Genomic DNA, 72,089 nt, shown 5'->3' on the forward strand with positions numbered 1-72,089 from the left:
AATGCATCTGCACTGAAGAAGAAGGTCATTGGCCGGAAAGCCTTGTCTATATGAAGACCATTGGTGATCTTGCAGCTCTCGAAGAATGAAATTACAATGAAATCCACATCCAATGAAATCCAGCCTTTGGAAGGCTCTACCCATAATGCTTCAAAAGTTCTCAGTTAAATAGAGATGCGACGACTTTGCTGGCGAACGTAGCGCACTAAGACAAGGGCAATAACACGGTACGTAGAATATCTTCGATGTACCGCTTATCTGTAAAGGTGCTGCGGATGATAACTAGAAGGGTTATACTGTGAAAAGAAGTGGAGCCCAAAACCTGCTCCTGCTTGTCTTGTCGTACGGCGAGCGACAGTCACATTGGTATCCCGCAGCTGTCCAGGGCGTCTGCAGAATCATCTTCGCTGGTCACTGGGACTCAATTCTAAGTGAGACTCATTACTGGGTACAATACTACTCTAGTCAATGAGATTCCAGGTCGAGAAAGTATCTGGAAACGCACCGAACAGCGACTGGATACCAAACTGAATGTCACCCGCCATACGGCCCGACAACCAGGACTGATGGTCTGGGGTGCCATTTCATTTCATAGCAGGACCCCTTTGGTTGTCATCAGCGGCACCCTTACATCACAGTGATACGTCGACGATATTCCACACCCTCTCTTTATGGCAAGCCATCCTAGGCTTACATTCCAGTAAGATAATGTTCACCCGCACACGGCGAGACTTCCTGCTGCTTGTCTTTGTTGCTTTCCTAACCCTACCTTGGCCACCAAGGTCGCCGGATCTCTTCCCGAATAGAGAACTTGTCATTATGAGCAGGGCCCTCCGACCATCTCGGGAATTTGTCGATCTAATGCGCCAACTGGACAGAATTTGGAGCAATATCCCTCAGCGGAGATCCAGTAACTCTGTCAATCAATTCCGAGCAGAATAAACGTTTACATAAGGCCCCGAAGGTGTCATTTACGTTATTGACTTGTTCGGTATGTGAAGTTGTCTCTCTTGAATAAATCATCAGGGTTTTCTGAGTTGTAGTAATTTGTTTGTCTGTAGATGTACATCACATCTATTAGTATCCGTCCCATTCGGAAAATTCCTTTGTGGTGCGTCCGTTTTTCTTTTGTCTAGAGTGCATAATGATCTACACATACTCTCAATAATATTACTGCAGTTTCAGAGGAAAAAAACTTTAAATTCATTTACAAAGTATGTTGAATATTTCCAGTAATTTATAGTGAAATTTGTTGCGTGTATTCACAACAGTGTTTGTGTCCACTTCGAATTTGATGTTTTGGGGTAGTAAGAGTCACTCGCACAGGTCATGTCTTCCTTCGTTTCGTGGCCGGCTTTCGTTAGGCAACGTTATTGCAATATTGCAGAGTGAGATGAAGCACAGGCGAACAGGATTAGCCCGCAAAAAATAACGATGGTAGATGTGAAATGGTCTTCGAAATAGTTACTCATTCACTCAGTTTCACACACGTTTTCTAAATTGAAAACGTAGCTCGGAAGGAGGACTCTCTCTCTCTCTCTCTCTCTCTCTCTCTCTCTCTCTCTCTCCAATTTTTTTTTTTTTTTTACGGGATAGAGACGTTATCTGTGCTTTATAAGAGTAAAGGTGAAAACGAATTATTTCTGATGAAATGAAAACATGATTTCTGATGAAATGAAAACATAAAATACGGACGAGTCTATTAATTCAAAGGATATTAAGTTGTGGATAGAAGCTCTGCTTTTCTAGAAAAAAATGTTGTTTACTGTTTGCTTTCCAAACGCATTACACAATAACTGCAGCTGCTGCATATTCTGAACATCTGATGTAACCTCCCTGCTCCACTGGTCATACTGCTCGGCTGTCAATTGTTCACCAGTGAAAAATGAGTGAAAAGCAGATTGAAAAAGCGTTGATATTCGGTACACAGAGAAACAATCGATTACAGAATGAAGTATTTACTTTCCGAATGGTACAGCTGCTCTTGAAGAGAGGCGGGAGAGATACAATACTGCATTATGTCCTATGTGGATCAATTAAGGCGCCGGTGTGAGGGAGAACAGTTCGTGAACGGGCTAGCGCCGGTGTTCTCCCACGCTCCCTACAGGTATCGGCGGGTGTCGCAACCGCGTGTGAACCGCGCCGGGTAGTTGTCTGCGTCACGCGCGCTGCGCATGCGCGAGCCCCTACGCTGTTCATCATTGGTTCGCGCGCCGCAGTCGTGCCCGCACATTACCGAGCCTCTCACGTTCTCTAGCAACAATGGTGCTAATCCGCAGCGCCAAGGATGTCGTTAGCAGGCGCCGATACTCACGCGCTGCCTCCACAGACAAGCTTCGCGCGTTAATCACCCATAAAGTGGGGCAAAGCGCCCGGTGCGAATTCACCAATGAGAGAACGACTTCTCCTTTTCCAACAGCCACAAAGGAAGTCCTGGCCGCAGTTCTTGCGTATCTCCTCCGCGCTAAAAGCTACTAGAATCCGTCCATCTTTTGCAGTTCCAATGAAAATGCTCTTTAAGGCTTGTGTGTCCAATCCCCAGAATAATGGTAGCAACCGTTAAAATGGTAACTCGCTGTATAGAGATAATTATGAAGTTGTAGTTTACTATGACGTTAGACGTTGGACGCGAATTATGATGTCCTCATTGATGAACAAAACTCCAGCAGTTTCTAAGAAACATTTCTTCAAGCATCTTGAGGCAGATTCTGTGTCGTGGTTGATATTTGTGACAGACATCAGTTTGGGAGGAGATGAGAGGGGAAATTCGTATTATTTTCGGGGAAGAGGAAGGCGTGAAGGAAACTAAAACCATTCCTTTAAAAAAACCACAGCTGCTGAAAAACTACGTTTACTAATTACTAGAGCCCAAACTGCCATGCACTATTGAATCTACACTGTTTATGAAACTTCCTCGCAGATTAAAACTGTGTGCCGGACCGAGACTCGAACTCGGCACACAGTTTTAATCTGCCAGGAAGTTTCATATCAGCGCACACTCCGCTGCAGAGTGAAAATCTCATTCTGGATGCACTGCTTATGTTCCACAGGATTTATTTACTGAGTTAATCGATTTCCGGCTTATTTAGCCATCGTCAGACTGTAACTGACTATTGACGCCAAGGCGATACAATATTTCCAAACAACATTGGAAAAGATGTTACACATCTAGATTGAGACACAGACACAAATAAAATGATATTTTCGACAGTGTGGTGGTAAAGCAGTTGAACAGTAAATAAGTACAAATGGCGAAATCGGAGAAAACATTAACACCATATTCGAAAACTGTGCCGTATAACAGTTAACATTATTAAACGAACCAAACTAAATAAAAGCAGTATTTGACGATACTACTTCAAGAGGTATTAAATGTGGAAAGTGATACAGAAACGAACTAATAGAAAGAATTAACAATTGTGATAACGGGATATATGGAGTACATATGCAATCACAATTAAATAAAATAAATCTACAAACACAGGAAAATGAAGGAATATGAAGGAATAGATAGTGTGGAATGTAATGGAAAACAGAGAGCATTACTTGAACTTTAGAAGCTGTGTTTGATCATTTAGGATTAAATGAGGACCGTGAGCTCCTGCAGATTGAGTTTGTGGCCTTTGTTTACTAAGTGAAGGGCGCGGGAGCAGTTCGTTCATGAGGCCACTTGAACAGCAAACGGTTGTGAAAACACACTTGACCTATTAGCAACAAATAATTCTGTGCTAATAACGAGCATCAAAACGGATACAGAGATTAGTGGACACAGGGGTTGTCGTAGCGAGACTGAATACCGTAACTCCCAAATCCTCCAAAAATAAGCAAAAAAAATCTATTCAAAAAAGCAGATAAAAGTTTGCTTGACGCCTACCTGAGAGACCATCTCCACGCCTTCCAATTTAACAAAATAAGTGTGAACCAGATGTAGGTTGAACTCAGAGAAATAATATCGACAGCAATCGAGAGATTTATACCAAATAAATTAACAAACGACGGAGCCAATTCTCCCTGGTGCACAAAACGGGTCAGAAAACTGATGCAGAAACAACGAAAAACGCATACCAAATTTAAAGAAACACAAAATTCTTAAGGTTTCCGATCTTTTGCAGAAGCTCGAAATTTAGCGCGAACTTCAATGCGAGACGCTTATAATAATTTCCACAACAAAACTTTGTCTCAAAACCTGGCAGAAAATCGAAAAGATTATGGTCGTATGTAAAGTATGCTAACGGCAAGACGCAATAATTGCCTCTTCTGCGCAATAGGAGTGGAAATACTATCGAAGAGTGTGCAGCGAAAGCAGAGTTACTGAACACAGCCTTCAGAAATTCATTCATCAGAGAAGAAGTAAATATTCCAGCATTCGAACAGCTACCAAGATGGCTAACTTAGAAGTAGATATCCACTGAGTAATGAAGTAACTCAGCGGTGTGGCCCCGCGGTTAGAGGCGCCAAGTCGCGGATTGCGCGGCTCCTCCCGCCGGAAGTCCGAGTCCTTCCTCGGGCGTGGATGTGTGTGTTGTTCTTAGCATAAGTTAGTTTAAGTAGTGTGTAAGTCTAGGGACCGATGATCTAAGCAGTTTGGTTCCTTAGGAATTCACACACATTCGAACATTTGAACATGAAGCAACTTAAATCACTTATTAAAAGCAAGTCTTCCAGTCCAGATTGTGTATCAATTAGATTCCTTTAAGAATATGCTAATGAACAGCTCCATACTGAACAATCATATGAAATCGCTCGCTCAACGAAAGATCCGTACCCAAGGGCTGGAAAGTTGCACAGATCACACCAGTATTCAAGAAAGGCAATAGGAATAACTACAAACCCTTATCATTAAAGTCGATATGCAGCAGTATTTTGGAACATATATTGCGTTGGAACATTATGAATTACCTCGAAGAGAACGGTCTATTGACACAGAGTCAACATGGATTTAGAAAACATCGTTCTTGCGAAACACAACTAGCTCTTTACTCACACGAAGTGTTGAGTGCTATCGACGAAGGATTTCAAATTGATTCCATATTTCTAGATTTCCAGAAGGCTTTTCACACTGTACCTCACAAGCAGCAAATTGCGCGCTTATGGAATATCGTCCCAGTTATGTGACTGGATTCGTGGGTTCCTGTCAGAGAGGCCACAGTTCTTAGTAATTGACGAAAAGCCATGGAGTCAAACAGAAGTGATTTCTGGAATTCCCCAAGGTAGAGTTATAGGCCTTCGGCTGTTCCTTGTCTACATAAACAACGATTTAGGTGACAATCTGAGCAGCCGCCTTAGGTTGTTTGCAATTAATACTGTCGTTTATTGTCTAGTAATATAATTAGACGTTCAAAATCAATTGAAAATGAATTTAGATAAGATTCTGTATGGTGTGAAGATTGGCAATGAGTCCTAAATAGTGAGATGTGTGAGGTCATCCACAGGAGTGCTAAAAGGAATCCATTAAACTTCGGTTACACGATAAATCAAACAAATCTAAAGGCCGTAAACTCAATTAAATATCTAGGAATTACAATCACGAACAACCTAAATTGGAAAGAACTCAGAAAATCTTGAAAGGAAGGCGAACCAAAGACTGTGTTTTATTAGAGAGACTGCCTACACTACACTTGTCCGTCGTCTTTTAGAGTACTGCTACGCGGTGTGGGATCCTTACCAAATAGGATTAACGGAGTACACCAAGAAAGTTCAAAGAAGAGCAGCACATTTTGTACTATCGAGAAGTAGGGGAGAGGGTGTCGCGGGATGAAACAGGATTTCTGGTGAACATAATTAAAACAGAGGGGTTTCTCGTATGGGAGATTCTCATGAAATTTCAGTCAAAACTTTCTTACCTAAGTGTGATTTGCAGAGTGTCCATGTAGATGTAGATGGGACTCACTCGGTACATGCTCAGAATTCTGCAACGTCCAGCTGCGTTCGTGTTCAACCATCCTGGCTGCTATGTCTCTGCCTGATTGACCAACATAAAACTTATCACAATCAGAACAAGTAATTTTGTACACCCCACTGTTAGCTAGTAATTGGGTCTTTTCTTTGCTATTGAAAGTACACTGAGCTGTGGTGTGCTTCACATAATAGGAAATCCTATAGCTGTAGGATATGAGCGTTTTTGCTCCAGTCTGCAATACCTCTCCTAGATATGGTACTGTACACCACGTCGTGCAGACAGTGGAAGGGGGCGGCAGATGGGGTGTATAGGAGAGGTATAATTTTCAGTTTTTGTTTCCAAGCAAGATGTGGTCAGTCAGGACGGGATAACAGCCATTAGTTGAGGCAATAAATTTATTGTATCTAACTCTGCTCTGAACAATCTTTGGAGAAGGGAACAAGTGTGAGCGGTCTATCATTGAGTGGAAACTGCATTTTTGTGTGTTACTGGGTGTTGTGAGCAGGAAGATATTACTGCATCTGTTTTTTTATATTTTTGTACAAATTTTGAAACAATCTGTCAGTGTACTGATGTCAGTAGTTGGATCAGGGAAGTTTACGGATTTTTCGCCAGTATCAATGTGAACTGATGAATTCAGTATTTTAATGTTGAGCTTTCTTGTAGTGCCAGTCCATGTCCATAGCACATTACTTACATATGTACTGTGTGTTTGCCTCTCAATCTAGATGAGTACCATCTTTTCGAATGTTGTTTACACACATTGTAACTACTTTGGCGACGATAGTCAAAGTTTGATGATGGCTCTGTAAACCGAAAACCGGTTAACTCAATAAATTAAACCTGTAGAACATAAGCAATACAGTATTGTTCATTTATTATACTGTTCTTCTGCGAAAGCCAGACGGAAGAATCGATTAACACCATCGAATTGTAAGTTATGCATGCATTCTTACAGTATAATGTCACTAATCATGCACAATGACGGAGTAAAATAATTAAAAATATGCGGTATCAAAATTCAGTTCTATTTATTTCTGTCTTTTCTAAACAGTACAGACCAACCAGTTTCGCCAAATTTTCTTCACTCATGCTCATTCGTTTATCTGACAGAATATTTGAGTACATGGAGAATGATCTTTCTGCGTCACAGATGCATACTTAAGTGAAGAAATTTCGGATAATGTCGGATCAAGTTGAAAAGTTTTTGCATTTTCGTCACATAATATTTTTTGACAATTGCAGAAACTCAGAATCAGGATTTGATCCAATTACTTCGTTCTTCTTATCTCTTGCTGCAACACCCGCTCCTCCATAGGATGATTGCAAAATTTCCTCTACATCTACAAGAAGACTCCACCAGTGGTAGACATGGAGCTCCAACTTGGTTACTTCCGCGGTCAAATGTTTAAAATCTACAATGTTCTGAACTGAGACTTTTCTGTCTGCCAGGTGGTACATGCGAATATTTCCTGGTTTTCTTACATTGCTTAGTAGCACCAGAAAAATCGTCGTGAATTGAAGGTACAACGCTCCTGAAAGGTTTTAAAACTCAGAGCCATCTGAAATTTTCAGTTGCAAAGAGAAAAGCACCAAACGGCGACTTAGTTTTGAAATTTCTCAGCAAATGGTTCTGGGTTCATTTATTACAATTCAGTACATATTACGTGTGCTGGCTTCCTTCAAAACGGTACTGAAGTAGTACGTCTGTCTGTGTGGCGGGGTAGTACACGTCTTCGGTTTGCAAAGATTGTACTTTTTTTTTCAAAACTAGGAATGGGGATGGGGAGTGGGCAACCTGCCCTTCCCTTTACGCCCGTTGGATTCGCCGTTGCAATCTTCTTACAAACACTTGCATCTGTTTTCAAATCCTATACTACACCGTATTACACCTGTTCCGTGGGTCATCGTTACGTTGTAGTTGTGTATTGCTCTGTCTTGCAAGAACATGTTAAGTCCGATGGCTTCTAGTAGGTTCTGTACCAACAGCTCCACACAGTACTGTCCTATCGTAGAAGTCGTAGAAGTACGAGGCCACTGAGGCAAAAAATGTTTCATTTACTGAAAGCTTCGGCTACAGAGCAAGTAGACCGTCTCCACAGTTACAGAAAGAAAATGGCAGCCACAGATGAACTGAAACGTCCCCTTAGGAAAATTAATCAATTACTGCCCTGATAAACGTCTTACGTTATTTGATTTTCAAACACCTGAGCAGAACTGAATGTAATCAGAGGAGGAGGAGGATATTAGTGTTTAACGTCCCGTCGACAACGAGGTCATTAGAGACGGAGCGCAAGCTCGGGTGAGGGAAGGATGGGGAAGGAAATCGGCCGTGCCCTTTCAAAGGAACCATCCCGGCATTTGCCTGAAGCGATTTAGGGAAATCACGGAAAACCTAAATCAGGATGGCCGGAGACGGGATTGAACCGTCGTCCTCCCGAATGCGAGTCCAGTGTGCTAACCACTGCGCCACCTCGCTCGGTGTAATCAGACATTTCTCTCTTTACTTATTCTGATCATCACTAATCTGACACACAATATTTTTAGCACAACGCAATCTGACTTTCAATAATCCCTACAAAAGAATGGCCCTGACTAACAATAACCTATACCTTTCATGAATCACTTACCTCACAAAAATCTTCGTTACTCGAACTACTGAAATAGAGCGAGCGCCAATACTGCCAGCTGAATAAAAGGCACTAACTACTGATAGGCGTAGTTAGCAAATGAAAGATTTTGGTAGAGAACAAACAATGTATTTAATTTAAATGAGAACATTTTTAGGTTAGGCTTTACCGTGACTGTTACTGACATTAAATGAAACAAGTTTACTGTTACCAGTCACCGTTTTATTTATTTCCACGACGCGTTTAGAAGGTTTAAACCTCCATCATCCGATGATGGAGGTTTAAACCTTCGAAACGCATCATGGAAATAAATAAGACGGTGACTGGTAAAGTAGTGGGACAACCTACGCACCAGGCCACGCTGCATTGTTGCCAAATTTATTCAAGATGGCGGCGATGACGTCATCCAAGATGGTGGCATGCACACTTGGCAACATTGCATGACATCATCCAAAATGACGGCTTTTGGACACGAACATAATATTCACTGCAGAAGAAGAGGCACTACTCTGCAAAGGCTTAAAACACAATGTTCAAGCTCCGCTGCACCAAAAGAAACGAGAAAAGCTTATCACTTGTGTCACACAGATCTCGACCATCGCCTTTAAGAAGCAAACTGACAGAATATCGGTCTGCCACAAAATTAACGAAATCGTTGAAAAGGAAATTGCAAAACCATTCCCAGCATACAAGAAAAGAGAAGAAGCCCTTACACGTACCATTAAGACTAAATTAAACATGAATAATGCAATAACTGTAAAAGCTGACAAGGGGAACACAACTGTTGTAATGGATAGAACAACATACATAGAAAAAACTTTAGACTTCTTCCAAACCATCAACATAACTGAAATACATAAGGATCCACCAGCCAGAATACAAACGGAGATTAAACACATTTCAAACAACATTAACTTTCTACTCACCATCCAAGAAGCAAGAAACATTGTAACAATGACCCCACAAGCACCTTGCCTTAGGTCACAACCTAAGATACACAAAAATGGGACCCCCATCAGGCCCATAGTGAACTGTAGGAAGAGCCCCACATTCGAACTCAGCAAATTGCTCTTCAATATTCTCAGACAAGCATACACATTCAATAATGATAGAACACTTAAAAACACAACAGAATTCACACAATATGTCAAAAAAAAAGAAGTACCTGATGGAGTCACACTTGCCTCATTTGACATACAAAACCTTTATTCCTCTGTGCCAATAGATCCCACATTACAAATAACCAATGCCAACATACATAAACACAAAAACAATCCCTTCAACTCACATTAAAGAACTAATGGACCTGCTTGAATTCACACTTTCACACAACTATTTTAAATTTAACAATAAAATCTACAAACAAACAGATGGTCTGGCCATGGGCTCAAATCTTTCCGGATTGCTAGCAGAAATATTTATAAGTAACCTAAAGACAAAATCCTGAATTCCAATCACCACCTCCTCAAAAATATCATCTACTACTACAGATATGTAGACGATACCATCATTTTAATCAAAGGCACTAAAGATGACATCAGTGAGTTGAATCAGCTTTTCAACAACTCCCATCATAACATAAAATTCACAGTTGAACACCAAAAAGATGACAGTATAAATTTCCTAGACCTTACCATTACTATAAAGAATAACAGACATCAGTTGGAAATTTATCGGAAGCCTACCACAACACATACCATAATCCACAACTCCTCTTGCCACCCCGCAGCACAAAAAATGGCAGCATTCCGGTACATGATTAATAGAGCTATCCAACTACCACTCTCAGAAGATAAATTTCATCAAGAAATTGAAATAATAAAACAAACAGCTATTGAAAATGGTTACAACAGCTCCATAGTAGACACCCTAAAACACTAAATAATGGCGAAGCAATCACAACACAAAAAAGAAAATAACATCTTCCATACAATCAATCCCCTTTCTGGGTAACATTTCATACCAGATTGCCAATATCTTCAAACGGAAAGGTATAAACATCCTTTACAACAGACAACAAGATTGGACAGAAGTTACCCCACAACATCTGCACACGAAACCCACCTCATCACGCTGCTTCTACATAGGGCAGACAGGCAGATCATTTGAGATTAGGTTCAAGGAACACATGGCAGCACTAAAAAACAAAAATACCAAACATCAGCAATAGCTACCCACATGCATGAAACAAAACACCGTATTAACAACACAAGTATTAGCATCCTACACATCCAACCAAAAGGCAGAAAACTAGACATCCTTGAAACACTCCAAATATACAAACACCAAATGAAACAACCAGAATCCATCTTAAATGACAAAAATGACAATATTTACAATAGTATCATCTCTGTTTTCAGCAACTGCCTACACTCTTAAAAACACACACACACACACACACACACACACACACACACACACATCCTAATATTTACCATAAATATTGACAGCCATCAACAGTACAAGAGATTGACCTCATTCACAGATAGTTCATCACACCAACAGCTTGTACCCCTTGTCAGCTTAAAACTGTATGTACATCAACTACTGGCACAAATGTATATCTATCTGCATATTTTATAGCATTAACCAATGTATTACCCCAACCTTTAGGCAGCTATTATATGCAACATGTAATCTTAAGACTCCTTGACATGTAAACTTTTGCTCTCATATAATCACTCTTTCCTCTCTCTCTCTCTCTCTCTCTCTCTCTCTCTTCAAAGAGTGTCATCTATATATGATTTTACTGCTGTAGCCAATATGATCATTGTAATTCAAGTCTGTAACATTTCACCTAATTGTTATTAACAAGTATGAAGTTTAAGCCACTTTAACATTCCACCTGATTTTATAAACGAGAACGAATGTTTAGCTGTTTTAACTTGTCAAAATTGGATTTATAAACCACCTGAAGTACACACACATATATTCGACACCTCAAAACAAACACCTCCAAATGCTTTAAACAATTATTCTGTAATAATGTTGTTACGTTGTATATTCTTTGCACTTTGCGATTGTGTCTTCTCTTCTGCTATACGAACCTTGCACCCAGCTGATTCCAGACGCCATATTTGTTTACAAATGTGGCAGTATACATGTGTTGTGTTACGACAGCAAAAGGAACCTGTGACCACTGGAGGTACTCTAGTTTACTTATTTAAGGTTTACCATAAGATATCAGTTTAATTTTTTGTCAAAAACAATCCTAAACCGTATTCTGAAATAGTGTCTTGATTCTCCACTAGGCAGTGCCACAAGTTCGTCCAAAAATCGTAACACAAAACACACACAAATGCAATACTAACTAATGTAAATCCACCCGATGATGGAGGTTTATACCTTCGAAACGCGTCGTGGAAATAAATAAAACGGTGACTGGTAACAGTAAACTTGTTGTTTCATTTAATGTATTTACCTTAATAATGTTCAAAAGTCATCATATATATATATATATATATATATATATATATATATATATATATGTACTGTAGTGATGGGCAGTTGGATGGGAACAGCGCGTAGCGTTGCGCAGTTTGAGGTGAGCCGCCAGCAGTGGTGGATGTGGGGAGAGAGTTGGCAGAATTTTGAGAGCGGACGATCTGGACGTGTGTCCATCACAAACAATAAATTTGTAATATTGGATATCATAAACAATTTGTAATATTGGATATCATGAAGTGATATATATATATATATATATATATATATATATATATATATATATATATATATTGTTTGTAATGGACACACGTCCAGATCGTCCGCTCTCAAAATTCTGCCAACTCTCTCCCCACATCCACCACTGCTGGCGGCTCACCTCAAACTGCGCAACGCTACGCGCTGTTCCCATCCAACTGCCCAACACTACAATAGCAAATATTCCAACAATGCAATCCAGCCACAGACTTCACACAGCACAGACAGTGATTTTCATATAGAGCGCTACGTGGCGTTACCAACATAAAAACCTAAAGAGTCTACTTACAGAACCTCATTTGTTAGATGTCATTGCCTTTTCCGTTGTCTAACCAATCGACAACCTAGTAAAATACACTCCTTTGGTTTATCTTAAAGTTGCCTACAGAAATTGAGAAACGGTTGAGAAAACGGTAGGACAAGGTGATAAAGAAGGCAGACACTTTCAATAACACTGTGAAGTTCGAACCTTGATATGCAACAGTTTTTAGATTTCTGTGTCATTCATCTCCTGTTTGTCGTCTCCATATATCCGAAAACCCGTTTCACTTATATTTTGTCCAGTTCGCCAGTGCATCAATTTAGAAAAAGTTGGAGGAGGAATTATTATACCCACACCTTTTTCTCGTTTTGTTTTTGAGAAGTACTTTTGTCTGTTAACTTATTTTAGGATCTCCAGATTTCAGTGTGAATTAATCAGCTGTTTTTGGTGACTGTCCTTCCACATATACATATTTTCCTTGCCTCTGACTTTTTCTATCTTTTATCTTTATTATCTGCCTCTGATCTGCATACTGAAGCGCACTACAGAGAACAGATTTAACGAACGCTTGCAGCAGACTTTCATTGACTCGCTCATTGTAAAATGGCTCTGAGCACTATGGGACTCAACTTCTGAGGTCATCAGTCCCTTAGAACTTAGAACTACTTAAACCTAACTAACCTAAGGACATCACACACATCCATGCCCGAGGCAGGATTCGAACGTGCGACCGTAGCGGTCGCGCGGTTCCAGACTGTAGCGCCTAGAACCGCTCGGCCACTCCAGCCGGCGCTCATTGTAAGATTTCCCTTATTCTGGGAGGGAGTTTTGGGAATACTTCCCTGCTTTTAAGCCAAAATGCAATTGTTGTTTTCCGAAATGATGCCTTCTCAGTAGCAAAACGTAGTTGGATGCACGTCTGTACTTCATCATCCTGACTTGGTAGTAGAGGGATGTGTGATTACTCACCCTCACGGTTACTACGGAAACATTTACTGTGTCCATTCTACGTGTTTTCGAAAGTGTAAAACAAGTGCACTGATATCACTCAGATATTTATCTTAATTACTGAAAAGACTGATCATAATTTGTGCTCTGATAGTTGAGTCACTTTATAAATTATAAGTTACTTTTGACCAAAGAGCCATTTAGAGCATATTACTAGGCACTTTATCAGTATGTCGCACGGTGCTGTTTGTTTTATCGACTTAAATATGAGAGCAGTTAAGTGGAAACGCGACCGATGGAAAAAGTAAACAAACAGTTTATTATTTCGAAAGTAATCGTCATTATTGTTAATACATTCATGCCACTGCGAGACACGACGGTAGCGACTGCGGTTGCCTTCTGAATCATGATTATGTCCAGCCGTGCACCTCTTCGTCCGAAGCAAATCGACAGCCACGAAAGTCTTTCTTCAGGGCTCCAAAAACATGGAAATCGTATGGGGAGAGATCAGGACTATATCGAGAATGTGTCAGGTTCAAAAATGGTTCAAATGGCTCTGAGCACTATGGGACTCAACTGCTGTGGTCATAAGTCCCCTAGAACTTAGAACTACTTAAACCTAACTAACCTAAGGACATCACACACATCCATGCTCGAGGCAGGATTCGAACCTGCGACCGTAGCGGTCGTGCGGTTCCAGACTGTAGCGCCTTTAACCGCTCGGCCACTCCGGCCGGCAGAATGTGTCAGGGGTTCCCAGAGAAACTTCTTGCAGCGTAGTCGAAACAACCTTGGCTACATGCGGGCTGGCATAATCCTGTGTGTGAATAGTTCGGTGAATTGAACGACATCTAAATGGTATTAGATGCTTAGAATTTGTGCAGACACATGTGCATGGAAACACGTGTAAAAAAGCTATACCTGATGAATTCTTCTCGGGTTATCAGCCGAGTGGTGGCGTCGTCTTGTCGCAACGTTTCAATGAGTTTCGTACCCATCATCTTCGTACGAAACTCATTGAAACGTTGCGACAAGACGACGCCACCACTCGGCTGATAACCCGAGAAGAATTCATCAGTGGAATACGCCGAGAAAGACTGAAATCGAAAAACTATACCTACCATTGACACTGCTATGTTAAAGCAGATTTACCTGCTGCGGTCAACCGCTGCAATGAGTGCGAAAACTCCTGTTATGTTGTTAATGAGCAAACATCAGGTTTAATTATAAACTATAAAAATGATGACAGAGACGCATGCGTTGTTGATGCAACTATACGGAACAAAAACTGGGAGGAGCCAAAGTGTTTTCTCTTGTTTAGATGTTACTGAGGGAAAGGAACCTGTTGACGATGTGCCACGTGCACACTGGCCTTCAAAAACCACGACAAGAAATGTCGGACAAGTGCGACAGATGATGTCACAGATTCTGAGACAGATATCGGAAGAATTGGAGATTAGGAAAGCCAGTAATAGCGTTATCATTACCTATTATATGTTCCTAATCTGTGCAGCATACATTTACTGACGACCAGAACGCAAAACAATCGGAAACTGTTTTCATTGACACATGCTACCGCCGGCCGGTGTGGCCGACCGGTTCTAGGCGCTACAGTCTGGAACGGCCTCGGGCATCGATGAATGTGATGTCCTTAGGTTAGTTAGGTTTAAGTAGTTCTAATCTCTAGGGGACTGATGACCTCAGAAGTTAAGTCCCATAGTGCTCAGAGCCATTTGAACCATTTGAACATGCTACCGAGCTCTATCTTTTATGTAAACCGTCATTATAGATGGTGAGACTTCATGTTTCTAATTGGATTCAGAATAGGAAAGGCAGTCATCATGGTCACATTACACAGGTATCTGCGTCTGGACATTCGAAGAGGCTGTGGTGTCACAGCCGTATTTAAAGATTTTTCCTTGTTATCCAAATGAATGACAGCGTCAAGAATGCGTAGTAAAAATAATATTTAATTTTCTGAAAATTCGTCGTCCTTGAATGAACCTCTTGTAAAAAGAAAGATGTTAATGGCTATGAAACCATTATAAATATAACATACCAATGCAAAAAAGCTCTACTTCGATTAAGTTGCGTAGATGGTCAGGTCTTGTTGGGAATTACCTGTTTCCTTGATTGTTGTCGCTGAGCCGTATTATTAAATGTGAGTCTGATTTGTGTGTGTACGCTGAATGCCCGTTAAAAGTACAAAAAATATTTTGTTGCATTAAGACCAAGTCATTTGAAGAGCCTCTTTCATTTTAGACAAAAAGGAAAGATAAATTTCGTTAGGTACATGTGAGACAATCAAATATAGAAGCTTCTCATTTCGTTCACTATTGTTTCAAAAGCTCGTTTGCGTGAAGTTACTATTTTCATATTACATTCATTAGAACCTGCAGTAATTTAGTCCGTAGCTCGTGGTCTCGCGGTCGTGTTCTCGCTTCCCGGTCAAGGGGTTCCGGGTTCGATTCCCGGTGGGGTCAGGGAAATTCACCTGCCTCGAGATTACTGGGTGTTCGTGTTGTCCTCGTCATTTCACCTTCATTCATGAAAGTGGCGAGTATGCACTGAGTAAAGGTTGGGGATTTGTACGGGCTATTATAACCGCGCAGTTGAGCGCCCCACAAACCAAACATCATCATCATGATGCAGTCATTTATTTTTATCGAAGTCCGATAACTTTTCCGCGTGCAGTAATTCCGAAAGGAAATTTCATTTCTTTTCAAGCTTAGTAAAATACCAAACGAATTGTTGCCATGCTAACTATTGGCCGTAGCTACTTTGCAGTTTTAAAGAAAATGAAAGTTAACAGTAGCGACTTTTGTGAAATTAAATGAGAGTACACCAAAGACATAATGTGGCCCCAATATTCTTGTTACCACCAAAGACAGAGGTCCAATAAATAATTTTGCTTAACATTTCATGCTCTTGATAACAGATTCAGAATATAAAGTCAATTTTTCGTAATCATAGGCGGTAATGTTATAGGGTTCATTGAACCTTTCCTGTAGCTTTGTAAACATTACTGAAGGCTTCCTGTGGCCAATTACTTCGTAGAAATAAATTTTGTTTATATCTTTGGTTTTCTTATGCTTTGTGATGCCATTCAATGAACTTTCCACGTCAGCTCTATATAATGCTTGCTATTGCCAAATGTCGCAGCTGCATGATGTTTGCAGATTATTTCAAAAATAACTTCTTGAAATTTCATGATAACATTTTCGGGAGATATTCGAGCGTCTTTTGTCGAGTTTTTCTGTTAGTTCACCCAATATCTTTCAAACGTTTTACATGGCTGAACAAACATAACGTATATCCCTCAGCGGCCTTGTCAGTCTAGCCTGACACAGATTTTACACGCAAGCGATCTAGAGTACAAGTGTTTTACAAGCAGCTGGCGCCGCACGAAGAACTGTAGTTTGTATTCGCCGAAGACTAAACCACTTACTCGTAAAATTATGTGATAGCTTCATTAATTGGAGGAGTTTCCTGATGATATTTCTAAGACGTACGCAGTGTACAGAGTAGCCAAGTTAGGTAGCAGGCAACAGAATAGGAGGCGCGTTTCAGGTTAATAACAATGCATATTTGACATACAAGTGGTTTATTGCGAGAGGGATACATAAGGGGTGGCATAGTGAAAGATCTGAGTCTCTTGGAATGATTTAGAATAGGTCTGTTGCGAGCAGAGAGAGCCAGAAGCCTTACAGAGTCGCTACACTTACATCTCTACCGATTCGAATGGAGGAATATGTAAAGGTTTTTTAAATTACCACTACCAGTCACAAACTTTGTCAACTTTGCATTACTTATTTATTTAGCGACATGTTTCGAGGTGTTACCTAATCTTCAGGCTAAATTACATTACAAAAACAAGTTTACAATAAGGCCATTTAGCCTGAAGATGAGGTATTACCTCGAAACATGTCGCTAAATAAACAAGTAATACAATAGTTGACAAAGTTTGTTACTGGTAGCGGTAATTTGAGACAGTCACGGTCGAAAAATAGTCAAAATCTCTTCAAATTCGAATGGAGGAAGCTAATTGGCGGTTTGTTAGCGTCGCATCGTGAGCACTGGCGGAATGACACGTGGTCTCTCTTCCTCTGCCGTGGGCTGGGCGGAAGGATCGGAAAAATAGAAGTGGGACTGTTACAGTTTTGTTATTAATAAAAATATATAATTATAATATATATAATAATATATATAATAATAATATATAAAATAGGAGTGGGACTGTTACAGTTTTGTTATTAATAATAACACAATGTGCACGTGTCGTAATCACGCCCAATGCTTGTGTGAAACCCTTCGATACTGGTGGGTATCGACCACTACACTTTAAAAAAAATTATAACTTGATGTAAATCGACTTAAATGTAAACAATACCTTATATGTAAACAATAACCTTTGTGAACTTTCCCACTCATTCGATGTGACTAGAATAATTTGGAAGTTAAGTAACAAGAAACTTAATTATGTAAATTTTCAAAGTTATTTCCAACAATATTTTAACTAAATTTTGTTATAAATACGCAAAAATACGTGCAAAGTGAAATTTAAATACTGTCGTCGCCGAAAATATAAATGAGGAGACTCTCTGAGTGCAATTGTAATGTCTCTGATCTATCTCGCTTGGCGGGTTCAAATGGTTCAAATGGCTCTGAGCACTATGGGACTCAACATCTTAGGTCATTAGTCCCCTAGAACTTAGAACTACTTAAACCTAACCAACCTAAGGACATCACACACACCCATGCCCGAGGCAGGATTTGAACCTGCGGCCGTAGCAGTCCCGCGGTGCCGGACTGCAGCGCCAGAACCGCTAGACCACCGCGGCCGGCGCTTGGCGGGAAGAGACATGTTTGTGCAAGAGCAGTGATTAGTTGGAATTTTGGTAGCTCATGTGAGCAGATCGAAATTGTATTATTGTGGAAGTTGTATGATTATCATGAAGTTTTTGAGTGTTTAAAAATACGGAAGTTAAATAATGAAATTTTTATTACTGAACAGTTAAAGTCAACTGTAGAACTACTATGATCTTGAAAAGTTCAAGATTTCTTTGTACAGGAGAATCTCGAGACATACCCCCAAGAAGACAACGATGCCAACATACAACCAGCTAAGTACCAGATTTATAATTTATCAATGTGGGCATGATTACTTTCAATTTTAAGCAAAATTTCGTCTTTGGAAATGTTATTATTTATTAAAAGATTGTGTCACAACACTAAGGAGGAGACGTAATGGCCAAAGTCTGGAGATGAATTCGAGAGGACGACGGTTCAAATACCCATACAGTGTTCCATCTTTAGGTTTCCCTTCATTTCTCTGAATGTTTCTCCCTTTACTAAGAAGCGTGACTCAGATGCTAGTCTTTGTATCATTTCCCTCACACCACGCCACAGATGGTTCTATCACGTGGGCAAGGTTGGAGGCCTAAAGTAATAGGATGTAGCTAACAGTTAATATGTATCGTGTAAGGCTCTCCTGGGACACTCTGGTACAGCGAGATGCGGCAGCTGCAGCACCTGCGGCCTAGCCCCGCAGTCGCCGCTGCGCTGTCTTTTGCGGGCTGATTAATTACAGCGAAAGCCAGGGCCCCAGCTGTGACGTCACGACTGTTGGCGCTCCGCCGTGCGCGTCCCGCGTGTAATCACTTTGCCTGCGCTTTCACGAAAAGTGAAAGCACGCCATGGCGGCGTCAGCAAAAGAGATTTTGCGAGTCTAAAGACTGTCGCGGTGCAAATATTACCGACGCTTGTTGTTGCGAAGGAGCGATGTAACAGAAGATGTAGGGTTACTGTTTAAGACGAGGACACCTGACATACGAGGGGTGTTCAATAAGCAATGCAACACAATTTTTTATGACAGCAGGATGCTTTTATTCTGGGTTCCAGTACATCATATTATTCTCCATTTCTTTGACTAAACGCTGTTTTTCAACATAACCTCCTTTCAATGCGACGACCTTACGCCACTTTACTGGGATGGCCTGTATGCCCGCATGCTACCACTCTGCTGGTTGATGTCGGAGGCATCGTCTTGCAGCATCAATAACCTCCCCCATAGCCCATGTACTGTTTCCTGCGGAGTGCATCCTTTATTGGGCCAAACAGAGAGAAGTCGGAAGGTGTTAGATCCGGGCACTAGGTTGGATGAGGAAGAACAGTCCAATGAAGTTCTGCGAGCTCCTCTGGGATGCGCAGACTTGTGTGAGGAGTCACGTTGTCATGGAGAACGAGAAGTTGGTTTGCTCTTTTGTGGCAACGAACACCCTGAAGTCGTTTCTTCAGCTTCCTTAGGGAAGCGCAGTATACTTCAGGATAGATCATGAGAGAACATGAAACAGAATAACCCCTTCACAGTCCTAGAAGATCGTTGCCGTGACTTTATGGACTGAGGATGCAGGTTTTTCTTCGGAGGAGAGGTGGTGTGCCGTCACTCCATGGATTGGCCTTTTGTTTCCGGTTCGAAGTGATGAACATATATTTCATCGCCTGTGACGATGTTCGACAAAAAATTGTCACAATTAGCCTCGTAATGCGTAAGCAATTCCGTACAGATAGTCCTTCATTGCTCAGCGGGCACACAGCTTTCAGTACCCCAACTGGTGGGCGAGTGTGTCATCACTACCAACAGAGATGTGCAGTTGTGGAGCGAGGTATTTGGTTCTGATCCGTCCGTCACCTCGGATGAGAGTGTCCGCACGTTCCACCATTGCACAGCGGTGTGCGGCAGGCCGACACGCGGGAGACAGGACGTGTTTGCGGCGCCCTGTGATGTTGACAGACGTCTCGCACGACGACTCACGGTGTTTTGTTCACTGCCAGGTCTCCGTAGGCATTCTGCAAGCCCTATGAATATGTGCGATGCTGTGGTTTTCCGACAGAAGAAACTGAATGACAGTTCTCTCCTTGGACCGCACCTCCGTTACAGACTGCATTTTGAATGGCACTTATAGCGCCATTACCTATCACGACTTCATGAAACTGTGAGGGCTGAAGCGGGGGTATTTGACGATGGCCCCCAACAAATTCCGCATTTTTCGAACGAAACAGACGGAGAAAAAAATGTGTTGCATTACTTATTGAGAGCCCCTTGTGATTAGTCCTTAATGCTAAATCCGGTTACTGCTAAATTGTACAATTTCAAGTGATCAAATCTACTGTCACCTCAGTCTGTCTAGTAGTAGAGATCTGTAACCTGTCTACATGTACGATGGCCGTATGTGCGGAGGTAGCAGCTTCACATTCTCAAGGCGAATGAAATGATAAAGGGAAGAAGAGACGATAGTATATATATCTTGAACATCAGACCGTACGTCATTCTTCTGAGCAGCTGCTTATTGCCTATTTCAGCGTATCGGCCGGCCGCTGTGGCAGAGCGGTTCTAGGCGCTTCAGTCCGGAACCGCGCTGCTGCTACGGTCGCAGGTTCGAATCCTGCCTGGGGCATGGATGTGTGTGATGTCCTTAGGTTAGTTAGGTTTAAGTAGCTCTAAGTCTAGGGGACTGATGACCTCAGATGTTAAGTCCCATAGTGCTCAGAGCCATTTGAACCATCAACGTATCGGAGCACATCGCTGAACTTAAAACGAGGCATATAACGCGTGGACAGCGGGGTGGGAAAGAACAGTACGCCACACAGGCTGCCTTCACTATGTTCTACAGTGCGGTCTCTCCAGAAGATCGTAGGGTACGGACTGCACATCTGGTAGACAGCTCCTAACGTCGATCATGAGAATGAACTTCCATCAACAGATACTACCTCAGTCTCTTCCACAGGCTAAGTATCACAGACTGACCAACTTGCCCATGAGTCTCTAAATAGATAGGTTATTCAAATCATTTATTATTTTCGTGCGACCGGTATCACGCTTTGCAACAAGTCACTTTGTGCAGAAGACTATGCAAGGTGAAACAAAAGTGTCCCACTGTTATTATCAGTAGCTTGACGTAAAAAATGCAGCAACTTACAAATTGAAGAATGTAACCTGTATGTGCACTGAATGTATATTGGGGGTATATCCGCGAAGAGCTTCTGTACCATCCACAGCCGGTGCTTTGGTTAATACGCTGGTCTGACATTCGGAAAGGTAGCAGTTCAAGTTCCCTTCAGGCCATCCGGGATTGGATTTTCTGATGTTTCTCTAAATACATGAAGGCAAACGCCATGATGAACCCTTTGAAAGAGCATAGCCCAATTCCCTCCTCATCCATCCCCTTGTCAGACCTCGTGTTCCGTCTCTAGTGACCTCGTGATCGGCGCTGCGTTAGACCCTAATCTTCCTTCCTTCCTTTGTGTCATCCCATGGAGTGTCAGGCGGTTGTGCTATATTTACGTATTGCTTAATATTTTTTTACCTGAATATTATGTCAAAGTATAACTTCAGTACAAATTACTGTAATTCTACAATTCTTCACCTTTTATCTCTCAATAATCCGAAAGAATGGCATTTGCTCTGCCAGATGTATTGCTAATCATCAGATTTGCGGCTAACAGGAAAAGGTCCGTAGTAGACCAAAAGCAACTGAGATAAGTAAACAAATCATTCTCAACAGTGAGCAGTAGCTCCATGCTCCTAACGAAGAAGACTGACCTTGATCATTCACTCAAATGAAACTTCTCTTACATCTGAGATTCATACAATGCGTATTACAATTTTCAGTACTCTTCTGAACACGTTGTATATCTGTCATACAAATATTTACCACTTATAATTCCAAGTATGTTGGTTTACATCTTGATGCATTCAATATCTCTTGCATTAGATGGCAAGTTCTATTCTGTACATTGGTACTAAACTACTCAGAAAGTTAATGGCATTTGTGAAATAACTACTGTTTTTTCACAAATGATGTAGAGCTGAAACACGTTGCGTCTATGGACTCTGAATAAAAAATAAAATCTGGCCAAGCAAGGAAGAGTAATCAAGTAATAAAAACAAAACATCAATAAAAAGCAAAAGTGCTGGAAAGCATTTATAACATGCTGCCAATCTCCGTACATATGTTTGTAACGTAAAAGATACGTGGACGAGAGTGAAAGATAATTCATAGTACTTGGCTCGTATACAATATCTACATCTACATCTACATACATACTCCGCAGTCACCATACGGTGCGTGGCGGAGGGTACCTCGTACCACAACTAGCATCTTCTCTCCCTGTTCCACTCCCAAACAGAACGAGGGAAAAATGACTGCCTATATGCCTCTGTAAGAGCCCTAATCTCTCTTATCTTATCTTTGTGGTCTTTCCGCGAAATGTAAGTTGGCGGCAGTAAAACTGTACTGCAGTCAGCCTCAAATGCTGGTTCTCTAAATTTCCTCAGTAGCGATTCACGAAAAGAACGCCTCCTTTCCTCTAGGGACTAGCACCCGAGTTCCTGAAGCATTTCCGTAACACTCGGGTGATGATCAAAACTACCAGTAACAAATCTAGCAGCCCGCCTCTGAATTGCTTCTATGTCCTCCCTCAGTCCGACCTGATAGGGATCCCAAATGCTCGAGCAGTACTCAAGAATAGGTCGCATTAGTGTTTTATAAGCGGTCTCCTTTACAGATGAACCACATCTTCCCAAAATTCTACCAATGAACCGAAGACGACTATCCGCCTTCCCCACAACTGCCATTACATGCTTGTCCCACTTCATATCGCTCTGCAATGTTACACCCAAATATTTAATCGACGTGACTGTGTCAAGCGCTACACTACTAATGGAGCATTCAAACATTACAGGATTCTTTTTCCTATTCATCTGCATTAATTTACATTTATCTATATTTAGAGTTAGCTGCCATTCTTTACACCAATCACAAATCCTGTCCAAGTCATCTTGTATCCTCTTACAGTCACTTAACGACGACACCTTCCCGTACACCACAGCATCATCAGCAAACAGCCGCACATTGCTATCCACCATATCCAAAAGATTATTTATGTAGATAGAAAACAACAGCGGACCTACCACACTTCCCTGGGGCACTCCAGATGATACCCTCACCTCCGATGAACACTCACCATCGAGGACAACGTACTGGGTTCTATTACTTAAGAAGTCTTCGAGCCACTCACATACTTGTGAACCAATCCCATATGCTCGTAGCTTAGTTAGGAGTCTGCAGTGGGGCACCGAGTCAAACGCTTTCCGGAAGTCAAGGAATATGGCATCTGACTGATATCCTTCATCCATGGTTCGCAAGATATCATGTGAAAAAAGGGCGAGTTGCGTTTCGCAGGAGCGATGCTTTCTAAAGCCGTGCTGATGCATGGACAGCAACTTCTCTGTCTCAAGGAAATTCATTATATTCGAACTGAGAATATGTTCGAGAATCCTGCAACAAACCAATGTTAAGGATATTGATCTGTAATTTTGAGGATCCGTCCTTCTACCCTTCTTATATACAGGCGTCACCTGCGCTTTTTTCCAGTCGCTCGGGACTATACGTTGGGCAAGAGATTCGCGATAAATGCAAGCTAAGTAAGGAGCCAATGCAGTAGAGTACTCTCTGTAAAACCGAATTGGAATCCCATCAGGACCTGGAGATTTATTTATTTTAAACCCATTCAGCTGCTTCGCAACCACAGGGATGTCTATCACTATGTCCTCCATACGGGGATCTGTACGAGACTCAAACGGCGGTATGTTTGTACTATCCTCCTGCGTGAAAGATTTCTCAAATGCTAAATTTAAAATTTGAGCTTTCGTTTTGCTGTCTTCTGTTGCAGGCCAGACTGATCAGTGAGTGACTGGATGGAAGCCTTCGACCCGCTTACCGATTTTACGCAAGACCAGAATTTCCTTGGGTTTTCAGCAAGATCTTTTGCTAAGGTATGACGGTTGTAGTGGTTGAATGCTTCGCGCATCGCTCTTTTTACAGCAGCACGAATCTCTACTAACTTTTGCCTGTCCTCATTCTCCAGATCTTTCTTGTACCGCGAGTGCAACTGCCTTTGCTTCCTGAGCATTCTCCGAATTGCGCTGTTAAACCACGGTGGGTCTTTTCCGTCCGTAACCCACTTTTTCGGCACATACTTGTCCAATGCGTGATTTACAATGTGTTTAAAATTTGCCCATAATTCTTCCACGTCCATCGTACCGGAAGTAAATGAAGTCGATTCATTTACTAAGAGGGATGCTAACAACTACTTATCTGCTCTTTCTAGTAAGAATACTCTCCTAGCCTTCTTGACCGACTTTTTAACTTTCGTAACCATAGTCGTAATGACAACATCATGATCACTAATCCCTGTCTCAACAATGACACCGTCGATGAGGTCTGGTCTGTTCGTGGCTACCAGATCTAAAATATTTCCATTACGCGTTGGCTGTCGATTTAGTTGCTCAAGACAGTTTTCGGATAATGTGTTCAAAAGTAATTCACATGACGGCTTGTCTGTACCACCTGTAATGAATCCATAGACATCCCAGTCTATACTAGGTAGGTTGAAGTCGCCTCCGACTAATATAGCATGATCCGGGTACTTCTGCGATACATAATGTAGACTCCCTTTGAATGATTCTAGAACTGCCACGGTGGAACCTGGTGGCCGGTAATAACACCGCTCAATTAACTTTATTTCCCCTAGCCCTGTTAAACGTGTCCAGATAACTTCACAATCACACTCTACTTCGACCTCAGTAGACACAATATTTTTGTCAACTGCAATGAAGACACCACCTCCTACGGTGTCTAATCTGTCTTTCCGATACACGTTCCAACCCTCACTAAATATTTCAGAACTTCCTATCTCAGGGTTGAGCCAGGACTCAGTCCCGAGAATAATTTGCGCGCCACACGCTTTCTGGAAGGCAGTAAATTCAGGAACTTTATTTCGAACACTCTGAAAATTTACTGCTAATATCTTCATAGCTGAAGTATCTTTACACTGAGCGCTTCCTGATTTCCCTGCCTGCACGTCAACTGGTGAGTGTTCATCAGGACACCTCGCACTACTGCCTAGCCTAAAAAACCCCTATGTGCACGCCACAAGTACTCTGCTGCCCGAGTAGGCGCTTCCTTTGTGTAGTGCACCCCTGACCTATCTAGGGGCGTCCTACAATTCCCCACCCAATAGCGCAAGTCTAGATATCTGCAGCCACAATACACTGCAGATAGAAGAAAGAGTGGAGCTCACTGACATTTAAACCCTGTTTTGCAAAGGAACTGTGCACATCAGGTAAAACCAGTATATGAACACTCCTCATTGTAACTCCTATCGTTTACCATAGATATCTTGTGTAACAAAAGAACAGCAGCGATATATAACAAGCTGCAGACACAGACAGGGACGAAAATCAGACCCCCGCCGATATTTTTGTTCGAGGAGTTGGAATACAACTTTTATTGTCGCCTCACTTGGTGCCTCGACTCTCGGGTACTTAAAGGTATGGCACACCTTGGTATTCGATCTACGCACAATAATGTTGCAGAATCTGAAAGGATAAAAATAAAACCGCATTACAAATGGACCAAACTTATGCCCAAGTTCTTGGACATGTACCTAAAAAGCAGCATTTCGTAAGTACAGAAGTCCAAGATCAAGAATTTTTGCATTCGATAAATGGCAATAGCGTTAAATATCTCGAATGCAATAGCTAAACATTATCGAAAACGGAAGAAAAATTTGTGAAATTCTGCAACTCTTAATGTAGCTTTACAGGCGTCTTAAACAACATGTGTAAGAGAGGAAAATATAAGTGACACAACTCGTGGACAACTCACTACAGATTGTTGATGCAAGAAACATTCTAAACAAATATGTAATCTTTACTATGAATTGATACTGTATTAATATAGGTCAGTGACCCTACAGGCCACCCACATGTCATTAAACTATACCAGCTAAATGTGTGCTTAGATCCCAGAAAGATGTTTCCTCTCCTTGTGCTGCAGCTTTCACCACAGTATAACTCGAGATGTTGCAAGCACTGATGGCTGACCCTATGATCTCCAGTAAGGAAGAAACGACTGTGTCCTGGATACCAAAGAGCAACGAGAGATATGTGAATGTATTATCTGTTGCAAGTTGTCTTCAGAAAATGGAATTTACAGTTTGTTGCAGAAGTTTTCCAGGGACGAAATAGGAAACATTTCGAAACGACTAAGAGACACCACCAGTTGTGGCTGTGGTGCCTTGTAAATATCCTATAGTCTAACAACTGAAATGTGGGTACGATTGTGAAGCAACATCTACAAGACATGCATTATACGAGTAACTTTCTCGTAGGGGTGTCAGTCAGGCCTGTACAGACAGCTGTTAGATGCCAACCTTAGCAACAACTGCTCAAAATATGCAGTACAGGAAATAAATGTGAGGAACTTTGGGTTTGAAATTATTGATTTTACAGTAAAGGAAACAGCTTTTCAGTAATTCGAACTCGTTTCAAACTGCCAAAAATAATATTAACCATTCTTTTAGAACTCCTAGCGATTTTTCCAACTGAACTGTCAGGCGTTTGACCAGGCGTCACTGGGAAATTGACGAGCGGAAGGTCGGGATTTGAAAGCTGAATGCTGACATAATTCTTATCAGCTGACGACTGAAAAATTCACGTGAATAAACCCCATAAAAGTAATTACGCCTAAGTCTTTTATGGTTGTAAGGAGGCCACTACAACACTGTTAGAACAAAGATATTTTATAGAAAAGGATACCGGGCGGAACCCGGAGATTTTTATAAAATTCCCATAGTATTTTATCGGTGCAGCTGACAGGCATCTTCAGGTGCAACAAACACACGTCTGAGCTGTGACTAAAGCCACCTGTTTTGCCACTCTACTTGGGGAATGCGCAGTCTTGAAGGCGATAAATTTGGTGGTCAATAGCAATTATTTCCTGGACGGTAAACGGAAGGACTGCTATTCCCTCTATGCCGGCCGCGGTGGTCGTGCGGTTCTAGGCGCTCCAGTCCGGAGCCACGCTGCTGCTACGGTCGCAGGTTCGAATCCTGCCTCGGGCATGGGTGTGTGTGATGTCCTTAGGTTAGTTAGGTTTAAGTAGTTCTAAGTTCTAGGGGACTGATGACCACAGCAGTTGAGTCCCATAGTGCTCAGAGCCATTTTGCGATTCCCTCTATGGAACGATGAACCAAGGACATCAACGAACGCGCAAACGCTGTTGTTCGTATTGTGCTCTATCAGGGCCGCCCCAACACACTCTGGAAGCGGCATGCTGAAAAATGAGCCCGTGCTGCCGTGTGGCCATCCTCACCGTTGTTGTCTGAATATTTAAGTCGCCATCAAAGTGGCACCCGCTGAATGACGATTAATTGTCGTCGCTGTGACTTTAATCCTCTCAGTGCTGAACCCCAAGCAGTTCTAAGATGCAAAACTGTATCTTTGTACACCGCTTCTTGAATTATACTGTTCCCAGTACGAAGACGTCGACGACAGAATTTTGGTATCCGTACTGAGACAATGCTCAACCCTGCAGATTTCTCTGGTTGTTCTAGACGTGCGTGCAGTCGATCATCGACGGATCTGTCTTCCACTGTGCGACAAGTTTGTCCCACGTGTGACTTCCTGCAGCTACAAGGAAAAATACGGCGTCGACTGGTGTGCCGTTTGTCGATCGGTGAGCGCTCCTTATCCTGACACTGCCGCCATGTCTGCATGGCATCTTACTGTCAATGGGGAGCAAGTATGCCGGTCACACCTTCACAGGATTCACCTCGCAGACACCCCGTTGTGTGTCGTCTGTGATGTCATAGCCGGCCGGTGTGGCCGTGCGGCTCTAGGCGCTTCAGTCTGGAACCGCGTGACCGCTACGGTCGCAGGTTCAAATCCTGCCTCGCGCATGGACGTGTGTGTTGTCCTTAGGTTAGTAAAGTTTAAGTAGTTCTAAGTTCTAGGGGACTGATGACCACAGATGTTAAGTCCCGTAGTGCTCAGAGCCATTTGAACCATTTTGATGTCATGGATACAGACGAGCACCGCCTGGTGTGCAAATCGGCGAAAGGTGTCCGGTTCTTGGTGCAACAAATGTTGTCACTATTTACCCATACGACTCCTCATCAGATACCTATTCAACTGCTCATCTTTCCGGATGCGGGATACTTCTCGGAAGCGAAGACCAACTCTGTGAGGAGGATTTGTGGACACGCAGCACACTACAGGGCTATTACAAATGATTGAAGCGATTTCATAAATTCACTGTAGCTCCATTCATTGACATATGGTCACGACACACTACAGATACGTAGAAAAACTCATAAAGTTTTGTTCGGCTGAAGCCGCACTTCAGGTTTCTGCCGCCAGAGCGCTCGAGAGCACAGTGAGACAAAATGGCGACAGGAGCCGAGAAAGCGTATATCGTGCTTGAAATGCACTCACATCAGTCAGTCATAACAGTGCAACGACACTTCAGGACGAAGTTCAACAAAGATCCACCAACTGCTAACTCCATTCGGCGATGGTATGCGCAGTTTAAAGCTTCGGGATGCCTCTGTAAGGGGAAATCAAGCGGGTCGGCCTGCAGTGAGCGAAGAAACGGTTGAACGCGTGCGGGCAAGTTTCACGCATAGCCCGCGGAAGTCGACGAATAAAGCAAGCAGGGAGCTAAACGTACCACAGCCGACGGTTTGGAAAATCTTACGGAAAAGGCTAAAGCAGAAGCCTTACCGTTTACAATTGCTACAAGCCCTGACACCCGATGACAAAGTCAAACGCTTTGAATTTTCGGCGCGGTTGCAACAGCTCATGGAAGAGGATGCGTTCAGTGCGAAACTTGTTTTCAGTGATGAAGCAACATTTTTTCTTAATGGTGAAGTGAACAGACACAATGTGCGAATCTGGGCGGTAGAGAATCCTCACGCATTCGTGCAGCAAATTCGCAATTCACCAAAAGTTAACGTGTTTTGTGCAATCTCACGGTTTAAAGTTTACGGCCCCTTTTTCTTCTGCGAAAAAAACGTTACAGGACACGTGTATCTGGACATGCTGGAAAATTGGCTCATGCCACAACTGGAGACCGACAGTGCCGACTTCATCTTTTAACAGGATGGTGCTCCACCGCACTTCCATCATGATGTTCGGCATTTCTTAAACAGGAGATTGGAAAACCGATGGATCGGTTGTGGTGGAGATCATGATCAGCAATTCATGTCATGGCCTCCACGCTCTCCCGACTTAACCCCATGCGGTTTCTTTCTGTGGGGTAATGTGAAAGATTCAGTGTTTAAACCTCCTCTACCAAGAAACGTGCCAGAACTGCGAGCTCGCATCAACGATGCTTTCGAACTCATTGATGGGGACATGCTGCGCCGAGTGTGGGAGGAACTTGATTATCGGCTTGATGTCTCCCGAATCACTAAAGGGCACATATCGAACATTTGTGAATGCCTAAAAAAACTTTTTGAGTTTTTGTATGTGTGTGCAAAGCATTGTGAAAATATCTCAAATAATAAAGTTATTGTAGAGCTGTGAAATCGCTTCTATCATTTGTAATAACCCTGTACTTGTTTGCTGATGGGGAGAAAAGTATACTTGACTTTTGACAGTTTCTTAATGAACGCCATTGTGCAGTTGTCCGCAATCCAAATTACAGACAATGTTTCTCCTGTTTCCTCTGCAGTTTCTTCTTTAATCCACCCCAGAGCTGGATTGTTCCTGTCATGAAGAGTTGATCCCCGCCTCTTCCACACTTAGAACCGATATATTCACTGTTAATCGGAATGTTCTTTCGAAAAAAAAAATACGTTGTTAGTCTCAATTAGTCTCGCGTCTTGCTGCGCCCTCCTCCTCGCGTGACCTAAGTTTCCTGATGATCTCTGTGGTATTAATGACAAAAATAAAAATAACTAAAAGAAAAATAGTTAAATAAAAGGTGTTCATTGTACCTCTACTCCACGTTCCCTACGCTTTCCTTGGTTCTTGGAGGGTGGGAACGGGACATAAGGGACATGATGGCGAGACATCGGGTTGCGACGCCAGTCAAAATATAAAAAAAAAAGAAAAGAAAAAGTGGTTGCAGTGTTAGACCGCCACGCAGGCTAGCTGTGTTCAAACCTTTCTCATGCCAAATTTTTTTTTTTTTTTTGTTCGCTGTATTCAAATTTGCGTCTGAGTCGTGGAGTAATAGTGAGGTGTAAGGAAGAGATCTACAATGACAGCTGATTCTGCACAACTACTCTATTAGCAGCCGAAAGAAAGTAGCTTTCGAATGGGAACCGCAAACTTTTGATGACAATGCGACAAGTCAGCTGAATCCTCCACCGGAAAACACGTTTGGTGTGTCATACATGGCATTAGCGGTAGTACGTGTGTCATATGATAGGAATATCTTTCCAACGCACTTAATTTGTACCCCTGGTAAGTGAGCGAGATATGAACTTTCCGATTTAGGTGTTCGTATGAATGTGAATGTGGTCACTCCTAAGGAAAATCATGAAAACATAACAGTCACATAAGCTGCAACAAATGGACATAACAGTTTCACAACCACACAGTTTGTGCTTTGTAAAAACATACGTTTTTTACGTTTTAGAAGTTACATTTCGTTTTGGAAGTTTTGACTCTAAAATTCCTTTCTTGCAACATAGTTCACACTCATTTATGTGTTGTTTTCATTTCTGTGAGACGTCTATTTGGTATTTCGCCTGTTGTCACTATTCATCACGTTTACTTGCGACGGTAACGTATGCTGACCGCATGACTCATATTCTGTAACCAATATATGGTATGAAAACTGCCAAGACTACAGAATGAGAACAAACATTTAAGTGACCGAAGGACAGTTCATAATGTTGTGAAAAAAAAGTGGCACTACGGAATTCTGAATACGACTCCTCCACTTCACAGTCCAACAGCGTGGCCATGCAGCCACGACCCCGCGGCTGTAGTAGCCCACAAAATACACCTTCTTCAGCATTAAAGAAGCGTCCGATTCCAACCATCTGCTATGACTCTTGACGACATCAGTACGGCCGAAACGGCTACTTCCAGCGTATACATTATGCCAATGACGTCACTACACACACACACACACACACACACGCGCGCGCGCGCGCGCGCGCGTCAATAAACGCGAACAAAAATAAAAATGGCACAATGACGTCTCACTCCAAAAATAAAATATAATTAACAGGACAACCGCAGAAAACTGGCAGGTCAAGCTAAATATGTAACAAGAAAAAACACCGCACCATCCCAAAATAAATAATACCAAAAAAATTTAAATTATAACATTTCTCTACACCAACAAAACCACAGGAATCGGACATTTCCCTTGACCTATATAGCTCAGCCGCAGCTATCGATACCAAAAAACCAGGGCCTACAACTCCGAAAAGTGGAACCAAAACCCAACAACTCAAAAACTCAAATACCCCATATTCACTACATCAATATATACGCAACCGACCTACCATGTATGTCAGACATCACATCATCATTCATCTCAGAACGTAATGATACATTCGTGAACTTCACTGTCATGTCCATACCTAACAAAAAAGCAATAAAAAATTAAGCTTCTTTCCGCACAACGAACACCAAATTCATCAGAGCTAAAAAACGCCAAACACATAAACAATTAAAAAAGGCCTTAATAACTTATTAAAAACGCTTCCACAACCCACGTTACCGCACCAACTACCTAAACTCAAAACCATGACAACCAAAACTCAGATGAACCCAATATCACACGTTAAACTCAGCACATCTGCATCCACCACCAGTGGGAACGATCAAATACAACAACACTACATCTACAAACACAACCAACTCAAAATTCCACGCCGTAATGACGTCACACACCACAACACCATTACGTCATGCGCCAAAGCAAACGGGTGAAATCGGACGCTTCCTTTGACCCCTTTCTTCCTGTTTCCATGCTTGGCCTGTGTTCAGTTTTTGACTGGCTATCTACTGGGCCACCTTACCACTAAATCTGAGGGGGTTGCGATTAGGAGTTTCCCTTGTAAGCATTCCAATTCATTCCGACGGATGATGTCAGCTGGTGATCGGTAAGTATAAATCCATACGCGGCCGTTTAAGGTACACAGTGGAAATTTCACCGAGAAATTTTTCTACAACTAGTCGGTCTGGAAAACCTCGGGCATGACAGAGACATTTTAGGGGGTTTGGGGGAATGGAATATCGCATAACAAAAGGAGAGTTGGGGTCCTCCACCGACAAATTGGTAATGTTTGGTGTTGCTTAAAGTAGTTTTTGGTAACTGTTTTGGGCAAATAAAATTTATTTTAACATGGCAGATTTTTTTAAATAACATAAACCATAAAAAAGGTCAATTTACAACGAATAAGTTTTCGTTAATTTTCTGAATACATAAAGATCACATAAAAGTAAAAACTTGAACTTGGAGTGAATATGAAAAAAATTCTGTAACAAAATTCATTGGATATTTCCGTCTTCTGCCCAATTTGTCGTGCTCATTCGTCTCAGTTTCTTTTTACTGAATATGTCAATATTTTCAATGTCCATATATCTTTCTTTATGCAAGAGTCAATCCATTTAGTCTCACCTGCCCCATTGTATTACGCAAATAAGTAGAGGAGCTTTGTTCAGGAGTGCTCGTGGTGACAGGATTAGTCCCAAATATTTGAAGTGAAACACATATAATTGGGAGAAACTGCTTGTCACAGTTCTTTAAACCTTGTTTGAAATACATTGCAACCTATTTTGCCATGTAATTATAAAAAGAACGATTGAATCTGTTGAAGCAATATATTCGCTGATTTCTGAAGTCATTTTATCCAGTGTAATATGGTACTCCATTGGGGGGGGGGGGGGGGCGCCCCCACCCCGAGGATGGGGGGGGGGGCCTTGGCCACCGCCTCTAGTCCCCCTTGCCACCGCCCCTGGTAGTCTGTGTGTAAATGCTACCTCAAGTAATGGTATTTAGTTTTGTTTCCAGCGCTGCATTTATGAAGAATGCTGTTTGAAGGTGCAACAGTCCCTGAGTCTAAAGCTGCTCGTCCTCCAAAAACAATTTGTATAGCCCTAGAAACAAGTGACAGCAATTCAGCTGAACCTAACAGACCACCCGTGCGCTGCTGCCATCTGACGACGTTTCTGCGAACCGTCCTGGCTGGAGGGCCTCACCTGCTGTCCGTTACTTTCGCGTAAGCGAGGGGAAGTAATTTGAATTTGATCACACCGACGGCGCTTGCCTCTGATATTAGTAGGTGAATGCCGCAAGGTGTTCGTAATTCTCAGGAAAATTGGTGTAAGCTAAAGGGAAAGACGAGTAATATACAATAAGCACAGTAAGTAACGTATTATTTTTAGTTCAGTAAGTAACGTATTATGTTTAGTTTTCCTTTACAACAGGAGAGCATACCATGTATTTATCATACATTAACGCTGTTTTCGAGTTTTTTGCGACTATAACCTCAAAAATGTTTCAGGAAATTAATAACTGGCAAGGAACCAGCAGTATACTCGTAGTGGCAATTTCACTTTTCATTCAACTTTGTTCTATAGTCACTAAAATAAAACCTCTTAACCACCCACCGCATGAAGTATCGTCCTGTTCGTGTAACTGCTTGACTATTTTAATCACTGGGTTCGTGTATATATGGGGTCTGGCAGCAGCCAAAGCTACAGAACACGTTCCTTACCCAAAGACGAAAAAAAAAGTTATATGGACATTATTCCCATAACGCTTTATGTCAATGCTACGAATTATTTTCTGCAAGTCTTTATAGTACATTGATCATAGGAAACAACCTGTCAGTTCGTTATTCACACTTTCCGTTGATTATTTGTACGACCTTCTTTTTATTGAAATTCTATGGGACAAGTTAGTTTACAGGCTGTGTATATACACTTTGTTACGAGTATGGTTACTTGCTTCTCATTTACAAGTTAGTAAATAGCACACTGGCTTCGTGTTTTATTAAATACACGATGCATCGCGGACCCTGTGGGTCCATCATCAGGTGTGATTTGTGTTAGTACATGTTTTATTTCTTCTCTCGAATGAGGTGAAATGCATATTCCTGTCACGAAAAGGTTTAATGTTAGGTTATGAATTTCGTAAGTCCAACGCGGAAAATATGTGAAAAGTAGTGGTAAGTTTATACTGTTCATCTGTGAATTTAACACACTGTTCATCTTCTGATTCTTCTTTCGTTTCACCCTCCTTGGGGTACGCTGGATCAATCATTTCTTTGTGCGTTGTTCCTTTCTTAGGGCCCAGTATTTCTTCATTCTTTCTGATCTTCTTCTCCTCTCTTCTTCCGAGGTGAAGGATTTGGACTTTTGTGTGGATTTGTCTTGGAACCTTATGTTTTCATCTTTAGTAATTAATTTAGCAGTTCGATCAATAAGTGAAATTTCTGAAATATTTAATTCCACTAGGTCTTTCTCAGTTTCTTTAAACCAGTTGGGCTTCGTTTTTCGGTTACGGAAGAAGTCAAAGATTTGTTTAGTTAATCTGTTGGAATTCATTCCGAGAAGATGACCATAAAAATTTATTCTCCTTTTTAGCATAGAATGTGAAAGTTTTTCAATTTTCTTGTAGAGAGTTTCATTTTTGATGTATATAATCTTATTGTCTTGAAATTTTGGCCCAATGATTTTTCTTAAAATTTTTCTTTCCTTTATCTCAAGTTTCTCCATTTGGCCTTTGAAATTCATGTTAAGTGTTTGTGCTGCATACAGTGCTTCTGGCTTAATCACTGTCTTGTAATGTGTAATTTTGGACCCCCATGAAAGGGATTTTTTGTTGTATGTATTTTTTGTTAGTTGGAAGGCCAATTCAAGTTTATTTTTTCTGGATTCCATTGCTTTGCTTTCCCCAGCATTCCAAGTAATCCATTCTCCGAGATATTTGAATTCTTTTACTATTTCAATCTTCTGTTCTTGAACTTTGAGGTATTTACATGAGTGCTTGATGTTTGTCAATATCTTAGTTTTTTCAGAGGAGATGTGAAGACCAATTTTAGCTGCTTGTTTCTTTAGTTCAAGGATTTGCTCCCGTGCTTCTTCCATTGTTTCAGCAAACAGGGCCATATCATCTGCAAAAGCAATGCAATTTACTTTAAGGTTCTTCTTTTTGCAACCCAGTCTTATACCACTCTTAATATTTGTGTTCCATTCCCTGACTACTTTCTCAAGCGCACAATTGAACAGCAACGGTGAGAGCCCATCGCCCTGTCGCACTCCCGTTTTTATTTCAAAGGGTTCCGATAGTTCGCCCATAAATTTAACTTTCGAAAATGTATTTGTAAAGGTCGCTTTTATTATTATTATTATTATACAAATTTGGCCGTTAAAGACCGTGAAAACAGTTATTTCTTGCGCTTCTGGGAAGTCTTCTTTCTCTCAGTCCACACTTCTTTCATTCTTGCGCTGAAGGCGGCTTTTCTCTCTTCAGACCATTTAGTTCCACAAGTCTTCTTAATTTTCACACCGAAACCCGTGAATGAATTCAGTTTTTTTCTAAAAAGGTTTCTGTTAAATATTGTTTCCTGATCTATGTCCATTTCTTTTAGATCTCTTTCTGTGTTGATAAACCATAAATTTTTATTTTTTAGATTTGCGATGTACGAAAATATTTGTTTTGTAAGCCTATTCGGGTTCATCCTCATGATGTGAGCATAAAAGGAGCATCTTCTTTTTCTAATTTCGTCTGTAATTTTGCTGCACTTCGTATACACTTCTTTGTTGCTTTTTAGTCTGTATACAGGCTTGCCTTGATCATCTGTTATTTTCCTGTGTCCAAGAATTGTCCTCACAATTCTTCTTTCACGATTTTCTATCTGTTCTGCATATGTAAAATTTGCCAGTGTTTCTGATGCATATAGTATCTGCGGTCTAATGACAGTCTGGTAGTGTCTGAGTTTAATGTTTTTGGATATACATTTTTTTGAATACATTTGTCTGCAGTAGTGAGTTGCTGTCTCTAGTTTTTGTATTCTAGCCCTGCAGGCTGGATGACCTTTTGCCACAGGCTGAATTAGTTCACCAAGATATTTAAAATGTTTAGATACCTGTATTTTCCCATATTTCGTAGTTATTTTCTTTGGTGGATTTTTTATATTTGTAATAATTTCTGTCTTTTCAAATGAAATTTGCAAGCCTGCTTTTTCAGCAGTTTCTTTAAGTAATTCTATTTGTTTTATTGTGTCTTTTTGTGTGTAAGCTAAACAGGCGAGATCGTCAGCGAAGGCAAAACAGTTGGTTTCAATGGCTTTGTAGCACTTCCCTCCATTTCGGACTTTCTCAACTCCATGTTTTTGCGTGAGTTTTCTCCATTCTGCTATGACTTTATCAAGAACACAGTTGAAGAGTACCGGGGACAGCGCATCTCCTTGTCTGACGCCGGTTTTGACCTCGAAATGCCGTGAAATTTCTCCTTGGAATTTTACTTTTGATGTTATATTTGTTAATGTTTCTTTGATTATGGTGATTGTTGTTTCATCTATTTCATATTCTCGAAGTGTTTTGATGAGTGTGTCCCTATCGATTGAGTCATAAGCTTTTTTGAAATCAATGAATGTTATGAAATATTTCTTGCTCCTTGTAGATAAATAGTTCATTGTTGTTTTGAGGTTAAAAATTTGTTCGGCACAGGATCTTCCTGGTCTGAAGCCAGCTTGATATTCTCCAAGTTTTTCCTCTATAATTGGTGATACACGATTGAGCAGGGCTTTTGATAGAATTTTGTATGGGACTGGGAGAAGCGATATTCCTCGATAGTTGTTAACATCCCTTTTGTCACCTTTTTTAAACAAAGGGTGAATTAGGGCAGTTTTCCAGTGACTTGGGATTTTCTTGGTTTCCCATACTTGTTCAAGTTCTTTGTGTAGTGCTTCTACTGATGTTTCTCCCCCAAGCTTGAGCATTTCTGCTGTAATTGTGTCTTCTCCACATGCTTTCCTGTTTTTGAGATTTTTGATTATGTTTGTGATTTCCTCTCGTGTCGGAGGTGTTGAATGTGTTGGTTATGTTTCTGGTTGCGTAAAACTGAGAGTCTGGATGGGTGTTTGGCAGTTTAGGAGTGTCTCAAAATATTCAGCCAGGATTTCACAGTTTTCAGTATTGTTGGTGGCGAGAGTCTTATTATTTCTCATAAGGTTTAGGCAAGGGGACTGGTATCCTCGGAGTTTCTGGTTGAATGTTTTGTACCAAGCTGCCGTGTTGCATTTCTTGAAATTCTCTTCGATTGAGTCCAGTTGTTGTTTTTCATATTGTCTCTTGGTGTTGCGAATAGTTTTCGAGGCATTCTTTCTGGCTTGCTTAAATTCATCAAAGTTGTTTTCAGTTTTATGTGAGTTCCACTTTTTCCAGGCTTTAAGTCTTTCATGCAGAACTTCATTACAGTTGCTGTCGCTTTTATAATATTAGTTGTTTTCTTATCCAAACCCATTTCTTCCAGAACTGATAACAGAGATTCTCTATCAATCGAATCATATGCTTTTTTGAAATCAATGAAGGAGATTACGTATGTCTTTACCCTTGATTTTTGGTATGCCATAATGTTTTTGAGGTTTAGTATTTGTTCCGAACATGATCTAGCCTTTCTAAAACCTCCCTGGTATTCCCCGATTTGCGGATCCAATTGCGGCTCTGCCCTGTTCAAAAGGACTTTCGAAAGAATCTTGTACGTTATATCCAGCAGTGATATTCCTCTGTAATTGTTGGGGTCTGTCTTCAAACCTTTCTTGTGAATAGGGTGGATGAGAGCTGTTCTCCATTCTGCGGGGATCTCTTCTTCTTTCCAGATTTGATCGAAAACACACTGTTCATCTATTCCACTATTTTGGACATATTTTCCGCGTTCGACTTACGAAATTCATAACCTAACATTAAATCTTTTCGTGACAGGAATATGCATTTCACCTCATTCGAGAGAAGAAATAAAACATGTACTAACACAAATTACGTCTGATGATGGACCCACAGGGTCCGCGATGCTTCGTGTATTTAATAAAACACGAAAAGTTGTGGTTGAAGGCGTTTTTTAATTCATACGTCCAGTGTACTGAATACAGTCACGTTTGAAGCTGCAAAATATGGATTAAATTAAATAAAATATTATTCTCGCTGTTCCCTTTTGGGACATCAAAAATTCTACGTTATGAATTATCCAGAAAATAGAAAATTATGCCAGGTATAGAAGATATTAGTTTACCACGCAAAACTCTTATCTGTAATATTCAAAGTTTCATCCGTTAGCGCTGATACATGCAGCAATCCACTGTCATATTATACCCTGGATGCTTTGATGTATCCCTGGAGTGATGCGTGTGTCTTCTCAGTCTTCCACAGTATGACCACATTCACTCTATGCATCTAATATCGTGGTTCGAAACACAAGAGCTTTGAAATACTCCCACAAATACAAATCTAACTGGTCTACATCCGAAGAATGTAGATCTCACAGAATATTCGTGCTTGTCTTTAAATCCATCAGTCACCGTATGTTATTTAGAAATCGACGAGCGTCGACGGTAGAGCGAGGAAGAACATTATCATGCACGAACTAGGTGTTTCATGGCACTATAAAGTCACATCTTATAGCACATCAGGCAGAATATTACCTAAAAAACCATTCTAAGTGCAACTGTTGTGGCCGAGCGGTTCTAGGCGCATCAGTCTGGAACCGAGCGACCGCTACGGTCGCAGGTTAGAATCCTGCCTCGGGCATGGATGTGTTTGATGTCCTTAGGTTAGTTTGGTTTAAGTAGTTCTAAGTTCTAGGGGACTGATCACCACAGATGTTAAGTCCCATAGTGCTCAGAGCCATTTGAACCATTTTTTTGTAACTGTTGAACTTGGATGGCACAGTCGCGAACGATGGCGGTTCACCCGTGTTGATTATGAACATTTATAATGTGGTAGCCAAACAGTCATGTATCCAGTTTTACTTATTGGAGCTACAGTACTTGTCCTACGCTGCCATTGCAGTTGTCGTCAACTGCATGGAAAACTGATTCCTCCAGATACGGCGTTCTAGATCTTCCGCAGCCGCAGGTAGCTGATTCAGACGTTTCAGTTTTCATACACGCCGATCAAATGCTTCGTTTTTCTACTGTCGGTGCACGTTCGCTTTAGACATATCTCTCGATACAAACGGCGAGCGGCACGGCCATTGCTACATGCAAATACGTACTTCAAACGAGCAGCCATCTACTCCGAATTTTTCTTCTTCTTCTTTTTTTTTTTAATTTGCGGTAAGATCTTTTGGGACCAAACTTCTGAGGACATCGGTCCCTAAGCTTACACACTACTTAATCTACACTACAGGCCATTAAAATTGCAACACCACGAAGATGTCGTGCTACAGACGCGAAACTTAACCGACAGGAAGAAGATGCTGTGATTGGCAAATGATTAACTTTTCAGAGCATTCACACAAGGTTGGCGCCGGTGGCGACACCTACAATGTGCTGACATGAGGAAAGTTTCCATCCGATTTCTCATATACAAACAGCAGTTGACCGGCGTTGCCTGGTGAAACGTTGTTGTGATGCCTCGTGTAAGAAGAAGAAATGCGTACCATCACGTTTCCGACTTTGATAAAGGTCGGATTGTAACCTATCGCGATTGCGGTTTATCGTATGGCGACACTGCTGCTCGCGTTGGTCGAGATCCAATGACTGTTAGCAGAATATGGAATCGGTGGGTTCAGGAGGGTAATACGGAACGCCGTGCTGGATCCCAACTGCCTCGTATCACTAGCAGTCGAGATGACAGGCACCTTATCCGCATGGCTGTAACGGATCGTGCAGCCACGTCTCTATCCCTGAGTCAACAGATGGGGACGTTTGCAAGACAACAACCATCTGCACGAATAGTTCGACGACGCTTGCAGCAGCATGGACTATCAGCTCGGAGACCATGGCTGCGGTTACCCTTGACGCTGCATCACAGACAGGAGCGCCTGCGATGGTGTACTCAACGACGAACCTGGGTGCACGAATGGCAAAATGTCATTTTTTCGTATGAATCCAGGTTCTGTGTACAGCATCATGATGGTCCCATCCGTGTTTGGCGACATCGCGTTGAACGCCATTGGAAGCGTGTTTTCGTCATCGCCATACTGGCGTATCACCCGGCATGATGGTATGGAGTGCCATTGGTTACACGTCTCGGTCACCTCTTGTTCGCATTGACGGCACTTTGAACAGTGGACGTTACATTTCAGATGTTTTACGACCCGAGGCTCTACCCTTCATTCGATCCCTGCGAAACCCTACATTTCAGCTGGATAATGCACGACCGCATGTTGCAGGTCCTGTACGGGCCTTTCTGGATAAAGAAAATATTCGACTGCTGCTCTGGTCAGCACATTCTCCAGATCTCTTACCAACTGAAAACATCTGGTCAATGATGGACGAGCAACTGGCTCGTCACAATACGCCAGTCACTACTCTTGATGAACTGTGGTATAGTGTTGAAGCTACATGGGCAGCTGTACCTGTACACGCCATCCAAGCTCTGTTTGACTCAATGCCCAGGCGTATCAAGGCCGTTATTATGGCCAGAGGTGGTTGTTCTGGGTACTGATTTCTCAGGATCTAAGCACCCAAACTGCGTGAAAATGTAATCACTTGTCAGTTCTAGTATAAAATACTTGTCCAATGAATTCCAGTTTATCATATGCATTTCTTCTTGGTGTAGCAATTTTAATGGCCAGAAGTGTAACTTAAACTGACTTACGCTAAGGAGGACACAGTCACACATGCCCGAGGGAGGACTCGAACCTCCGACGGGAGGAGCCGCGCAGACCGTGACAAGACGACTTTATACTTTTCTGACAGATACAACTGCTGAACTGCGAAAAAATGTAAGAGAAGTGTTTGGATATCATCCTAACGTACAAATACGTAAATCGCACCTTATACTATTTCCCTTTTGCCAAGGCTCTAGAAGGTTGTACAATACGAGTACGGGTATGATAGACACCGAGTGCCACATAGCGATCACGTGAACAAGCACAGACTCTCTGATTACGATTCTGATGTTGACCAGGTGTCATCAAAGTAGAATGCAACAGAGTATTTGTAATTGTGGTTTCTACCAGCACCTCCGCCACAGCACCTATTAACAGACCATATCTCAAGCTTCCAGTAACGTTGGAAATGTAGATTCCTTACGATCTTCCATACACCAGAGGGCGCCCCCATTGTCTACCTAAGTAGTTCTAAAATTAATGTCAGAAATCGTGTCTGTAGCCACGAAAAGTCCAGCTGATGAAGTTCCCACAAATCAACAGTCTGGAATACCTCCACCTTTTCTGTGTCACTCACAAAATGGAAACCCTACTCGTCACAGTATCTCCCACCCTTGAGAACCGTAGCCAGCTGCCGCACTTCTACCGCCGCATCCCACGTTCCTCATGTCTCCATGTCCCTACCAAAAGTAATTTCCGTTGCCTTCCACTTACATATCCTGAAATCATTCCTAATGTACAATGACGAAAAAAATCGCAACAGCTAAAGATAACTCATGATTAGTAATGAAATTTCGGGAATACAATCGTTTCGGTAACATATTTAAGTGATTAACATTGCAAGATCACCGGTTAATGTAAGCGCGAGATAAGCCATTGCAAATGTGAAATGTTGTGAAATGTCGGTACGTTAGTAACCGATGTAACCGCCAGAATGTTGCATGCAAACATGTAAACAGTGTCGGATGTCAGTTTGTGGGATGGAGTTCCATTTCTGTTGCACTTGGTAGGTAAATAAATGGACCGTTAATGCTGGTTTTGGGTGGCGCTGGAGTTGTCGTCCGATGACGTCCCATACGTGCTCGACTGGAGACTGATCTGGTGATCGAGCACCCCGAAGCGACATGTTGACACTCTATATATCATGTAGAGCTACAACAGCAGTATGTGGGCGAGCGTTATCCGGTGGAATAGCAGCTCAACAGGTCGAATCACGAGACTGATGTACAAATATGTATTCAGGGTTGAAAATGGTTCAAATGGCTCTGAGCACTATAGGACTTAACTTCTGAGGTCATCAGTCCCCTAGACGACGTAACTAACCTAAGGACATCACACACATCCATGCCCGGGGCAGGATCCGAACCTGCGACCGTGGCGGTCGCGCGGTTCCAGACTGTAGCGCCTAGAAACGCTCGGCCACTGCTGCATTCATGGCACATGGGATCATCACGAGAGTGCTCCTGCTGTCATACGAGATCGCACTCCAGAGCATAACTCCAGGAGTAGGTCCATCGTGTCTAGCCCATAGACAGGTTGGTTGCAAGCCCTCAACTGGCCTCCTCCTGACCAACACAGGGCCATCACTGGTACCGACGCAAAACCAGCTTTCATCAGAAAACACACCAGAAGTCTATCCTATCCTCCAGTGAGCTCTTGCTAGACAGCACTGGAGTCGCAAATGACGGTGGTCTGCGGTCAGCGGAATGCACGATACACGGCGTCTGGTTCGGAGCTGTCTTTGAAGTAACCAATTTGTAGCATTCGTTGTGTCAGTCTGATGACAACTGCTGCTCAGATTGCTGCTGCAAATGCAGTACGATGCGCAAGAGCCATACGCCAAACACGAATGAGAAGTTGCAGCATTAGAAAATTGTAGCGAAGTGCAAGAAGATCTGCAGCGGATAGGCACTTGGTGCAGGGAGTGGCAACTGACCCTTAACATAGACAAATGTAATGTATTGCGAATACATAGAATGAAGGATCCTTTATTGTATGATTATATGATAGCGGAACAAACACTGGTAGCAGTTACTTCTGTAAAATATCTGGGAGTATGCGTGCGGAACGATTTGAAGTGGAATGATCATATAAAATTAATTGTTGGTAAGGCGGGTACCAGGTTGAGATTCATTGGGAGAGTCCATAGAAAATGTAGTCCATCAACAAAACACTCGTTCGACCTATACTTGAGTATTGCTCATCAGTGTGTGATCCGTACCAGATCGGGTTGACGGAGGAGATAGAGAAGATCCAAGGAAGAGCGGCGCGTTTCGTCACAGGGTTATTTGGTAACCGTGATAGCGTTACGGAGATGATTAGCAAACTCAAGTGGCAGACTCTGCAAGAGAGGCGCTCTGCATCGCTGTGTACCTTGCTCGCCAGGTTTCGAGAGGGTGCGTTTCTGGATGACGTATCGAATATATTGCTTCCTCCTACTTATACCTCCCGAGGAGATCACGAATGTAAAATTAGAGAGATTCGAGCGCGCACGGAGGCTTTCAGACAGTCGTTCTTCCCGCGAACCATACGCGACTGGAACAGAAAAGGGAGGTAATGACAGTGGCACGTAAAGTGCTCTCCGCCACACACCGTTGGGTGGCTATCGGAGTATAAATGTAGATGGTCTGTCATCTCGGTGGTGCCACGTGGCCGTCCACATCCCGGTCTTCCTGCGACCGTACTTTCTCGTGACCACCGCTGGCAGCAGTCATGTACAGTGGCTACATTCCCGCCAAGTCTTTCTGAACTATCGCAGAAGGAACATCCAGCTTCTCCTATCTCTATTACACGACGTCGTTCGAACTTAGTGGGGTACTGATAATGGCGGTTGTAACCTCCCAACAGATAAATTCCGTAACCTCCAAATAAAAAAGGTGACTAACCTCTCATTAAAAATGTGACTCATATATAACCTATCAAAAGAAATCTCGTAATGTAACTTTTCAATAATAACTAACTGTTAATCTAAACTGGTAAATCTGATGGTCAGCAGTGCTGCGTCATGGCCCTGAAAAATCATTCTGAATAAACTGAAAATTCTTACCTCAATGATCTCGCCAGATAATGCGTATATATCTGCTCCTGTAAGAAATTTTTCTGGTACAGCCCAGTGCAATGCTGGCCACTAGATTCTGTTATGTGCGAAAAACAACTGATTTTCTTTACGATAATCGGCATGACAATAGACAGGTGAAATTAGTAAAAAAAAACTTTAAATTCAGATGAATGACTGTCAAAAGTTATCTTTATAAGAAAGATGAAATATTTTTTTGAAAACATTTACATGGGACTTTGATATAACAATAGCACAAAAATCAGTTGTAGTAATTAACATATGCTCGCGGCAATAAAGAACAATAATATTTTGCTTTTACGTTATAGTACATCGCTCAGACACCGCCATCGTTCTCCACGACCGGCCTTGGAAATTCCATAACTCTACTGCTCTTATCGAGCTACAAAACACCACTACTGGACTCCATTGTCCGAAGTCCAGGACGCAAGTGCTCTCTGTGAGCTATGCAACTACACAGCTGCTCTCTACGAGCGACCTGACCCAACCGCCCGACTGCGAGCTACAACTACTACTGCTGCCGACATTGCTCTGGTCTGCGATTCTATTGTACCTTACATATCGCAGGCAGCGCGTGAGCAATCCATCGAAGTTACATCTACTCCAGTGCGCTAGCAATAAATGCCTTAGTCATGGACCTCTTGTCGTTCGAACTTGTTGGGGTATTGATAATGGCGGTGTTTGTCGTCATACAGGCATTTTTGAGTAACATTAACGTACCACGTCGAATCTGAAAGGGAACTGACGCTCACGACCATTACAGCGTGTATTTAAGGCAAATCTGGCTTACATCTGCATAGCGCCATTTTTATGTGACTGGCACGAAATTTGAGTACACATCATGTTTCAGATGTAGAAACACGCCTAACAACTGTCGTTTATGTTGCACAACTCCTTGGTGTTGTGATTTTTTTTCTACCAGTGTATATCAAAATGCTATAGCCCCCCCCCCCCCCCCCGCACTTAACCCTTTCATGCAAATTAAACGCTAAACCTACAATTACCTTGCACGACTGCAGTCCTACACGTCTCCTACCACGTACATACCGTTTGTTGACCCTGCCCAATATTTATCCCACATACTTTCTTGTATGATTTCCTCTCCAGGTTCATCGCCCTTCCAAAGCCCTTACCTTGGAAATGTTACTGGGAGACCCCTGCATCTTCAAACTTACAGTTTCGACACCACATATCCATCACTATCTAATGAAGCTTATGATAATCGTTTTTGCTCTTGTGAATAGATTCTTAGTTATTTTATACCACCTCTTCCCCTCCCTCTCCTCTTGGGTATAATGTAAACGATAGATAAGTAAAGATAAAAGGATAATATTCCAAGCTACTAGGGACGGTATTGTAAACTTGGCAGGTGACCAGAAACACTGGCTGGTACATCCCAGGGCACCGCTCCTCGTCGTTCCCGTAGCGAGGCCAATTGTGTTGCCGATTACAGATGGTCGCATTACTATTCCCAGGGCGTAGCGCGCATTAGCGGGGGGCCACGTACTTGATAGAGTTAAACGACGGCGCTATTAGCCGTGGCGGGGGCCAGCTCTGTCGCGGTGCGATGCTATGCGCTGCGATGCGATCTGGCGGAGCAGCGGCCGCCGACTCACGCGGCTTGCAGCCGCGGTGGTCCAGCCGGGAGGCACCGCCAAGAGGGGTACCTACCGCTGCACCGACTCTGCCTCCGTCACCGCGCATCCGCGGCAGTTATGGAAACTGTTCATCTTAACATAAGAGAAACGAGGACACGAGTGTAGTGATTGCTTCCTATTGTTCTTTCGCCGCTCCCTTAGCCTTTTCTGTACTCATAACGCCGTCCTTTTCAGCGTAGAAGACGCCTATTAGTGCCGTGTTTTGTGCCGGAAAAGATAATGGATTCGATTACAATGTACTCTCACGTGTATAAAAAGTGCGACACCGAGGTAGATAGAAATGAATAAAATGTACTTTATGAATCATGAGAATTCATTTAGGTTTAAGAATTTCTACACGATTTCTTACTTACAGCAGTTGAAACGTCCCCTTTGAACAATTTTAGAATTACTGTGCCGATAAACCTCTTACATTATTTGCTTTTCAAACAGCTGAGCAAAACTGAACGTACTCAAACATTCACTAAAGTGACACACAATATTTTTAGCGCAACGCAATCTGACTTTCAAAAATCCCTACAAAAGAATGGCCCTGACTAACATTAACCTATACCTTTCACAAATCACTTACCTCACAAAAATCTTCGTTACTCAAGTTACAGCAATACAGCGAGCGCCACTACTGCCAGCTAAATAACAGATTCAAACTACGGAAGGCACTAACTACTAGTAGGCATAGTTAGCAAATGAAAGATTTTAATAGAGAACAAACAATGTATTTACCTTAATAGTCATCAAAAGTCATAATATATACAGCAGTTCATGACATCCATTTTTACAAATTTCAAAACTCCGCCATTTCTCTCCCCACATCCACCACTGCTGGCGGCTCACCTCCAACTGCGCAACGCTACGCGCTGTTCACATCCAGCTGCCCAACACTACAATGGCAGACAACAATGCAAACTAGCCACAGACTGCATACAGCACAGCCAGTGACTTTTCATACAGAGCGCTACGTGGCGTTACCAATAAGAAAACCTAAACAGCCTGCTTACACAGTCAGTGTGCTGTGAAGACCCCATTCTCACAATGTGTATCCTATCTGCTGGCTTTGACAACGGAAAATGTGAGATGATGAGGTGTGGTGGCCCTCAACTACGTACACTCCGACTCAACGTTGCAATATTAAAAGTTTTGGCTGGTTTCGTTGTTTAGGGGCTGGGATACGTAGTTGTCGCATTACACGCCAGATACTGCTGAGTCTGCAGTATCTGATAAGAATACACACATGAATCGAATGGTCGAAGGTTTCTATCACTCAAAAATTGCGAATTATGAATCTAACATATAAATTTATAAATGAAAGATTGCAATTAAATAAAATCTGGAGGTACTATGCTTCAAATGGTTCTGAGCACTATGCGACTTAACTTCTGAGGTCATCAGTCCCCTACAACTTAGAACTAATTAAACCCAACTAACCTAAGGACATCACACACATCCATGCCCGAGGCAGGATTCGTAGCGGTCGCGCGGTTCCAGACTGTAGCGCCTAGAACCGCTCGGCCATCCCGGCCGGCTGGGGGTACTATCTTAACGGCTTTAAATGATGAGTGTGATAGTAGAAGTACTTTTGAGAATGCGGTATATTTCTGCAAAAAAACTTTTTGGTGTCGATGGTCCAGCAATTAAATAAAATATAAGTTGAATAACAGTGAAACAATAGATTCCTACTGCACGTAATTACTTATGAGCAACAATAAAGCTCGCTAGATATTCACTTCTAAACGCATACTACGTCTTCACTGTAGAAACCACGGAAATCTCACAAGTTTACAAGCCGGCACTCCGAAGTATTTCTATCTCTCGCGACCACGCGCAAACCGCTCCTTCTCGCGACCGCGCGTCCCTCGCGCTTTCGCGTTCATCACTTCCCGTGTCCTGTGCGGCCGTCCCTCGCACCGCACCGTCCCGAACTACCTCGTGTCCTCCCCGGAGACGATCGCTGTGATTGACTAGAGCACTCCCGCCCTGTCTTCAAGCCAACGCCCACTCACAAGCATAATGAAACATACGAAATACTGGAGTTACATTTAAATAACTTGAAATTAAATAAATATTCCTACGGCTGCACCATAAACACGCTCTAACATACATTATTAGATACATAAACAAATTAAATAAACATATATCAAAGGAATAGAACAAAAGGTAGGCCAGTAGCCTAATGTCTCTGTGCTTTCTAAAACACAGTAAATATTTAACAAGTTTCTTCATGAATAGTATATAGTGGATATAAACAAAGACATAGATGAATAAATATATTATAAGCATGCAGCTACCATTTTTTTCGTGTAACTGTGGAGTACTTATGGTCTGACGCGATCGATAGTAAAATGGCTCTGAGCACTATGGGACTCAACTGCTGTGGTCATCAGTCCCCTAGAACTTAGAACTACTTAAACCTAACTAACCTAAGGACATCACATACACCCATGCCCGAGGCAGGATTCGAACCTGCGACCGTAGCAACAGCGCGGCTCCGGACTGGAGCGCCTAGAACCGCACGGCCACCGCGGCCGGCGATCGATAGTAATCGGCCACTTTGACCTCCAATAACTGATATACTATTCAAGTTACACGCCTGTAATTTATACCAATTTAAGTTTACACTAATAGCTTTCTAAATACACGTAGATCGACGAAATCGGATGAACCGTTCAGATTTTGGAAATTCGTTGCTGGGTGTTACTTGTATAATTTATTGTCAGACACTAAACTTTAAACCAACAAAGATATTGGAAATCTGATTACACCATCAGAATCGTCGTGCAAATAATGGTAATGTACATGTTTCTTTTTGAGGTATCATGATTCATCTGGCTACTATTAATTTCTGTACGAACTGTGAAATGTCTGCCATTAAGGTTTCGCAAAGTCCGCCATCTTTGGCACTCCCGGCATACACATGTCCTTCATCGACACAAAGCACCGTCCTCGTCACAGCGGAATTCCCAGCCACGCGGCTGGACCATGCGCTGGGGCTACCCCTCTCGTCCGGCTAACGTTCGGCACCACGTGTTTGCTGCCGGGTCCCGGCTGGCCGAGAGGCCCGTGCGGCCACCCCAACTCCGAACATATAATATTTCCAGGGCGCCACAACTCGCCCTTTACCTCACACATGTTGCACAAAACCTTCATACTTTGATATTTCGCTCAAAAATCCAGAGTGCATTCTGAGATTCCTACAGTAAAGTCTAACCCGAACTGTAGTGGTACAGTTATCGAGAATGCGGTAATTATACATATATGAAAAGATATGCTACCCTGAAGAGCTGCATGACACCAGTCTTAGCTGTACGTGCAGCAACTCACTTCCAGAGCTGAAGTGTCGCTGACATTCTAGGAGATTTGAAACGTCCCCTTTGAAAAATTTATACACGACTGTGCTTAAACTGACACACAATATTTTTTAGCGCAACGCAATCTGACTTTCAAAAATCCCTACAAAAGAATGGCCCTGACTAACATTAATCTATACCTTTCGCAAATCACTTACCTCACCAAAAATCTTCGTTACTCGAACTACTGCAATACAGCGAGCGCCACTACTGCCAGCTAAATAAAAGATTCAAACTACGGAAGCCACTAACTACTGATAGGGAAAGTTAGCAAATGAAAGATTTTAATAGAGAACAAACAATGTATTTACCTTAATAGTGTTGAAAAGTCATAATATATACAGCAGTTCAAGACATCCATCTTTACAAATTTCAAAACTCCGCCATTTCTCTCCCCACATCCACCACTGCTGGCGGCTCACCTCCAACTGCACAACGCTACGCGCTGTTCACATCCAGCTGCCGCTGCCCAACACTACAATGGCAGACAACAATGCAAACTAGCCACAGACTGCACACAGCACAACCAGTGATTTTCATATAGAGCGCTACGTAACGTTGCCAATAAGAAAACATAAAACAGCCTACTTACACATTCTCGACGTCAACGTTTACGCGCCACTGTTGTGACTGCCGGGTGTCACTGGCAATGGATTGGTGTTAACATGTTCGGGCCCGGCTGGAGAGCATTGGGAAGTCGTATTGGAGTGTTAAGCTCTTTCTGACGTAAAGCGGTTTACGGCCAAGAACAGGTTTCATTAAATTTGAGAAGAAGTATGCAGATATTTATTGTGGCGGTTTTTCGAGAAAGTAATTTGTTTTATTTAAGCTTTACTAGGATTCAGATTTTCGACTACTGAAATCAAGTTCCACCTGAATGTGGAAGTCAGAAATTAAGAAAATCAGTCTTCAGTTGCAAGGTAAAATTTTATTAGTTTATCTAGGTTTCTATGCCAATATTGGTATCTTCTTCAGAACAAACATTAAATTATTTTGAGGGCCAAACGTTGGCCATATCACAGAACAAAATAATTTAATTTTTGTTGTGAAGAAGATACCATTATTGGCATCGAAACCTAGGTAAACTAATAAAATTTTACCTTGCAACTGAAGGACGATTTTCTTAATTTCTGAACAATTCACAGTTGTGAATGTGGAAGTTATTGTGTTAATGGCAGGAAAATTTTATTTATTTGCCGAACGTTGATTTGGGCAAGAAGAACTTAAATTTTACTGTGTGAACCTGTGATTCATGAAAATCTATGAATGGTGGATTTTAATCAGGCGGATAGATCTGTGTCGCCTATCAGGCATGAGTTGTTGTTATACTTTATGGCCAAATCTTCAGTAAACGTGTAGGTCATTTGTTGTCCTTTCATAAAAATCACATTGATACATGGTGGACAAAATAATACGGACCAAGAAAATATTTAACATACCTTAAAATAGGCAACCCAACGTACGTAATTTGTGCTAGCTGCGGATGATTAAGTTGAGTTGCCGATCGTAAAGTACATGAAACGTATTCCGGACAGATTTTATTTTGCCCAACCTGTATGATATTTTTATCCACCAAACGGATAGCAAGTTGGTAATCGAGCCATGCAATAAGATTTTAATGCCACTTACAAGTCTTACGTTCCATCCTGCTCAGTTAACCCAACGCTACATTCTGTTAGCGGACCTTTCTCTTTACTCCTAATTAACCCTGAAAAAAAAACAACAAGGAAAGGTGTGAAAGAAATATAAATGTGCTAGGAGAATAGCTTCCAATGATAACGTTTGCAAACGACGTGACCATCCGGACGGAAGTAAAAGGCGTGTGGCGGCGCCGTGTTCCAGCCCCCCCCCCCCCCCCCCCCCACACACACACACACATATTTCTCGCCACATTTGTATACGGAACTCTCATTCATTTGAAATCTGATTCAGTTTTATTTACAGAACTTCCATGTGATTTTGCACTAGTTACAAGAGTTGTTAGAGCGTAGCTCACGTTTTCTTGTTATATTTTCTTCTGCTCGCAAATAAATTTACTTCTCGCTCTTAGGAATTTCTTTTCATCGCGTCAGTCTCTGGGACAGCGGTTGTTAGGTTTGTGTGGGGAGAGAGAGCAGGTAATACCGTTCTCCTTTCTGAAACGAAACACTGGTTACTTGAGCATACGGCTGTCCCCTAACATCAGACACTCAGGCAGCTGGCTTGGTTCAAATGGCTCTAAGCACTATGGGATTTAACATATGAGGTCATCAGTCCCCTAGACGTAGAACTACTTAAACCTAACTAACCTAAGGACATCACACACATCCATGCCCGAGGCAGGATTCGAACCTGCGACCGTAGCAGCAGTCCGGTTCCGGACTGAAGCGTCTAGAACCGCTCGACCACACCGGCCGGCTCAGGCAGCTGGATGAGCTTCGCGTTAATCCCTACCGTCCTGCAACGACGGAACTGGATGGCAAACTTTAGAATGTAGCCGGCATGGTGAACAGAGAAAAGGGACACAGATAGTCCAAGCCCTGAGAATCCGCCCATTACGAGCATTTTTTTTCGTGTTTGTCCACAGGGGACATTAGGACATTAGGACGTCTGAAATTTGTCTTTTCTGCAAGCTGTAGAGAGAGTGCCATGTTAGCCTCGTTGAATTCCGAGAGCTTGCCAACAAGTAATCCTTCGAGTGAGGAGATATTTGCCTTGTGTCTGCTCTCTGAATTATTAATTCTTAATTGGCTGCTGGTGGGAGCTGATGATTGTGCTTGTAGGTCCAGGAATGCGCACCTGGGATTTATCACGCCAGATCTTGAAACTTCGACCTGTGTTTCAAATGGTTCAAATGGCTCTGAGCACTATGGGACTTAACATCTATGGTCATCAGTCCTCTAGAACTTAGAACTACTTAAACCTAACTAACCTAAGGATAGCACACAACACCCAGCCATCACGAGGCCGAGAAAATCCCTGACCCCGCCGGGAATCGAACCCGGGAACCCGGGCGTGGGAAGCGAGAACGCTACCGCACGACCACGAGATGCGGGCCCGACCTGTGTTTCATATGCACTTTGCTCCTCAGGCACTCTCCAGTTGACTCACACTGGTTCTTGTTTTGATATCACGCGCGTCTTAGTGGCCATAAATCACTCGTAACTACAAATCGCCGTTTAGATTAAATTACCAGAAATTCAGAGTCCATCACAGTCAGTTCATAAATGCTGTTCGTTTTCTGATAGAGGCTTCATATGTACCCATAACTCTTAAGCAATGGGCTATGTGTGGTTTAGATTGTCACCTGTGTGCTGAGGAACGCTCGCTGGCAATGCCAGCTGGCACACAGCTTTTCCTCATCAAGAGAATACTCTTGGGCTTTATGTAGAGGTTTGCAACAGAAGGCCCTTGGGATACTTAACACAGTACTGCTTCTCCTTTTATTCTTGTTCAGTTCTTCTCCCTTTGCCTCTGTCATGAACTAACTTGACCACAACGAGATTCTTTATGAATCTGAATAAAGCTACGTTCTTAAATTTAAAAGCTTTTCCCCTTTCCCTGTACATCTTGGGGTGCTTCTCACATATCTGAGTAACATTTACATTTCACTGAGCAATTTCTTCAGACATTATTTGTATGGCTATTGCCATCTAGATGAACAAAGGCAATAGAAGGGTCTAATAGGATATAGTTCATATGCACAAAAAACACACTGACGTGACAAAAGTCACGGGATATGTCCTAACATCATGTCGGACCTCATTTTACATGCCTCAGTGCAGCAGCTCCACGTGGTATTGACTCAACAAGTCGTTGGAAGTCCTCTGCAGAAACATTGATGCATGCTGCATTTATAGCCATCCATAAGTGCGAAAATATTGCCGGTGCAGGATTATCGGCACGAGCTGATCTCTCGATTACGTCCCTTAAACGTTCGATGGGATTCGTGTCTGTCAATCTGGGTGGACAAATCATTCGTTCGAACCGTCCAGAACGTTCTTCAAACCAGTTGCGAACAACTGTAGTCCGGTAACATGGCGCATTATCATCCACAAAAATTCCATCGTTGTTTGGGAACGTGAAGTCCATGAATGGATGCAACTTCCAGTCGGTGATCAGCTGAGTTGGTCCAGAGGACCCAGTCTGCTCCATGTAAAAACAACCCACACCATTATAGAGCCACCATCAGCTTGCGAAATGGTTCAGATGGCTCTGAGAACTATGGGACTTAACATCTGAGGTCATCGGTTCCCTAGAACTTAGAACTACTTAAACCTAACTAACCTAAGGACATCACACACATCCATACCCGAGGCAGGATTCGAACCTGCGACCGTAGCAGTCGCGCGGTTCCAGACTGAAGCGTCTAGAACCGCTCGGCCACCACGGCCGGCATCAGCTTGCATAAAGTCTTGTTGACAACTTGGGTACATGGCTTATGGGGTTTGCATCACATCCTACCATCAACACTTACCAACAGAAAACGGGTATCATTTGATCCTGCCACAGTTTTCCAGTCGTGAAGGGTCCAAGTGATGTAGTCACGAGCTCAGGAAAGACGCTGCGGGCGATCGTGCTGTTAGCAAAGGCACTCGCATCGGTAGTCTGCTGCCATAGCCCATTAAAGCCAGATTTCGCCGCACTGTTCTAGCGGATACGTTCGTAGTACGTCCCAATTGATTTCTGCAGTTATTTCATGCAGTGTTGATTGTCTATTAGCAAAGAAAAAAAATCAAATGTGTGTGAAATCTTATGGGACTTAACTGCTAAGGTCATCAGTCCCTAAGCTTACACACTACTTAACCTAAATTATCCTAAGGACAAACACACACACCCATGACCGAGGGAGGACTCGAACCTCCGCCGGGACCAGCCACGCAGTCCATGTCTGTTATCACTGACAACTCTATGCAAACACCGCTGCTCTAGGTCGTTGAATGAAGGCCGTCGGCCACTGTATTTTTCGTAGTGAGAGGTAATGTCTGAAATTTGGTATTCTCGGCACACTCTTAATACTGTGGATCTCGGAATATTGAATTCTCTAACGATTTCCGAAGTGAAATGTCCCATTTGTCTAGCTCCAGCTACCATTCAAAATCTGTTCATTCCCACCGTGCGGTCATAATCACGTCACGAACGTTTGCACATGAATCACTTGAGTACAAACGACAGCTCCACTTTCCTTTATACCCCTGTACGCGATACTACCGTCATCTGTATACTTGCTTATCTCTACCCAATGACTTTTATCACCTCAGTTAATTTTGTCCTGGCTGCGGATGACTAAGTTGGTGCAGGAATATCTTCCGCTCCAGTTCTGTTTTGCCCAACCTGTAGAAAACTTTTATTCAGCAAACGGATAGCTAGTTGGTCAGCAAGGCGCACAATAAGATTTTTATGCCACTTATAAATCTTATATGACAGCCTGCTCAGTTGATCCATCAGCACATTTTGTTGAGTGACCTTTTTTCTTGCTCTTAATTGCTTGAACCTCGAAAAAAACGAGGAAGGGCGTGAAGAAAATTTCGGAAAAGGAATAAATATGCAAGGGGAACAGCTTCCAGTGCTAAGAATTCCAGACGACGTGACCGCCTGGTCAGAAATAAGTAGTACGTAGACGATCTGTTGAACAGAATGAACAGCATACTTCGATCAGATATGGGTTAGGCGTTGTAACCTCCCCACAAAAATTTTGAAAAGACAATAATTAAATGTTAATGGGAATCGTGTTAAACGTAACCTCCCAGCAAATTCTTACAAGACAATACAAATGTTAATGTGAACAGAGCCAAGTGTGATTTCCCAGCAAAAAATAAAAAGAAAAGCCTATGATAATGAAAACGTGCCTAAAGTTATTTCCCCACAAGATTACTGTATAATAATGACCCAAATGTTGTTGAGCTCCCACAAAACATCGTTAAATTGAAATAAAAGCGACTGTACCTTCGCTACAAAAATATTGAAAAATAATGGCCCAATGTAAACTCGACACAAAAATTGAGAAATGAACATTGAATTGTAATGATTTTTTTCTTTTTAATAACGATTGCTTTGAAAACAAAATTATTATTGGGGCAATTCTTCAACAAATTAATGACAATTACAATGCATTATTAGCTGAGCGCAATGCTGCTTCATTACCTTATTTAACAATATACCTCGTCCTGAATCGTGACGAGAGACCCATGTCGACCCCCGCCGACTCCTCACACACTACAGTACTGACTACTACTCTCCAACTGTTAACTCGCAACTGAACTCTCGCGCGGTCAAGCGCAGACTAGCAACGATAAATAACTCTCTGGTCAGAGATTCTCTCATGGCTCGCCATCGCTGGTACTGAATACATACGTGTTTCAGCGTAACTAAAGCGAATACAGAGGTGATGAAGTGTAGTAGAAGGGGGACTGACGAACTGCTTGATGTAAAAATTGTGAACGACATAGTAGTGGAAGGAATGAGAGAACCCCTTACCTAGGAAGGAGGATTACGCAGGACAGTCGGGAAAAAAAATCAGCAGCAGATTGGCGCAGAGAAATAAACCTATTGTCAGTAAAAGAGTTGTACTGATATCAGAAGTTGATATGAACCGAGGAAGAAGATCCTGCACCTCTGGAGCACAGTTTTGTGGAATTGGGACGTGAACATCAGAAATCTGGAAAAGTAACTGAGGCATTTTGAGGCGTCGTGTTATCGAATAAATAAGTACTAAAAAGAATCGGCGAAGGAAGGAATCTGTGGAACATCATTACCAGGGGAAGGAATATACAAACGAATGCGGCTCGGGTATGAAGAGCGTTAGTGCATCTGGTTATATATTCTTAATGCCACATCCATAAATGTTACTTGGGTTGTTCATGACGAATAACATCTGCTGCAGTGGTGTTTTCAAAGCTCCTTTATTTGGCTAAAGACATGTACACTGCCTGTACAAGTCACGTGGAAACATTAATAAATTTATCCGGTAGTATTAGAGAGCCTTTGCGGGTGAGGCATGAAAAATGTGGGGTCAGTCCATATTTTTCATGCCTCGCCCACACAGGTCTCTGTCCTGCTACAGGATAAGTATGTTAATGTTTCCAAGTGACTTGCGCGGTTTTGTTGTATTGGAGCTAACACCTGAGGATGAGATTAGTGTCCTGAAACCCATGTAGTGTAATTGCCTTTATCCAAAAAAGACAAACAATCCTGTTAGAGGAACATCCGCAACTGAGCATTATACCAGAGGTTGAAAATACCGCTACAGATGTAAAGTAGCAATACACATGTGTATTGCTACGTGTAAAAACTATCTCTCGTCTCTTGCTATTGTCGGTACGACACCTGGCGATAGGCGTATAAGTGCCCGAAACCGGTTGTGTGATAATAAAAGAACTTTACAACTGTAGCGGTATTTTCAACCTCTGGTCAAATAAAGGAACTTTGAAAATGCAACTTAAGCGGATTTTATTCACCTCGTTAAGCAACGACTGACATGTAACGAGATAAAGTTGACTGAAAATGTGACAATTACACTGAAAACTCATATTATGGCCACCCCAATAAAATGTGATTACATACATTAAAGTTTATTACATCCTCATTCCTAACGCCGTTAGAAATGCATCAGGAAAGCATTGCAAGTGCCAGCACGTCTAATGCGCTGCTGGTTTTAAGACGTAGTTTATAGCAATTATATCCACAAAATTTCACAATTGTAACAAAAAAAATTCTGTTACGTTTTGCGAATGGAAACATTTCACCATTGCTGCTAACTACCAAGATGGCATACCACTCCGTCTTCTGCAGTTCATCAAGCCTCCGCCAGAAGTGACCGTTACTGTTTCTCCTTGGACGGTGAGTGATAAAACAGGACCGATGGTACCTTCAGCTACGTCAGCATAGCAGCCAATCACAACGTGGGCATCCCACCACTCTGTCTAATTTCGCTATTACCCCTTTACATAATCTTATATTAAAGTTTGGTTTTCTGGTATCGTAAGCTACTATTTCTTTCTTCTAAACGCTACTTTCAGTTACTACAAAACAGTACACTGTTTGAATAAATGAACATCGACACTGAGACGCAAATTCTCTCAAAAAGGAGTTTGTTAAGTTATATCTAGTCCGTAATTTGCTGAGACAGTTCATGCATTCAGCTTTTCCTAGTCACCCATTGGGAGGAGCGCTATGTGTTCTTCCTACTCCGAGAAACCCACCTGTGTCTGTGTTCTCACGTGTCTTTAGTATGCAACTAGCACCGCTAAGCCGTTCACGGCACCCAAGATGATCAGCATAGAAAACCCAACGCACAAAGTCCACTGGTTAGCTTCTTTAATGTATTTTGATAGCTGTATGGGATGATAGTATCATTACAAACAATAGACGCCAAATATAGCAGGACGGCCAAAGACTAGAATATGTAATGCAGGTTATAGAGGACGCTGTGCGTGGTAGCTACGTATGGATCAAACAGTAGCATAGCATAGGAGACGATGGGCAGCAGCCTAAAACCAGTTGAAAGACTGACGATTTAAACATATATATATAAATATATACTCCTGGAAATGGAAAAAAGAACACATTGACACCGGTGTGTCAGACCCACCATACTTGCTCCGGGCACTGCGAGAGGGCTGTACAAGCAATGAACACACGCACGGCACAGCGGACACACCAGGAACCGCGGTGTTGGCCGTCGAATGGCGCTAGCTGCGCAGCATTTGTGCACTGCCGCCGTCAGTGTCAGCCAGTTTGCCGTGGCATACGGAGCTCCATCGCAGTCTTTAACACTGGTAGCATGCCGCGACAGCGTGGACGTGAACCGTATGTGCAGTTGACGGACTTTGAGCGAGGGCGTATAGTGGGCATGCGGGAGGCCGGGTGGACGTACCGCCGAATTGCTCAACACGTGGGGCGTGAGGTCTCCACAGTACATCGATGTTGTCGCCAGTGGTCGGCGGAAGGTGCACGTGCCCGTCGACCTGGGACCGGACCGCAGCGACGCACGGATGCACGCCAAGACCGTAGGATCCTACGCAGTGCCGTAGGGGACCGCACCGCCACTTCCCAGCAAATTAGGGACACTGTTGCTCCTGGGGTATCGGCGAGGACCATTCGCAACTGTCTCCATGAAGCTGGGCTACGGTACCGCACACCGTTAGGCCGTCTTCTGCTCACGCCCCAACATCGTGCAGCCCGCCTCCAGTGGTGTCGCGACAGGCGTGAATGGAGGGACGAATGGAGACGTGTCGTCTTCAGCGATGAGAGTCGCTTCTGCCTTGGTGCCAATGATGGTCGTATTCGTGTTTGGCGCCGTGCAGGTGAGCGCCACAATCAGGACTGCATACGACCGAGGCACACAGGGCCAACACCCGGCATCATGGTGTGGGGAGCGATCTCCTACACTGGCCGTACACCACTGGTGATCGTCGAGGGGACACTGAATAGTGCACGGTACATCCAAACCGTCATCGAACCCATCGTTCTACCATTCCTAGACCGGCAAGGGAACTTGCTGCTCCAACAGGACAATGCACTTCCGCATGTATCCCGTGCCACACAACGTGCTCTAGAAGGTGTAAGTCAACTACCCTGGCCAGCAATATCTCCGGATCTGTCCCCCATTGAGCATGTTTGGGACTGGATGAAGCGTCGTCTCACGCGGTCTGCACGTCCAGCACGAACGCTGGTCCAACTGAGGCGCCAGGTGGAAATGGCATGGCAAGCCGTTCCACAGGACTACATCCAGCATCTCTACGATCGTCTCCATGGGAGAATAGCAGCCTGCATTGCTGCGAAAGGTAGTATACACTGTACTAGTGCCGACATTGTGCATGCTCTGTTGCCTGTGTCTATGTGCCTGTGGTTCTGTCAGTGTGATCATGTGATGTATCTGACCCCAGGAATGTGTCAATAAAGTTTCCCCTTCCTGGGACAATGAATTCACGGTGTTCTTATTTCAATTTCCAGGAATATATATATATATATATATATATATATATATATATATATATATATATATTCTGAAGGCTAATGTCTTCTCGGTGCAGCCACTCTGTTCTGCCACTGGCTGTTCGTTTCAGTTCCAAATACTTTTCCCCAGTCTGTCCTTTTCCTTTCTTTCCCAACGTTTTGTCTTCAAGAATCTTAATGACGAAAGTGTTGTGTCTGATGACATGTCCAATAAATTTTCTTTTTCTTTTTTGCATTTCCTTTACATTTCTCTTCGTTGATTACGCTTAAAGACTTCCAGCTGATTTTTTCTTTCCATCGAGGTCGTTCTTGTTATTTTCCGCCACATCCACGTTCCAGCAGCTTCAACTTGATTCGTTCTAAATTTATCTAGAATCCAACTTTCACTTCCATAGTGCAGTGTACTCCATACAAATGATATTGCAAAGGATTTTCAGACATCTGTATTAACACGTTTACCGGATAATTTTTTGGACATAAAAGCCTGTTTTGCTCAAACGTTCTATTCGCTTCTTAGTAGACCTATGAGCACGGTGACTAACCTGCTCTTGTGTGTGGTAGTGAAAACTGGATCCTAAGAAAAGAAGACGAACTAAGGATTGAAGCAGCTAAGATGAGGTTTCTGGAGATCACTTCTTGGACAGAGTGCCGAGTGAAGATATAAGAGAACAACTAGACTTAGGAAAACCAACGACAGAAGAGATCGGACACTACAAAAAAAGTGCTATGGTCACATCAAAAGGACGCCAACTGAGCTCCTGTCACAGCAAACATTATATTTCAATCAAACTGGAAAACGGATTGAAGGTCGACAACTGAAGAGATGGAGACAATAGTTTTGTTAAACTCCTTTGGCTCTGGAATGAACTAACATCCTCTCTCTGAAATGGAAGAAGAAAAAGAAAGAGAAAATAACGAAATTGCTTCACTTAATCAATTCTAAAGTCATCAGTTTTGATACTGATTCTAATTTCTACCACATTTTTCTGTACTCGCACTGCTTTCGTTTACCGTTTGTTCACATTCAGTTTTCACAACTTACGAGTGTCTGATAGGACTTGCACAATTTTATTTATATCTTTTTCGTATTCTACAACTATTACGATGTCATCAGCTAACATGATATAATGTATCTTTTCACTATTGGGTTTTATTCTATCTTCGTACGCATGTTCTGAATAGCTCTGTCTGTGCACGCATTAAATCAATACAGAGGTAGGAGACATCTTTATCTGACTCCTTTTTAAATACTGGCCTCTTCCCCTACCTTATTGATATTGTTTTGTGCTTTGGTTCTGATACAGTTGATCAATTATTCTTCTATGCTTCCAGTCCAGTAATATTTTTTTCTTTGTTCTAAACAGTAGCTCCCACTTCGCATTTAACATTATCAAAAGCTTTTTCTAAGTAAATGAAGGTAAGATAAGTCCGTCTATTCAAATCCATTCTTCTCTCCAATAACATGCAGAAGACCAAAATTGCTTCATTTGTTTTTCTGTCTTCTCTAAATCCGTGTTCGCCTTGTCCTTTATACTTACCTACGTTCCCTTTCATTCAGCTCGAGCCGGCCGGGGTGGCCGAGCGGTTCTAGGCGCTTCAGTCTGAAACCGCGCGACCGCTACGGTCGCAGGTTCGAATCCTGCCTCGGGCATGGATGTGTGTGGTGTCCTTAGGTTAGTTAGGTGTAAGTAGTCCTATGTTCTAGGCGACTGATGACCTCAGATTTTAAATGCCATAGTGCTCAGAGCCGTTTGAACCATTCAGCTCATAACTGTGTTAATGAGCGCTTTGGAGACATGTGATAACACTGGTATCTTTATATAATTGGTGCAGTCATTTACCATTCCTTAATTTAAAAAATATACACACATTATTGAAGGGTAGCTTTACAACGGGCAGTCGTCGTTTTAGGACAGGACTCGTGTTGAAACGCTACAGTTCGCCATTGAGCAATCCAGCGACGGAACTGAACAGCTCCTATTTCTGCTGTATGGGACCTGGCGCAATGGGATGCATGTCGCTATTGGCGCCCGCATCGAGAGCAGACAAAGAGTCGACGCTGATAGCTGCAGGGCTCCAGCACCCAGTCAACGCCGTGGACGTTGCTCTGAAGTTCGGTGTGGGGATACCGGGTGGGTACTATTGAAGTGCAGCTAGTCGCAGAGGTCCAGTGTGGACTGTAATTATCGTATGTAAGCGAAACTTGGTGGACATGCTAATTCATTTATGTGGAGCCGATTAACGTTGAAAAAAAAAATAGAGTTTGGCCATCAGGCGCAAATCTGGTGCTGCACACTGTATGACGGTCTGAAGTCCACAATGTAATTTGGCAAGGTATAACGTGATTGAACAGCATATCTATCGAGAACAGAGACCGCGCGCTGTTAGTGAAGATGTTTTATATCAACGGGAGCAATTTTAGTGCTGTATTGAGAGAATATCTCCGACTGAAAGATCTGATGGGAGGCCCGACGCCATTAAATGGTTTATAAAAGATGACAATGAAATTCGAAAACATGGGGGAGCTTGGTGTGGCAACTGGAAGGGGGAGGTGTTCTGTCCCGGTGGAAGTTATTGACGACGTTGCTGCTGCTGTAACTGACCAAGCGGCACCTACCCCGGGTAGTTCTAGTGCTAGTACTCTGCGGTGTATAATACTTAATAATGATCTAACAATTTTTAGCATTGAACTTGATAACCGAAGTCTGGATAGCACAAAAGATAAATGTAACAATACACAGTCGAATAGTGGTTTGCCCTTTTAGAAACTTGTTTGGACGTCTGCATTTCGTCACAAGGCTCTTCACAACCGAGTTTGCTGTAAAACTATGCTCCTTGATTTCGCAAAATGAGGCGCTGTTGGGCGTATGTCTGTGTACTACCTTTGTAACGCATCGCTGCCTCGCTATTCTTCACTTTATCTGAGTCTGGAGTCTCTCAAGCCATACTTCATGGGTCTTGCTGTGTTCACAAATAGTATGTATAGAGAAAACAGAAAGACATTCAAAATTAAAGGTAGAAAAAGAAAATCTACATCGTCACTTTGTGTTGGTACACATCCCCTGGCATCCACACAACAGTAACCCAACTAAGATGATGCCATACCAATATCTGACTCTGTTGTACTTCCAGGTATGAATTAAGCAGTAAGCTGAACATCTATTAATCAATTACAACAATGGGAGGAACACAAATTCGACTCATTGAAACGTGTTCTGCATTAAAGATTTAAAAACAGGAAAAGGAATATGAAATACTGTCATTGGGAGGAAGGAGTCCATAATATTCAGTATCAGGTTTTACATATCATTAAACATCAAATAGAAACGAAAGTTCTGAGATGATATCAAGGAAGTTACTGTAGGGTTGAGAAGAGCTAGATAGAGAAATACCAGCAATGAAGAGTAACAATGGAGCATGACGACGTGTTATCTAGCATGTAGGTAGCAGTATCTGTTACGCACGACGTGTTGTCACGTGAGTCACGTACATAATTTATGTCCCTCCAACAGGAAATGTCATACTCGGTTTTCAAATACTCTTACTACTCCTGAATGTACACACATCAAATAAAGTTTTGCATCAACTCGGTTCCGAGAGTTTCGTAACCTGTACAGAAAATTGGAAGAGAGGTCAACATAAACATCACTTCCACCATTTTTATTGCTCATGAAAACCGCACATTGCCGGTTTTACCACCATACAGCGAGACCTTCAGAGGTGGTGGTACAGACTGCTGTACACACCGGTACCTTTAATACCCAGTAGCACGTCCTCTTGCACTGATGCATGCCTGTATTCGTCGTAGCATACTATCCACAAGTTAATCAAGGCACTTTTGGTCCAGATTGTCTCACTCCTCAGCGGTGATTCGGCAGAGATCCCTCAGAGTGGTTGGTGGGTCACGTCGTCCATAAATAGCCCTTTCCAGTCTATCTCAGGCATGTTCAATAGGGTTCACGTCTGGAGAACATGCTGGCTACTCTAGTCAAGCGGTATCGCTATCCTGCAGGATGTGCACAATGGGGCCGCGAATTGTCGTCCATGAAGAAGAATGCCTCACCAATGTGCTGCCGATATGGTTGCATTGTTGGTCGGAGGATGGCATTCACGTATAGTACAGCTGTTAAGGCGACTTCCATGGCCAGCAGCGGCGTACGTCGGCCCCACACAATGCCACCTCAAAACAGCAAGGAACCTCCACCTTTCTCCACTCGCTGGACTGTGTATCTAATACGTTCAGCCTGACCAGGTTGCTTCCAAACACGTCTCCGACGATTGTCTGGTTGAAGGCATATGCGACACTCATCGTTGAAGACAACGTGATGCCAATCCTGAGCGGTCCATTCGGCATGTTGTTGGGCCCATCTGTACCTCGCTGCATGGTGTCGTGGTTGCAAAGATGGACCTCGCCAACGACGTCGGGAGTGAAGTTTCGCATCATGCAGCCTATTGCGCACAGTTTGAGTCGTAACACGACGTCCTGTGGCTGCTCGAAAACCATTATTCAACATCCAGAATGAGATTTTCACTCTGCAGCGGAGTGTGCGCTGATATGAAACTTCCTGGCAGATTAAAACTGTGTGCCCGACCGAGACTCGAACTCGGGACCTTTGCCTTTCGCGGGCAAGTGCTCTACCATCTGGGCTACCGAAGCACGACTCACTCCCGGTACTCACAGCTTTACTTCTGCCAATACCTCGTCTCCTGTCAGGAAGTTTCATATCAGCGCACACTCCGCTGCAGAGTGAAAATCTCATTCTGGAAACATCCCCCAGGCTGTGGCTAAGCCATGTCTCCGCAATATCCTTTCTTTCAGGAGTGCTAGTTCTGCAAGGTTCGCAGGAGAGCTTCTGTAAAGTTTGGAAGGTAGGAGACGAGGTACTGGCAGAAGTAAAGCTGTGAGTACCGGGCGTGAGTCGTGCTTCGGTAGCTCAGATGGTAGAGCACTTGCCCGCGAAAGGCAAAGGTCCCGAGTTCGAGTCTCGGTAGGGCACACAGTTTTAATCTGCCAGGAAGTTTCATTATTCAACATGGTGGCGTTGCTGTCAGGGTTCCTCCGAGCCATAATCCGTAGGTATCGGTCATGCCTGAGCGAGGCATGTCATCGACAGTTCCTGTCTCTCTATATCTCCTCCATGTCCGAACAACATCGCTTTGGTTCACTCCGAGACGCCTGGACACTTCCCTTGTTGAGAGCCCTTCTTGGTACAAAGTAACAATGCGGACGCGATCGAACCGTGGTATTGACCGTCTAGGCATGGTTGAACTACAGACAACACGAGCCGTTTATCTCCTTCCTGGTGGAATGACTGGAACTGATCGGCTGTCGGACCCCCTCCGTCTAATAGGCGCTGCTCATGCATGGTTGTTTACATCATTGGGCGGGTTTAGAGACATCTCTGAACAGTCAAAGGGACTGTGTGTGTGATATAATATCCACAGCCAACGACTTCTTCAGGAGTACTGGGAACCGGGGTGATGCAAAACTTTTTTCGATGTGTGTATATGAGGTCTTACAGCCAGACTATCACCAACATTCCGCCCACCACGACATCCTCTGTGACGGACACCAAGTATGCGGACGTTACTTGTTTGCTCCACGACACTGACAAAAGTCAGACTGATTGACCCTAATGAGGTCTGTTTAAAAACTCAGTCCCACCAAGAAAGCAGCAGATTATTAGGGCACTCACTGTTTCCTATTCCTGCCTTTCTACTAAAGGCTACGTCGATCTTACAAGGGAATTTTGAAGAACTGTGCAGATGACGTATACATTACCTGGCAGGTTCTAACAGCCAACCGACTCCCAGGAAGGCATCTCTGCACTCCTGGAGTCATTTCTCAAAGCAAGCAGCCTAGCTGTTACCTCCATTTTGGTGATCACCAGTAATTACAGTTGCAGTAAAATTAACTTGACGCAAAATTACTCCTGCACAGAGGGAATATTAAGTAATTTCCGTCTGACTCTCTTCTTGGGCACACACGAAAGTTGGGAGGGAGAGCCGGCCGCGGTGGCCGTGCGGTTCTAGCGCTGCAGTCAGGAACCGCGGGGCTGCTACGGTCGCAGGTTCGAATCCTGCCTCGGGCATGGATGTGTGTGATGTCCTTAGGTTAGTTAGGTTTAAGTAGTTCTAAGTTCTAGGGGACTGATGACCTAAGATGTTGAGTCCCATAGTGCTCAGAGCCGTTTGGGAGGGAGGTAATCGTTTAATTGTAATTTATAACTTAATTCCGTAACAGGATGAATGTAGTAACACAGCCTATCCCAAATAGCTGCTACAGTCCCACTCCTTTATTGCCGTTTGTAGCGTGTACCAGTCCAGTCCACCTAAAGAAGTTGTCTAACAACAATCAACACTTTTGTGTGTACCATATATAAGTTCAGATATTATCATATGTGGTACACACTACAGTGTTGATTGTTTTCTCTCTATGTCAAACAGTCTTCCCACAAATACATTACAATTACATAATTTACTACCTGGTGTTTTCTGCACTGTCGTACTGCAACACTAAGTAGTGTGCACCTGTCAGTATACGCTAATCGTTTTGCGTTCACGTGTCCGCACTTCACACCTGACCAGCTGTCTAGGGAAAAATAAGCATTCATGGCTTGCTGTTGCCACATTTACTTGGAGGTACTAACCAACCTAAGAACATATGACTTGTAGTGGCTAATTATTTTTCTGGAACTTATGAAGTACTGATTTAATGTTACACAACACATCGTCCTCAGTCACCTATAGAAATACCTGTACTTATCCTTGCTACATCTTATATATACACATACTGGTCATGTAAACATACAAATCTCGTGAACAAGCCTTTCGGCATGACAACATTGAGGCGACTTGCGTCTCAGTGTCGATGGTCTTTCATTCAGACAGTGTACTATTTTGCCTCACAAGGGTGAGGGGACTAAACAGGCTGATGTTCTAATCCTAGAATCGCTTTACATGGATACCAGGAATTGAATCCTGAACCTCAGTGTCAGTAAGCAACGGCGCTAACCGCTAACAGATGTGCTCATGGAACTTGAATGGGAACCTACGGAAGAATCGCGACGTTGTTCTCAAGAAACTTTGTTAGGTAAATTTAGAGACCCAATATTCGAGGAGGATCTTGCGATCATTCAGCTGCTCCCACCGTATCTCGTGTAGGGATTATGAAGCTATTAGATTTCATCCATTTGCCTTCTTTAGTATTTTTTGCCATACATTCTCTTGATCATAATCTTCGTAATCCAATCGCCAATAGAGATTATCTTGTGATCCACATAATGGCTATTTTTCTAAATTCTTATTCTTTGACGAGCTAATTTACGTGTATTTTCTTTCTTTTTTTGCGCTTAGGAACATAAGTTCTTGTTTCTCATATTTGGAATCTTTGGTAGTAAGGATACTATCTGGAACTTCCTTGTTATTCCTTGTTTCGTCGTTACAGCACTGCTAGTTGTAGATGCCGAACGAATCATTTGTCCCTTTCATAAACTTATGTGCTGAGCTAATTAACTAGATATTCTGCAAAAGTCTTGTGTTGACCGCAGAAACAGTAATATCTGAAACTACCCTGATATCTTGAGCATTTTCTAATTCGTTCCCATGCCGGTACCCAGCTTTAAACATGACTTTCAGTTCTTACAGATGCGAAGAGAAGACGATAATATTACTATAGATTATTAAATTAGAAATGACAAAAAAATATTTAAATGAAAATGAAAGGCCGAATTTACGTAGTCCAGTGGACGAGAGTGAACCTAAAACACAGCTATGTATTGCACTGAACCCTGAGACGAATAACAATAGACCCTATGAAGTTCGCAAACAAATCACAGCACTGGCGCAGTACTCACGCTGTCTCACCAATGACATCTTTACCAGCGGTTTTGACATTCATCTTCAGATGTCGTAAGATGGCACTGGGATGAAATACTTATATCTTGTACTATATGTGCCGTAAATTTCAAAGCGATTTCTCCCATAATAAGGTATCTGTGCCGCCCAGCAAAAATTCGAAGAAAGTAAAGCAAGGATGTTATAATAATATCAAGTTTATCGACATCTAGATGATTTTACATGTGTGTTTTGTCGTCGTCAGTACGTTAAACAGTAATTTTCGTCTCTTTTTCTAGGTAATTAAAGACAGTACAAGACGTGGGCCGAGAAATCGCCACGATGATTTTTTTAAAATTCTGTTTTATTTTGTAGGTATCATCCTGGGATTGGCAGGAAGTGAATTAATGAATCTGTAGGACGCTTAAATTAGACTTATCATACGGTGAACTGGAGTATTTATGTTATCGAGTACGAGTCCAGTACTAAAGCTCTATATAACATAGCTCGCGAGCTTAATTTGAGTTACAAGGGTATCCATACGATTTCATGTCGCTACCATCCCCAACTTCTGACTCCATTCTGTGTGATTTACATTCACCCACTAGTGTAGACTCTAGTTCTATCATTTGCACTTATAGATTGATGAGAAAATGGCCCCAAATATGGTAGACAGCGGGGAAAATCTTGTGCATAAAGTGACTATCATGTCCAGTGTAAATAAATACGTGTCACTAAGCGCAAAAAATCACTTACTGAAACATTGATTTTACTTGTGGTGATGCTGCCTATGCATAGTCGAGTCTCACTGACGCTCTGTGAGGCATCCGACGCGTCTGGAAACTGAGAGGCAGTGATGAGGTAATCGACTACTTCGCAAACCTCATTGTATTTTCATTGTTCTATGTTCCAAGATGGTGCTGTAAACTGCAATATTCTTCGGCGTGGCCGACAACCGACATGGCTTCCGCAGCAGAAAAAGAAGCAGTGGAGCCGGTGCCGACCTGCGTCGACTGTGATTCATCCACGTCAGCAGATAGCATCTGGCGTGCGGTGTGATACGCTTCTTAGGGCCGGGTTAATTACGTGAGCAGAAAGAGAAACGACACCTGCGGCGTTAGTAACCGGTACGGAGACTATTAAACTTGAAAATTAAATAACTGGTTTGCTTTTGAGGAGCATTTGTCTCAGTCAGAGACCGCCGGCAATGGACGCTCATGTGTCCACACGTGGCCAACCGCGGTATGATATATGAAGCTCCCAAATTTACCAACAACGAAAAGAAAAACAAAATGGTAATCAGCGTTGGACACGTCAAGAATATTGCAAGCAAAGACGAAACTGAATCAAACCAGTGCCGACAGTGTTATGCTATTTCGGTTAAACCTACCGTCGAAAGTTCTTAGATTGCCAATCCCTTTCGCGCTGCACGAAATGTCATTAGGTAATTCTTTCTGATTGTACTTATGGTTTCACGGTCGGAGGTGTGAATAAAATTACATCTTTATAATTACGTTTTATTAAACGTGAGCCCTGCTCGGTTTTACAGACACATTCTCTAATATCCAAAAGGAAAAGCGAAGCCATACTGCCACTTCATTTGAATCTCAAATTAACAATAAGACAACAATTAAAACAAGAAAACTTTCATGGGTAATTAGATATAAGACTCCCTCGCCCATAGTCTGACCATTCTAAGACGCAACTGACTGTGTGGCTCCAGAGACAGTGACCTGAAACAGAAATAAGTTCCGTATAAATAATGAGAGAACCATGTTGTACATCTTCTGCAAAAAAGAGACATGAAACAAAAGCCAGGCGGAGAGATAAAAATATATAAACACACACATATATACACGCAGGCACAGACACACACACACACAGAGAGAGAGAGAGAGAGAGAGACAGCTTATGTTGGTTTCATCTTTTCCTGTTCCCGAGTGCGTCGCGGTTTCTAGGTTAATGTACATTGGTGTCCAAAATTAAAACTCAAACGGAAATTTTGCGCGGCTGCGTTTATTTTTCTTAAAACAGTATAAACAGGTGACAGTAAAGTAGGAACAATGTAAAGAATGCAGAACGTAATAAATGCAACATGCAAAACGATAGACAAAAATGTCCTTCGTTTTCTTCCAGCTAAACGGATTTGCACAAACATGCACAACTACTTGTTGATATGGTCATTATGGGGTGTGACCACGTCTGGCACCAATACAGGCCTGACAACAACGGGATATACTGTGAATGATGTCATCAATAGCCTGTTGAGGCAATAACGCCCATTCTTCCTGCAGAGTTGCTGACTAGTCTTCGGAGAGTGGTTGGTGGATGCTGACGGCATGCAACCCGTTACTATAGTGCATCCCAGACATGCTCTATGGAATTCAAATCGGGAGAGCGAGCAGGCCACGCCATGTGTGGAATATCTTCCGTCTTCAAGGGGGGAAAAAAATCACCCACCTGTGCTCTATGGGGTCGAGCGTTATCGTCCATCATTACGAAGTCCGGGCCCACAGCACCTCGCAACAACCGAGCATGAGATCCCAAGATCTCCTTACGGTACCTGACAGCTGTTATATCTTGGTGATTCACCCGTACAACTTTATGACGAGGTGTTCGAGTGGTCTACATAATCCTTCCTGACACCATTAGGGATCCTCCTCGATATCGGTCTCTTTCCACAACGTTTGGGACCCGAAAAAGTGTTCCACGTACCATCTGGATGCGAATACGTGGAGAATCACACTCCCGGCCAAACAGGGACTCATCCATGAAAAAAAGAAAAAAATAACATTGGCCCATTACTCGACCGTCCAGGTGCTATATTGACGGCTCCACTCTAGACCTTCCCTTATGTGAAGACACGCCAGAGGTAAACAGACAGCAGGTCTTCAACAATAAAGGCTACTCTGCTGAAACCTTCTGTACACTGTACAACGTTTGCCTCGGTACAACACGTCCAGGGGATGTTACGAGGTCAGATGCCAGTTACAGTGCAGTACTAAGGCGGTACCGTTGTGCCCTTACAACCAAATAACGACTCTTTCTGATATCACACGTGGTCGGCCCTGTTCTGGTCTCTGGGATACAGTTTCGGTCTCATCCGAGAAACAACAGAACGATTCATATAAAGCCATCGGGCCACATCAGTTTGCGACTCTCCTGCTTCCATTACTTCCGGTCCTCCACAGCAGAGAGTCTGTAGGCGTCTTCTCTGTGCCATACTGCACCGTCTGTGACTGTGTACACAGCGGTTGTGGACGTGGGGCTACCCTGGAAACACTACCCCTCTTCATAGCTGCCCTGAAGTCACTGCTGGCGTGGCTGTCCGTTGATCAGAATGCTACCTTCCGTGCATCTGTTGAAAGTCTATATGATTATATAGCGAATTAGACGCAGAACGAGGAAATAGCTGTTTGTTGCTTTAATTTTGGGCACCAGTGTAGACTTTGGCGCTGTAACTGTTTTGATCGTGAAGATGCATTATATACTTACAGCCGAGGGTGCGCACATATCGGAGATACTTTTGGCAGCCCGTGTTACGCTGCGACAAACACAAAGCACAAAGACGTACGTCCGCAATTAACAGTTCCTGCGGCAACGCCCAATTCCTCTGTCATTTGGCCACATGCTTCGCTTTAGACTGGTCGAAAATGACAGTGTGTGCACAAATTATATGTACTGTGTGCTAGATATAAGAAGCAGAAACGTTTTTATCTACATTAGCGAATTGTTGAAAGTGTGTTATGCAATTCTAAGCAGAGTCACTACGTAGATGAAAAGAAGCGTAGTATCTGTGAAGGCTAGTTGTATAAAACATTGGTACACAAAACACGGTTGATTCTACGGTGTCGGTCAATTAGAGATACATGTTTGGGATGCAGATACAGTCTGCAGTTAGCTCGAGCGTAGGCGCGAAAATCTCGTAATGCGCCTTAAAGATTTCGCTGCCTGTATGCATTTACGGTGAGAAGACGTTTTCTATCCCCATTTCAATGTAGTGTCTCAAATAGAATAGCTAATTCACAGGATAAAATTAAAGCCATATGGTCAGTTGTGAAGGAAGTGGCTGGTCAGCAGCACAAGGTTGATGATATAAAGTCAGTTCACAGTAATAATATTTCTGTTACTGATAAATCAGATATATGTACAGTATTTAACAACCATTTTCTGAGCATTGCTGGTGAATTAAATAAAAATTTGGTTTCTATAGGAAATCATATAAATTTCTTAGCAAATGCCTTTCTGGGATTTACGTCTGAAATACTCCTCTGTGATACAGACAAGAGGGACATTGAGTCAATAATTAAATCACTGAAGACTAAGGACTCTCATGGTTATGATGGAGTGTCTAGTAGAATATTAAAGTACTGTGCTGCACATGTTAGCCCTGTATTTAGCCATATTTGTAATTTTTCCTTTAGGAATGGTCAGTTTCCTGGGCGATTAAAGTACTCAGTAGTAAAGCCGCTTTATAAAAAGGGAGAAAGGGATAATGTTGATAATTTTAGACCTATTTCTATGTCATCAGTGTTTGCAAAAGTTACCGAAAAGGCTGTGTGTGTAAGGATAACTGATCATTTTATATCACACGATTTGCTATCAAATGTACAGTTCGGCTTTAGAAGTCGTTTGACAACTGAAAATGCTATATTCTCTTTTCTCTGTGAGGTACTGGATGGGCTAAACAAACATTTTCGAACGCTTGGCGTATTTTTTGATTTAACAAAGGCATTTGACTGTGTTGATCTCACAATATTGCTCCAGAAGTTGGACCATTACGGAATAAGGGGAGTAGCTCACAATTGGTTCACCTCTTACTTTAGCAACAGGCAGCAAAAGGTCATTATTCACAATGTTGATAACGGCTGTGATGTGGGATCTGAGTGGGGTACTGTCAAGTGGGGGGTGCCCCAGGGATCAGTGTTGGGGCCGCTCCTGTTCCTTATTTATATAAATGATATGCCCTCTAGTATTATGGGCAACTCTAAAATATTTCTGTTTGCTGATGACACTAGCTTGGTAGTAAAGGATGTTGTGTGCAACATTGACTCGGTTTCAAGTGGAGCAGTACATGACCTCAGTTCATGGCTTATAGAAAATGAACTACCGTTAAATCACAGTAAGACTCAGTTTTTACAG

Source organism: Schistocerca cancellata, chromosome 1, assembly GCF_023864275.1.
Source record: "Schistocerca cancellata isolate TAMUIC-IGC-003103 chromosome 1, iqSchCanc2.1, whole genome shotgun sequence".
In the NCBI taxonomy this organism is placed as follows: domain Eukaryota; kingdom Metazoa; phylum Arthropoda; class Insecta; order Orthoptera; family Acrididae; genus Schistocerca; species Schistocerca cancellata.